At 44.1% G+C, this 71,799-nt stretch overlaps 2 protein-coding genes across 3 annotated transcripts; both read right to left on the bottom strand.

Annotated features, from left to right (window-relative positions):
- Positions 1-30,393: 30,393 nt before the first annotated feature.
- LOC111141634 (lysine acetyltransferase 14) lies at positions 30,394-64,543 on the bottom strand. Of its 2 annotated transcripts, none has more exons than XM_022494354.1 (10): positions 64,263-64,543; positions 61,783-61,901; positions 56,943-57,064; positions 50,424-50,605; positions 48,343-48,759; positions 47,638-48,206; positions 37,391-37,527; positions 36,354-36,529; positions 34,587-34,777; positions 30,394-31,101 (listed from the first exon to the last, which is right to left on the bottom strand). In XM_022494354.1, the coding sequence occupies exons 1-10, from the start codon at positions 64,519-64,521 to the stop codon at positions 30,928-30,930; spliced, it is 2,346 nt and encodes a 781-aa protein (XP_022350062.1). In that variant the 5' UTR covers positions 64,522-64,543; the 3' UTR covers positions 30,394-30,927. The 2 variants fall into 2 exon arrangements, with proteins under 2 accessions (XP_022350062.1, XP_022350064.1); XM_022494356.1 differs by having other exon boundaries at positions 61,779-61,901; positions 64,263-64,286.
- Positions 64,420-68,392, bottom strand: LOC111141635 (PET117 homolog). Its single transcript, XM_022494357.1, has 2 exons — positions 68,240-68,392; positions 64,420-64,978 (listed from the first exon to the last, which is right to left on the bottom strand). The coding sequence occupies exons 1-2, from the start codon at positions 68,333-68,335 to the stop codon at positions 64,829-64,831; spliced, it is 246 nt and encodes an 81-aa protein (XP_022350065.1). The 5' UTR covers positions 68,336-68,392; the 3' UTR covers positions 64,420-64,828.
- Between the last annotated feature and the right edge of the window lie 3,407 nt (positions 68,393-71,799).

Genomic DNA, 71,799 nt, shown 5'->3' with positions numbered 1-71,799 from the left:
AGGTGACGCATTTTTGGCGGATACACTCCTGGTGACATCATGCCTGGCCCCGTGCCTTCCCCTGGGGGACACCATGCTGATGTATCCTCTTACTGGTAATGTGCCTTTTGATCTCTTGGTTAAGGTGGCATCTGCAGATTTGTCCACTATAAAATTACTGTTTTTCTCTTAGCAGTTAATAAACATCTTTGCAAAGATACTCAGGACTGCAAAAACCCTATTTTTCTGCAGAGCTCGCTGACTGCTGTTAGCATTCATTGGTCCATCAGACAGTTGTCACGGTGGTGACCTCATGGTGGTTTTCTGTTTTCCTCGTGCATTTTACATTTATTAATTAGAATTCTTCTGTAAGGAAGAGCTGCTCTTTCTCCCTTATTTACTGATTTTTAAAAAAGATTTTATTTATTATTTGTCAGAGAGAGCACACAAGCAGGGGGAGGAGCAGGCGGAGGGAGAGTGAGAAGCACGCTCCCCGCTGAGCAGGGAGTCCAATGTGGGGCTCAATCCCAGAACCTTGGGTTCATGACCTGAGCCAAAGTCAGCTGCTTAACCAACTGAGCCACCCAGGTGTCTCAATTATTTACTGATTTTTAAAACTCGGTTACTTATAACATTATGTACCTGTGGATTTTTATTTTATTTTATTTTATTTTTAAAGATTTTTAATTTATTTATTTGACAGAGGGAGAGAGATCACAAGTAGGCAGAGCAGCAGGCAGAGAGAGAGGGGGAAGCAGGCTCCCCACTGAGCAGAGAGCCCGACACAGGGCTCGATCCCAGAACCCTGAGACCATGACCTGAGCTGAAGGCAGAGGCTTAACCCACTGAGCCACCCAGGCGCCCCTACCTGTGGGTATTTATTTTAGTATATGGGTTATAATCCAACATTACTGTTATTTATTTTGTTCTAATTTCAGCTTTGGCCATTAGAAGCTCTTTCCTGTTGGTCCCTGTGCCTTTTGAGATGTCCCCATTCTCTCCAAATTTTTCCTTATTTAATGGCCCTCATGATGCTTTAGGCTCATCTTAGACTTTCCCTGCCCCAGTCCTGGGTTAGAAACAAAAATAATACTGCTGTCTAGGGGCACCTGGGTGGCTCAGTGGGTTAAAGCCTCTGCCTTCGGCTCAGGTCATGATCTCAGGGTCCTGGGATCGAGCCCCACATCGGGCTCTCTGCTCAGCAGGGGGCCTGCTTCCCCCCCCCCCCGCCTGCCTCTCTGCCTACTTGTGATCTCTCTCACTCTCTGTCAAAATAAATAAATAAAATCTTAAAAAAAATTACTGCTGTCTAATTAATCATGAATAAAATAAAATAAAATTATTTACATCTGCGTGATAGAACTAAAATAATGCTCCAGACCTTAATATCACCACCATTTAGAAACTCTGTAATTAGTTTAGATACTGTGGTTTTATTTTGTTGTTTGACACCATGGGTCATAACGTAATAGCTCTGAGAATGCATGGTCCACACCAGCATTTCTCTTTTGCCTCAGAATAATTATCCGTGAGTCTGAATTTATGTTTCTCTTTCTTTAGAATATGGAGAAAACAGCTGAATTACATTTCCACTAATCTCAGGTCTTAAACTCAGAACAGCCCTCAATTCTGGGCCTTTGTTGTGGAAGCCAGGCTGTGAAAGGTAAATAAAAAGAAAGCAAGACACAGGAAGGATGCACACGAGAATCAGAAAGTCACCACCACTGGAGGGCCTCCCAGCTTGCAAGCCCAGCCAATGGGCCTCATCAACTCTTTCTCCTGGTTGTTGTTGTTGTTGGATTTGCTTGTTCTCAACCCTGACACTGTTCAAATGCCGTCTAGAGAGAATAACAAAGTAATGAAAGCAAACTGGAAATTTTCTATGCAAGTGGTTCTTGGATATTTTGGCTCTGGCATCCAGTCAAGAAAAACATATGATCCAAGAAGCATCATCCTCAGCCAGGACCTGTCAACATAGAGGTTTTCTTATTTTGCAAACAGGGGTGAAGAAGATAGAGACTGGTATAGTCCCAGTCCTTAGGCTCCTCAGCCTGCAGTTCTGCCTCCATGCACAGTAAACTTGTCAGAAGCATAAGACAAGGGCACTGCCAGGCATACTTCCCATGGGAGCCAGCAGAAAAGCCAGCGAGTGTTCAAAAAAAAACAAAACAAAACAATGAAAAAACATGAAGACTGAGGTTTGAGAACCCTCTCCCAGATGACGTGAGAATACTACTCACTTTCTGGGTCCTTGAATCTAATTTTTTGTTTGTTTGCTTGTTTGTTTGCCTGTTTTTTGTTCTGTTAGCTGATAGGAGGCTGCATTAATAGATTAGGATCCTAGGATCATTCCAAGTGTACTATGGACTTGAACCAGAGCTTTGGGATAGATCTTATTTTCCCAGTCAATGAGAAAGCTTGCTACAAAGGAAGTATTGTTTAAATTTTTTTGAGAGTATAAAAGGAGTCTAAGAGAACTTCTGTATTTCTTTGTATCTCTATAGTCTTTTATGCCTTCATTTCTGGGACACTGGAAGCTGGATGAGAAAAATGTACTGAAATCAGAACACCTGGGTGGCTTAGTTGGTTAAGCATCTGACTCTTGATTTCAGCTAAGGTCATGATCTCAAGGTCATGGGATTGAGCCCCATACTGGGCTCCTCACTCAGCAAGGAGCCTTCTTGAGATTCTCTCTGTCTGTGTGTCCCTCTCCCTACTCACACTCTCCCCTTCTCTAAATAAATAAATAAAATCTTAATTTAAAAATGTACTGAAAGCATTAAATAGCTGTTATGAATTGCATTCTATCCCTTCTGTAAAAGAGATATATTGCAGTCCTCACTTCTGGTACCTCAGTGACCTTGTTTGGAAATAAAGTCTTTGGAGATTTAATCAAGTTAAGATAAGGTCACGGATGTTCTTATTAAAAGGGGAAACTTTTTAAATTGACATATAATGTATTATTTGTCCCAGGGATACAGGTCTGTGAATCATCAGGCTTACACATTTCACAGCACTCACCATAGCACATACCCTCCCCAACATCCATAACCCAGACACCCTATCTCTACCTCCCAACTCCCCAGCAACCCTGTTTGTTTTATGAGATTAAGAGTCTCTTATGGTTTGTTTCCTTCCCGATCCCATCTTGTTTCATTTTTTTCTTTCCCTACTCCCCATAATCTCCTGCCCTGGCTCTCAAATTTCTCATATCAGAGAGATCATATGATAATTGTCTTTCTCTGATTGACTTATTTCGCTCAGCATAATACCCTCTAGTTCCATCCATGTCATTGCAAATGGCAAGATTGTGCTTCTTATGATGGCTGCATAGTATTCCATTGTGTGTGTGTGCGTGCGTGTGTGTGTGTGTCTATCACATCTTTATCCATTCACTTGTTGATGGACATCTAGGTTCTTTCCATAGTTTGGCTATTGTGGACATTGCTGCTAAAAACATTCAGGTGCACATGCCCCTTCGGATCACTACATTTGTATCTTTAGGGTAAATAACCAGTAGTGCAATAGCTGGGTCACAGGGTATCTCTATTTTTGACTTTTTAAGGAAACTCCATACTGTTTTCCAGAGTGGCTGTACCAGCTTGCATTCCCACCAACAGTGTGGGAGAGTTCCCAAAAGCGGAAATTTGAACACACAGATTGGATATAGCTGGATCTTGCTTTTATATTTAGTTTGACAGTCTCTGCCTTTTGACCATAGTATTTGGTTCATTTATATTTAATGTAATTATTAATATAGCTAGATTTTGATCTACCATTTTGCTACTTCTTCTTTATTTGTCTTGTCTAGTTTTTGCTCCTTGGTTTCTCTTTTCTTACACTCTTTTGTTTTAACAATATATTTTATTCAAATTGCAATTTAGAATCTCAGATTTTCTAGGCAATTGCTCAAGCCACTGAGCCTCAAACTTAGGGTTGTGAACTCTGATTTTTGTAGTAGCATGTTTTCTTTACTATCCATGACAATGTTTATGAAGTCAGTATCAGTCTGGATTATATTCAAGTCTCAAACGGGGAAGTGAAATCTTTAGAAGTTATTCATTTGGGAGTTGACAGTAATTTGTGAGCTGTTACTATATAGAAATATTTCCATATGACCCATATAAAGGAGAAGTTACATAGCTTATGATAAAAAATTGAGTTTAGAGAACCAGCTTAGAGAAGATTGCAGGCAAGAAAAATTCAGCAAGATCAGCAATTATCAGAGCATCTGGGTGGCTCAGTGGGTTAAGCCTCGGCCTTTGGCTCAGGTCATGATCTCAGGGTCCTGGGATCGAGCCCCACATTGGGCTCTCTGCTCAACAGGGAACCTGCTTCCCCCTCTCCCTGCCTGCCTCTCTGCCTGCTTGTGATCTCTCTCTCTCTCTGTCTCTGTGTCAAATAAATAAATAAATAAAATCTTAAAAAAAAAAAGAACAGCAGTTATAATCTAGCCTGTTGGCACTATATTTTGGGTTTTTTTTTTTGTGCTCTTCAAAAATCAGATGGTATGTCTGTGATACATCTGGTTTTGGAAATGACTAGCAAAAATACTTGCTGATATTTCTTTGACCTACTTGACTTACATAAAATAAATAAAACTTTGTGGCTATATCTCCCTTGATTTTCCCTCCTACCTGGTAGCTGAGGCATTGGCAAAAAGCCCATAAGTGTCTAGCAATCACTAATTGATTGATATTTCTAGTTGTAGTTTCACTGAACAAAAAGTCAGAATATGCAAAGATTAATTAATGCAACTTGCTGATTGGGTAAGCATGGGAAAGAAGAAGGAGGGCAATTAACATTTACTGAATCCTGACTATGTTCCTAGCAAGGTGCTGTGTTTAAGATGAAAATAGATCAATGGACCTTCACAGGGAGGTTGGGCATATCAGATGGAAAAATGCACATGAAAGCTCCTTGAAAACTATCAGTGGGGGGGAGGAGTCAAGATGGCAGAGAAGTAGCAGGCTGAGACTACTTCAGGTAGCGGGAGATCAGCTAGATACCTTATCTAAAGATTGCAAACACCTACAAATCCAACAGGAGATCGAAGAGAAGAAGAACAACAATTCTAGAAAAAGAAAATCAACCACTTTCCGAAAGGTAGGACTGGCGGAGAAGTGAATCCAAAGCGACGGGAAGATAGACCGTGGGGGGAGGGGCCGGCTCCCGGCAAGTGGCGGAGCAACGGAGCACAAAATCAGGACTTTTAAAAGTCTGTTCCTCTGAGGGACATCGCTCCAGAGGCTAAACCGGGGTGAAACCCACGCGGGGTCAGCGTGGCCTCAGGTCCCGCAGGGTCACAGAAGGATCGGGGTGTCTGAGTGTCGCAGAGCTTGCAGGTATTAGAACGGGGAAGCCGGCTACAGAGACAGAGCTGAGGAGTGAGCTCTCAGCTCGGGGTTACCTTGAACTGGTCGCAGGTTCGGTGAGCTCAGAGCGCGGCCGGAGGCCAGGGTGACGGGAGTAATTGGGCACTGTTCTCTGAGGGCGCACTGAGGAGTGGGACCCCGAGCTCTCGGCTCCTCTGGGCTGGAGACCGGGAGGCCGCCATCTTCATTCCCATCCTCCGGAACTCTACGGAAAGCGCTCAGGGAACAAAAGCTCCCGAAAGCAAACCCAAGCGGATCACTCAGCCCGGCCCCTGGTAAGGGTGGTGCAATTCCGCCTGGGGCAAAGACACTTGAGAATCACTACAACAGGCCCCTCCCCTAGAAGATCAACAAGAAATCCAGCCAGGACCAAGTTCACCTACCAAGGAGTGCAGTTTCAATACCAAGGAGAGCAGCTGAATTCCAGAGGAGAAGAAAGCAAAGCACTGAACTCATGGCTTTCTCCCCATGATTCTTTAGTCTTGCAGTTAATTTAATTTTTTTTTTTTGCTTTTTCAATTTTTTTTCTCTTCTTCTGCAAATTTTTTTTAACTTTTACCCTTTTCTTTTTTAACGTTTTTTAACTAGTTTATCTAATATATATAATATTTTTTCTTTTTTTATATTTTTCTTTATTTGTTTTCTTTTTTTAATTGTTTCTTTTCTTTTCTTTTTCTTTCTGAACCTCTTTTTATCCGCTTTCTCCCCCCTCACAATTTGGGATCTCTTCTGATTTGGTTAAAGCATATTTTCCTGGGGTTGTTGCCACCCTTTTAGTATTTTACTTGCTCCTTCATATACTTTTATCTGGACAAAATGACAAGGCGGAAAAATTCACCACAAAAAAAAGAACAAGAGGCAGTACCAAAGGCTAGGGACCTAATCAATACAGACATTGGTAATATGTCAGATCTAGAGTTCAGAATGATGATTCTCAAGGTTCTAGCCGGGCTCGAAAAAGGCATGGAAGATATCAGAGAAACGCTCTCGGGAGATATAAAAGCCCTTTCTGGAGAAATAAAAGAACTAAAATCTAACCAAGTTGAAATCAAAAAAGCTATTAATGAGGTGCAATCAAAAATGGAGGTTCTCACTGCTAGGATAAATGAGACAGAAGAAAGAATTAGCGATATAGAAGACCAAATGACAGAGAATAAAGAAGCTGAGCAAAAGAGGGACAAACAGCTACTGGACCACGAGGGGAGAATTCGAGAGATAAGTGACACCATAAGACGAAACAACATTAGAATAATTGGGATTCCAGAAGAAGAGGAAACAGAGAGGGGAGCAGAAGGTATATTGGAGAGAATTATTGGAGAGAATTTCCCCAATATGGCAAAGGGAACAAGCATCAAAATCCAGGAGGTGCAGAGAACCCCCCTCAAAATCAATAAGAATAAGTCCACACCCCGTCACCTAATAGTAAAATTTACAAGTCTTAGTGATAAAGAGAAAATCCTGAAAGCAGCCTGGGAATGCTAAAAATATTAGATTGGCAGCAGACTTATCCACAGAGACCTGGCAGGCCAGAAAGAGCTGGCATGATATATTCAGAGCACTAAACGAGAAAAACATGCAGCCAAGAATACTATATCCAGCTAAGCTATCATTGAAAATAGAAGGAGAGAGTAAAAGCCTCCAGGACAAACAAAAACTGAAAGAATTTGCAAACACCAAACCAGCTCTACAGGAAATATTGAAAAGGGTCCTCTAAGCAAAGAGAGAGCCTAAAAGTAGTAGATCAGAAAGGAACAGAGACAATATACAGGAACAGTCACCTTACAGGCAATACAATGGCACTAAATTCATATCTCTCAATACTTTCCCTGAATGTTAATGGGCTAAATGCCCCAATCAAAAGACACAGGGTATCAGAATGGATAAAAAAACAAAACCCATCTATATGTTGCCTACAAGAAACTCATTTTAGAACCGAAGACACCTCCAGATTTAAAGTGAGGGGGTGGAAAACGATTTACCATGCTAATGGACATCAGAAGAAAGCAGGAGTGGCAATCCTTCTATCAGATAAATTAGATTTTAAGCCAAAGACTATAATAAGAGATGAGGAAGGACACTATATCATACTCAAAGAATCTGTCCAACAAGAAGATCTAACAATTGTAAATATCTAACGTGGGAGCAGCCAACTATATAAACCAATTAATAACAAAATCAAAGGAACACATCAACAATAATACAATAATCGTAGGGGACTTTAACACTCCCCTCACTGAAATGGACAGATCATCAAAGCAAAAGATCAACAAGGAAATAAAGGCCTTAAATGACACACTGGACCGGATGGACATCACAGATATATTCAGAACATTTCATCCCAAAGCAACAGAATACACATTCTTCTCTAGTGCACATGGAACATTCTCCAGAATAGATCACATCCTGGGTCCTAAATCAGGTCTCAACCGGTATCAAAAGATTGGGATCATTCCCTGCATATTTTCAGACCACAATGCTCTGAAGCTAGAACTCAATCACAAGAGGAAATTTGGAAAGAACCCAAATACATGGAGACTAAACAGCATCCTTCTAAAGAATGAATGGGTCAACCAGGAAATTAAAGAATTGAAAAAATTCATGGAAACAAATGATAATGAAAACACAACGGTTCAAAATCTGTGGGACACAACAAAGGCAGTCCTGAGAGGAAAATATATAGCGGTACAAGCCTTTCTCAAGAAACAAGAAAGGTCTCAGGTACACAACCTAACCCTACACCTAAAGGAGCTGGAGAAAGAACAAGAAAGAAAGCCTAAACCCAGCAGGAGAAGAGAAATCATAAAGATCAGAGCAGAAATCAATGAAATAGAACCCCCCCCCAAAAATAGAACAAATCAACGAAACTAGGAGCTGGCTCTTTGAAAGAATTAATAAGATTGATAAACCCCTGGCCAGACTTATCAAAAAGAAAAGAGAAAGGACCCAAATAAATAAAATCATGAATGAAAGAGGAGAGATCACAACTAACACCAAAGAAATACAGACAATTGTAAGAACATACTATGAGCAACTCTACGCCAACAAATTTGACAATCTGGAAGAAATGGATGCATTCCTAGAGACATATAAACTACCACAACTGAACCAGGAAGAAATAGAAAGCCTGAACAGACCCATAACCAGTAAGGAGATTGAAACAGTCATCAAAAATCTCCAAACAAACAAAAGCCCAGGGCCAGATGGCTTCCCGGGGGAATTCTACCAAACATTTAAAGAAGAACTAATTCCTATTCTCCTGAAACTGTTCCAAAAAATAGAAATGGAAGGAAAACTTCCAAACTCATTTTATGAGGCCAGCATCACCTTGATCCCAAAACCAGACAAGGATCCCATCAAAAAAGAGAACTACAGACCAATATCCTTGATGAACACAGATGCAAAAATTCTCGCCAAAATACTAGCCAATAGGATTCAACAGTACATTAAAAGGATTATTCACCACGACCAAGTGGGATTTATTCCAGGGCTGCAAGGTTGGTTCAACATCCGCAAATCAATCAATGTGATACAACACATTAATAAAAGAAAGAACAAGAACCATATGATACTCTCCATAGATGCTGAAAAAGCATTTGACAAAGTACAGCATCCCTTCCTGATCAAAACTCTTCAAAGTGTAGGGATAGAGGGCACATACCTCAATATTATCAAAGCCATCTATGAAAAACCCACCGCAAATATCATTCTCAATGGAGAAAAACTGAAAGCTTTTCCGCTAAGGTCAGGAACACGGCAGGGATGTCCATTATCACCACTGCTATTCAACATAGTACTAGAAGTCCTAGCCTCAGCAATCAGACAACAAAAGGAAATTAAAGGCATCCAAATTGGCAAAGAAGAAGTCAAACTATCACTCTTTGCAGATGATATGATACTATATGTGGAAAACCCAAAAGACTCCACTCCAAAACTGCTAGAACTTGTACAGGAATTCAGTAAAGTGTCAGGATATAAAATCAATGCACAGAAATCAGTTGCATTTCTCTACACGAACAACAAGACAGAAGAAAGAGAAATTAAGGAGTCAATCCCATTTATAATTGCACCCCAAACTATAAGATACCTAGGAATAAACCTAACCGAAAAGGCTAAGAATCTATACTCAGAAAACTATAAAGTACTCATGAAAGAAATTGAGGAAGACACAAAGAAATGGAAAAATATTCCATGCTCCTGGATTGGAAGAATAAATATCGTGAAAACGATATGCTATGCTACCTAAAAGCAATCTACACATTTAATGCAATTCCTATCAAAGTAGCATCCATTTTTTTCAAAGAAATGGAACAAATAATCCTAAAATTTATATGGAACCGGAAAAGACCTCGAATAGCCAAAGGAATATTGAAAAAGAAAGCCAAAGTTGGTGGCATCACAATTCCGGACTTCAAGCTCTATTACAAAGCTGTCATCATCAAGACAGCATGGTACTGGCACAAAAACAGACACATAGATCAATAGAACAGAATAGAGAGCCCAGAAATAGACCCTCAACTCTATGGTCAACTAATATTTGACAAAGCAGGAAAGAATGTCCAATGGAAAAAAGACAGCCTCTTCAATAAATGGTGCTGGGAAAATTGGACAGCCACATGCAGAAAAATGAAATTGGACCATTTCCTTACACCACACACGAAAATAGACTCAAAATGGTTGAAGGACCTCAATGTGAGAAAGGAATCCATCAAAATCCTTGAGGAGAACACAGGTAGCAACCTCTTCGACCTCAGCCACAGCAACATCTTCCTAGGAACATTGCCAAAGGCAAGGGAAGCAAGGGCAATAATGAACTATTGGGACTTCACTGAGAAAAAAAGCTTTTGCACAGCAAAGGAAACAGTCAACAAAACCAAAAGACAACTGACAGAATGGGAGAAGATATTTGCAAATGACATATCAGATAAAGGGCTAGTGTCCAAAATCTATAAAGAACTTAGCAAACTCAACACCCAAAGAACAAATAATCCAATCAAGAAATGGGCAGAAGACATGAACAGACATTTCTGCAAAGAAGACATCCAGATGGCCAACAGACACATGAAAATGTGCTCCATATCACTTGGCATTAGGGAAATACAAATCAAAACCACAATGAGATATCACCTCACACCAGTCAGAATGGCTAAAATTAACAAGTCAGGAAATGGCAGATGCTGGCGAGGATGCGGAGAAAGGGGAACCCTCCTACACTGTTGGTGGGAATGCAAGCTGGTGCAACCACTCTGGAAAACAACATGGAGGTTCCTCAAAATGTTGAAAATAGAACTACCCTATGACCCAGCAATTGCACTACTGGGTATTTACCCTAAAGACACAAACGTAGTGATACGAAGGGGCACGTGCATCCAAATGTTTATAGCAGCAATGTCTACAATAGCCAAACTATGGAAAGAACCTAGATGTCCATCATCAGATGAATGGATAAAGAAGATGTGGTATATATACACAATGGAATACTATGCAGCCATCAAAAGAAATGAAATCGTGCCATTTGCAACGACTTGGATGGAACTAGAGGGTATCATGCTTAGTGAAATAAGTCAATCGGAGAAAGACAACTATCATATGATCTCCCTGATATGAGGAAGTGGAGATGCAACATGGGGGGTTAAGGGGGTAGGAGAAGAATAAATGAAACAAGATGGGATTGGGAGGGAGACAAACCATAAGTGACTCTTAATCTCACAAAACAAACTGAGGGTTGCTGGGGGGAGGGGGGTTGGGAGAAGGGGGGTGGGGTTATGGACATTGGGGAGGGTATGTGCTATGGTGAGTGCTGTGAAGTGTGTAAACCTGGCGATTTACAGACCTGTACCCCTGGGGATAAAAATATATTATATGTTTATAAAAAAAATTTTAAAAAATTAAAAATAAAAAAAAACAAAAAACTATCAATGGGGTAAATGCTGTCTTCTGTTGGGCTGCTTGGAAAAGAGCCTGGGCCGGGGAATCAGGTGCATAGGATAGACTGAGGGAGTAGGCTCAGGAGAGAGAGAGGAAGATAATGTGTCTTCATTTCCTCATTTGCATTTTGGGGATAAGTATTGGAAATTATTCATTGATTCAATAATTGTTTTTGAGCACACTATACACGAGGCACAGATCTAGGAGGTGTGGATAATACAAACCAAAGAAACCAAGTCCCCCTCATGGGTGACATTCTTGTAGATTCCATTACTCCATTACTTCCTGGTTCTTTCCACCCCTCCTGGGAGTATACTGATTAAAGTGCCTTGTTCCAAGGCATTTGCCCTGGAGTGAGGGAGACATAGAGCCTGGACTGGCATCTTCTTCTGAGCAACTCTGAATCCTTGCTTGATCCATGTCACCCTCATGGCTTCCCAGGGAACCAGGAAGAGAGTAAGTATTATTTCCATTTTGCAAGAAGGGGAATGGTGGTCCCATGACCACCCCACCATCATCCCTGAGACCCAGTGGCATAAACATACTAAAAGTTATGCCTCCTGTGTTCTAGACTGCTTCCTTTAGTCTTTCTGCAACCAGCGTTTGAAGTGAAGGTGTATTAGATTTAATATGAAGATGGGCTCATCAAAATCCTTCTATGATACCTCTGATTCCTGAGGATGAATTCCTTGAGGACACTGCCTCCATTCTGCCTCATCACTGCCCATGGGGCCAGTCCAAGGCTAAGTTATTAACTTGGGATATATAAAACCTCTGATTCTTCATGGTTCCTGACATTGAGAAAACTGTTTATCGGTATAAATCCCTGAGTTTGGGAGTGTTTTGTTACACAGCAGAATTGTGGTGATAGCTAACTAATAGAGGGGACTGTTCATTAGTATAATTGGGCAGACTTGGTCAAAGACCATGACTATTTTAAAGTTCTTGATGCATTTTGCCAATTTGCTTTCCAGAAAGATTGTCACAATAGACACTCCTGCCCTCGCAGTGCCATTTGACTGGATTTTTCCTATAAAAACACTAAGGTCTTCTATCCTTTTCCCCCTGCATGCTCCCATCAAGTATGTTTTGCCGTCTTACCATTTTGTTTTGTTTTGTTTTGTTTTTCAATTGGCAATAGGACCCAGGAAACAGGGCAAATTCATTCATGAGTGTGTGAAGGCAGTGGACTGTTAAGTGATCTTATGAACTGTGGGCGGCTGTGTTGCCAGGAATAACATCACAGCCATTCTCTGCAAGGCTCTGGCGATGTCCCAGTAAACCCTGCCGGCCTGCTAACACCAGCCCCAGATTTATATAATAAATTGCATCTCATTATCTCCTCTCTGGCGCCTTCCTGAGTAATCTCCAATGCAAGCTCGGTGGAAAGCACTAGAAGAAATGGCAGGCTTGCCAGAGCTCAGCCCTGAGGCCAACACTTAATAACCTACTTCAAACAGGACTGTTTTGTGACTGTGCCCCTTGTGGCGGGGAGGGAGCCTACCGTCTCTCTCTGTGTGGGCCTTTCATTCCCAGAGGGCGTGTGCTCTCTCCTCCCCTGTTCCCACACAGAGAGATTACAAGTTCAAACCCACCCACCTCCCCAAACGAAAGGCCCGCAGAGGCTCAGCTCTTGAGGACCAGGATGAAGGCCAAGGAAACCCTTGGAAGTCAAGGGGCTTTCACACACAGAGAATACTGAGGGCATGTGAACATGCCACCACATCCACAGAAACCATTCTCCCCCCTGGTCAAAGCAGTTTGTTTGCGTTAAAGGTACAGCATGGCCTTGTTGGTGGAGGGTTTAGAAAACCAAGAGCAAGGGTCAGAAAACTTCTGGACAAGGCCATATAGTAAATGTTTTAGGCTTTGTGGGCCATATTTTCTCTGCTGCAACCCCTCAACTCTGTCATTGCAGATGGGAAAGGAGCCATAAACAATACACAAACCAATGGGTGTGGCTGTATGCGAATAAAACTTTATTTACAAAATCTTGCGGTGCAAAGGCCTAGTTTGCCGACCTGTGACTCAGAACACAGTGGTGAAAAAAGAGGCAGAGCCCTGCCTTTAGACATATTTTCATGTTTTCATTTAACAAACATTGCAATAGCCTCATTATGTTCCAGACATTTGGAAGAGTTTTATAAATACTGATGCACATAACGATCACCATAACCCTATAAGCCAAGTGCTATTGGTCTCCCTGGTTGGGTACAGAGAGGTTAGGTAACTGGCCAAGGTCACACAGCGGTAAGTGAATATCAGGTTTGAATGCAGGCAGCCTGTGTTCTTCCCCTTCACCACGTGCTGTGGAGAGGCAGGCTGGCCTTCACGGAAGGAACATCCACTGGGCACCTTGCGCGGCCTTAGTGTGGGGGGGAGGGAACAGGCCAGTGGTGATTAAGGCTTAGTCCTACCCTCAAGGAGCTCCAGTCCTCCAAATTTACAAGTATGAACATAAGAAAGCATGGGATTCAGGATGACTCCATTTCTATGACAGTTGGGAACCAGCAAAACTCACCAATGGGACAAAGGTGAGAAAAGAGGTGACCCTGGAGCATGCTGAGTCAGAGAGGCACAAGTGACCTTCCTACAGCGCTCTTCACCTAGGTGTCTGGTGTTCCTAGGTTAAAAAAGAACAACAACAACAACAAAAAACCCAACGAGCTGACTCAGTAAAATACATACATTTAAAAGTAAAATTTAAGAAAGACATGGAGGGGCCCTGGGCGGCTCAGATGGTTGAACAGCTGGCTCTTGATTTTGGCATAGGTCATGAGTCGGGCTCCATGCTTGGTAGGAAGTCTGCTAGAGATTTTTTCTCTCCCTCTCTGCCCCTCCCCCTGCTTGCTCACACACTCTCTCCCTCTCTCTCAAAAATCAACCAATCAATCAACCTTTAAAAAAAAAGAAGAAGACCTGGAAAATGATCATCCCAAGCCTAGGGACTGAAAAATACCTTCAAAAATTGGCTGGGCCCTCCCTCCTCCGAAGGAAGGCAGGCTCTGCACTCACTCTCCCCAGCTCAGAGGACCAAAGTTGCTCATGTCTCCTTGATTGCAAAGGCTGACCTCAGACCCCAGGCACTCAGCCGGAGCTTCCACGAAAGGCCACCTGGAGGCTCTGATCTCTTTATTTCCTGCCCTCAGCTTCAGTGGAACCCAAGCAGAGATGAGGTTGTGCCATCTGGAGCCCGCCACTTGCTGTACTTGCCAGTCGTCCAATTGCATACGCTTTGGGTTCCCTGACCATCTACGGAGTCACCCATCCACATGCCCACTGGTACGTCACCTCCAAATTCTGTCCCTCCTGCAAGGAGCTCAGGGTCTTTGGAAATGATTTTCTTCTTGAGGATGACTGCTCTGTTGGGAGTTTTTGGAGAGAATGACATCCTTAAGGGCTGTCTTCACAGTCAGGGAGCCCTCCGAGGCTTGGAGAGATGGGAAGGAGGTTGAATACATGGTCTCTGGTGTCTGACTGCCTAGGTTCACATCCCCTACTCTCTGGCTTCCCGAGCTTGGGCAATTTTAAGACACCTCTTGGTTCCTCACTCCTCTGACCTGCAAAAGCCAGTGAGATAAATTGCCAAAATTCCCATGAACCTCCACAACCCCTGTATCCACACCCTTCTCAGTGCGACTTCACAGCTCTTCCCTCCCGGAGGTGGAGCCTGTTTTCCCACCCCTCGAATCTGTGACTTGCTTCAGACAACAGAATGTGGCAGATCGATGTTGTGCCCATTCTGAGCTAGACCTAACAAGACTTGGCACCCCCTTATCTTTTCCCCTCTTCATCCCCACCTGTCTTCCCCCTCAGTCCTGCCCCCATCATGTAAACAAGCCCAGGCTAGCCTGTTGGAGGATGGGGTGCCCCTCCCCCACATCAAAACCCCTTATCGCTGCAGCCATCCACTGCCCCCCAACTCCTGGAAGCAGAGCCTCCTAGTTGACCTGTGGCTGATGCATGATGGAGCCCAGGCAAAACCAGGAAGACTGCCCAACCAAAAGGGCTTCACTCATACCATCACAAGCCAATGATCAGTGGTTGTTTTAAACAGCTATATTTTGGGGTGGTTTTATGCAGAACTATTGCAGCAGTAGGAAAGCAATGTAACAGGATTCTACACCTCTCAGACCTCACAGAGTTGTGGAGGGAATGAAACGATGTGGGTTGAGTTCAGTGGCTGGCCCAAGGCCACAGTTCGTGAATGTCAACTGTTAGTGTCACGGTGGGGCATTGTGTCCCATGTGGAGAGCAAACCGACAATCTCTGCCAAAGTCACTGTGCTGGAAGTGGACTCCACCCGAGCATCCAACAGGCCACTTGTCACCATATGTGGCCCCACCTACAGAAGCCTGGGCTCTGCCTACAATGCCTAGGCAAGACTTTTTACAGTTATATAACCAACAGGCACCCGTGGACTAGCTGGGAAAGGATGCGTGAGGTTTGTGGGACTCCCTGCCAGGCAGATACGGAGCACCTGCCAAGAGCCAGCAGACAGGTTGCGACAGTCTCTTCGTGCCCCGATTCCTCGAGGACATTCTGGCCCTCCTCTGGAAAAGGCTGGGATTGCATGCAGCGGGACCAGACCAGATGGCCCCTGGAGACCGGCCTTCCTCCCACTGCTGAACAGCTTTGAGCCTTAGTGCATCACAAAGAACTTGTGGTGCTGACTCTAATTCCAGTTTCAGAAGTGAGTCACAGCCTCGGCACCCATGCGGTGCGTTATATGCACAAAGCTGCTTTTTGCTTCCTTGTGTGTAGTGGCAAAAAACTGGAAACTGTTGGAGTAGCCATCGTTAGGGAGGTGGGCAAAGAAACTGTGATAGTCGTACACCTGCAGAATATTATGCAGCTGTGTTTAAACCTGGGTCTTTTGACCTGGAGGGAATCTCTATGATGTATTGTTAGGCGAGAAAATCCAGCTGCATGATAATTAATGCACAGAGAATGATCCCATTTGTATAAAACAACAAAATCCCATGTATGAATACCTATTAGTATAAGTTTGTGTGTGGTATGGAGAAGATATGGAAGGATACTCACCTTGAGGAGAAGCTTACTAGCTTATCCTTTCTTCTCATTTTATTTTTATTTGCTAAATAATTCGTATGTGTTCCCACCTCCATCCCTCACTTTCTCCCTCTCTTTCTGTCTCTTACTTGGGATCTCTACACACACACACAGACATACGCATAAACACACACACACACACACACACAGTTTCTTCCTGAACCATTAGAGAGTAAGTTACATATGTCATGGAAATTTACCCCTAAATAAGTAGTGCAATGTGTATTTGTGCTCCTAAGAATAGGACCACAGTGCAGTCATCAGCTTCAGAAATTTAACATTGATACTAAAGTATGTTCTCTGATCCCAAGAGAAGTAAAGAAATCAATAACAGAAAGATATATGGAAATTTTCCACAAGATATGGAAATTAAATGACTCACTTCTAAATAACCTATGGTCAAAGAGGAAGTCGTGGAGAAATGAGAATATATTCTGAATATAACAATATTAAAGAATAATACTTCCAGGGGCGCCTGGGTGGCTCAGTGGGTTGGGCCTCTGCCTTCGGCTCAGGTCGTGATCCCAGGATCCCGGGATTGAGCCCCGAGTTGGGTTCTCTGCTCAGCGGGGAGCCTGCTTCCCCACCTCTCTCTCTGCCTGCCTCTCTGCCTACTTGGGATCTCTCTCTCTGTCAAATAAATACATAAAATCTTAAAAAAAAAAAAAAAAGAAGAAGAAGAAGAAGAAGAAGAATACTTCCAGGGGCGCCTGGGTGGCTCAGTGGGTTAAGCCTCTGCCTTCGGCTCAGGTCATGATCCCAGGGTCCTGGGATCGAGCACCTCATTGGGCTCTCTGCTCAGCAGGGAGCCTGCTTCCCTTCCTCTCTCTCTGCCTGCCTCTCTGTCTACTTGTGATCTCCGTCTGTCAAATAAATACATAAAATCTTAAAAAAAAGAATAATACTTCCATCTAATCCACAGATTCACATTTCTTTTATAGACTGTTTATAATTCACGTTCTTTACCATGTGAATTTCTTTCTTTCTTTCTTTCTTTCTTTCTTTTTTTTTTTTTTTTTTGGGAGAAAGAGAGAAAGATTGCATGTGTGTGAAGAAGGGGAGGGACAAAGGGAGGGGGAAAGAGAGGATATTAAGCAGTTTCCATGCCCAGTGCAGAGCCCAACATGGGGTTCCATCTCATGACCCTGAGATCGTGACCTGAGCTGAAACCAAGAATTGGATGCTTTAACTCAATGAGCCACCCAGGTGCCCCTGTCGTGGGGCTTTATACACCCACCCACTGGAATGGGTAGAGGTTACTTCCCTTCCCTGCCAATATTGGGCTGGGACATGTAACCTGTATCAGCCAAAGGAAAAGTACTGGTTCTTGACCAAGGCGTTGTGTTTCTCCAGTGCCTTCTGCATCTTCCATTACCATGAGAAGAGCTTGCCGCTGGCACCTGATGCAGTGTTGCCTTGGGAACCAGAAGGAACACAGGTGGGGCAAACCCAAGCCTAACCCAGCTGCACACACAGATCTGGAGTGGCCCAGCAAACCCCTAGCAACCCGCAGATACATAAGAAATAAACACTTACAGGGGCACCTGGGTGGCTCAGTCCATTAAGCATCTACCTTCAATTCAGGTCATGATCCCAGAGTCCTGGGATTGAGTCCTGCATTCTGCTCTCTGCACAGCAGGGAGTCTGTTCATCCCTCCCCCTCTGCTGCTCCCCACTGTTTGTGCTGTGTTTCTCTGTCAAATAAATAAATAAAATATTTAGAATGAAAGAAAGAAAGACTTACTGCTGTAGATCACTGAGGTTTTTGCATTTGTTTGTTATATAGCAATGACTGATGGATACAGTAGCTAGTGGTTATAAAACAATTTAGGGATTGTTATGAGACCCTTATTTATATTAAGTCATTGTACATGCAACAGTCCTTTTTCACAGATGAGGAAACTGAGCTTAAGTTACTTGCATAATGTCACCTAGGTAATAAGCTAATAAATTGTGTGACCATGGGACATATTGCCTCTAGACTTCTGCTAGAATGATAATAATTGGTGGTGGTGGTTGTTTGAGCCACCTTGAGTTGGGGTTCTCTTCCTTGCAGTCCAAAGCATCCTGCCTGATTCACCTGTAGAGTCTTCCCCCACCCTGCCCCCCCTCCCCTCCTGACATTATCTTCAACCGCCCCAGGGAATCCCTGACGACCTTGGGGAGAGCACTTTGCTTTCCCCAAACATTAGTTTACACTTTCCCACGTGCAGACTTTTTTTTTTTTTTTAAGATTTTATTTATTTATTTGACAGAGAGAGAGAGAGAGAGATCACAAGTAGGCAAAGAGAGGGGAAGCAGGCTCACCGCTGAGCAGAGAGCCCAATGCGGGGCTCGATCCCAGGATCCTGAGATCATGACCTGAGCCGAAGGCAGAGGCTTAACCCACTGAGCCACCCAGGCGCCCCCCACGTGCAGACTTTTGAAGCCTAAAAGCCAATGAATCTGGTTTCCAGTCTATAGACGGGCAGAGAGGGTGAAGAGCAGGGGTGTTGTATCGGGGGGTGCAGAGGATGTGAGAGGAGGTACACAGATTTCCATCCTTGGCTAGACCCTCTAGCCTGGGGTTCTCCACCTTGGCCATCCATTAGAATTTACCAGACCTGGGGAGCTTTTACCAATCCCTATGCCCTGGCCATGTCCCAGACATGCTACATCAAGGGCTTCGTGAATGGGATCCAGGCCCTGGGGTTTGTGGGGCAAGGCTGGGGTACATGTAGTACCAGCCCCACTTTAACTGGGGATTCCTCCATTCCCCTGAGGGCAACCAGCATTACTGGGTACCCACCAGCTACCAGGCGGCATGCCAGATACTCCACATGGTATCACAGGTGTTCGCCACAGCTAATGACATGTTGAAATAGAGATACTGATAACAAATAGAGAAACAGATAGAGAAACTGAGGCACAGTGGGCAAGTGGCAGGTGCAGGAGTCAACCCCAAACAATCTGGAGGCCAAACTCTTTTTTTAAAAAATGTGCTTATTTTTCATTTTTTTAAAAAGTAGGCTCCCCACCCAATGTGAAGCTTGAACTCAGGACCCTGAGATCAAGAGTCTCATGCTGCACCGACTGAGCCCACCAGGTGCCCCGGAGGCCAAGCTTTTTACAGCCACACCACGTACCTCTGTGATTCAGAGGACTTGAGAATTAGGACAGAAGACAGAAATTTCCACAAGGTTCAAAATAGGGCCTGGCCTGGGTGGGCAAAAAGAGCGGTCCACTGTGGCTGACCAGGAGGAGCCCAGAGAAGGAAGCCGGGGTCCAGGGATGGCCAGGATTTCAAAGCCTAATGGGAGCAGAGGGACAGGAGAATTCGGCTAAGCAGCCCAGTTTTTCCTGACAGTCTTTGCTCCCTGGACTCAGAACTAAGTAGTGCAGTTGGATGAGGACCAGCTGAGGGTCTGGAAAAAATGTCCCAAGGCCTGCCTATGCGTTGTTTTGGTCCCTCCCTGCTCCTGCCCTCCCTTCTATCAGTACCTCCCTCTTTAATATGAAAGAAATTTTCAAGGGACCCTCCCCAGAAATTCCTCAGATGGGACCAGCCTGGTTAGACTCAGAAAAATCACCACTTCAACTGCAGAAAGAACGGACATAAATAAATAAGGAGAAGCACCAAGATTCTTCTATTGCCTCAAAATTGACAGAGGCCACCAAGAGTTTATAAAAGAAGTGCTACTAGGAAACAAACAATGGAAAATGTTCAAGCACACTAATAATTTAAGTGATAAATTATTGCCTATTTGAAATTAGCCAAAAATGTTTTGAGTGATAATACCCAAACTGGGTATTTTGGGGGTGAGAGTGACACCTTAGTACATTAAGAACTGTATTGATGAGGAGAAAGTGGCAATAAAATGTTCACATCCTTTGACCTAAGAATTCCACTTCTGCAAATCTATACGGAAGTTAAACAAATACAATCCATGGCAAAAATCCTTAAGCACAGATATGTCCCTGCAGTGTTACTGGCAAAAGCAGACATGATCATCAACAGTACACCTAGGAAAATAGAGCCACTGAAAATTGGTCATGAAAAGCATTTAGCAATTGGAAAAAATGATGAGGACATAAACATTAAGTGACACTCTCAGGGCACGAAACTTCATCTGTATCATGATTACATTGTGCTCAAAAAAGAAATAGACCTCCCCAAAATGAAGGCAATTGTAGAGCGCAAAATTGTGTTTTCCTTTCTTTCTTTTTTTAAAAGCTTTATTCATTTATTTATTTGATAGAGAGATAGAGAGTAAAAGTAGGCAGAGCAGCAGGCAGAGGGAGAAGCAGGCTCTCCACTGAGCAGGGAGCCCGATGTGGGGCTCGATCCCAGGATCATGACCTGAGCTGAAAGAAGACACTTAACTGAGCCACACAGACGCCCTTGTTTTTTCCTTTCTTTAAAAAATGTTCTCTACTGTGTTTATAATAATTTACATACAAAACTATCCAGTTAAAAAAAAAAAAAGTCTAACTACCTGGTGGCAGCATGGAAGGTGGATGGGAGTAGTGAGACATGGAGAAGGTTCACACAGCAACTTGGGCAAGAGATGCCTAGAGAAGGTGATAGAAAATGGGGAGAGGGGAGGAGGGTAGGTCAGAGTGGAGAGACATCTAGAAAGTTGAATGGCAGAACTTTGCCCTGATGGGTCAGGAGGAAGTAGGATCAGGTAACCTGAGGCTCAAGGTTTTAGTTAGAACAATGCACTGAGTAGCAGTCCATTTCCCTCCTTGGGGTGGGGGTGGGGAGGAATACAACAAGGGTAGCAGACTTCGAGCACAGGGACCTGGGGTTTCTTCTTACTTCTGCTCCTCCCTTCTTTCTCCTCTCCTTTAAAAAAAAAGTAACAGTTTTATTGTGCTATAATTTACATATGGTAACACTGACCCATTATAAGTGTAGGAGTCAGTGATTTTGTAGCCTACTTACTAAGTTGTGTGACCACCACCGGAATCCCATTCTAGGCCATTTTCAAAAAGAAATGTTGTACTCATTTACAGCTACTTCCCATTCCTACCTCCACACTGAATAGCCCCTAACTTTTCTGTCTCTAGAGATTTGCCTTTTCTGGATATTTCGTGTAAAAGGAATCATGCAATAATTCTTTTGTGTGTGGCTTCTTTCAGCGAATGTGATGTTTTGAAATGCTTTCACGCAGGCTGTTTCATCCATGTCGGAACATTTGTCAGTGCTTTGCTCCTTTTTATTGTTGGGTATTTTCCATTGACTGTGCATGCCGTATTTGTACACCGTATTTGTTTATCCATTTCTGGACAAATGGACGCTGGAGTTGTTTCCATCTGGGGGTTATTTCTGAATAATGCTGCAATTAATATTCATGTACAAGTCTTTGTGTGAGCATATGTTTTCATTTCTCTGGAGAAGATTGCTGAGTCATATGGCAATTCCACGTTTAACATTTTAAAAAACTGCCAAACTGTCTTCCAACGTAACTGCAACATTTTATATTCTCACCAGCAGTGTATGAGGGCTCTAATTTCTGCACAGCCTTGCCAACACGGATTATGTCTCTTTGATTAGAGCCACAGTAGTATCATTTGAATTTCCCTAAAAAGTAATGGTGCTGAGCATCTTTTCATGTGCTTATTGGCCATTTGTATATCGTCTTCAGAGAACTGCCTCTTCAAATCATTTGCCCATTTCATTTTTTTTTTAAAGATTTTATTTATTTATTTGGCAGACAGAGATCACAAGTAGGCAGAGAGGCAGGCAGGATGGGGAGTGGGGGGGAAGCAGGCTCCCCACTGAGCAGAGAGACCAATGTGGGGCTCAATCTCAGGGTCCTGGGATCATGAGCTGAGCCAAAGGCAGAGGAGGCTTTAACCCACTGAGCCACCCAGGCGCCCCCCCATTTTAATTTTTTTTTTTTTAAGAATTTGTTTATTTGCAAGAGAGAGAGAGCTCCAGAGGGGGGAAGGGGCAGAGGGAGACTCCCTGCTGAGTGGGGAGCCCAACGTTGATCCCAGGACCCTGGGATCATGACCTGAACTGAAGGCAGACACTTTACCAACTGAGCCACCGAGGCGCCCCCATTTGCTCATTTTTAAATTGGATTTTCTTTTTTCAAATGGATTTGAGTTTTTTAGAGTAGTTCTAGTTTCACACTGATTTAACCAGAAAGTACAGAGATTTCCCATATAAGTCTGCCCCCATCTACACACAGACTCCCCCCATTATCAACATCCTATATCACAGTGCTTTGTCTATTACAGGATGACGTATACTGACACATCATTTTCATCCAAAGTCTATAGTTTGCATTAGTGTTCAGTTTCCATGTTGTGCATTCCATGCGTTTGGACAAAATATATAATGAATTTTATCTTTATACTACCATTAATACTATTTTCTCTATCCTAAAAATCCTCTGTGCTCTGCTTATTAATTCCTCCTTCCCCCCACTAACCCCCAGAAACCAATGACCCATTTACTGTCTCCACAGTTTTATCTTTTCCAGAATTTCATATAGTTGGAATCATACAGTATCTAGTCTTTTCAGATTGGCTTATTTCATTTATTAATATGTCTTTATGTTCCCTCCATGTCTTTTCATGCTTGATGGCTCATGTCTTTTTAGTGCTGAAAAATATTCCATCGTCTGGATGGACCACAGTATTTTCTCCATTTACCTACTGAAGGACATCATGGTTACTTCCAAGGTTTGGCAATTATGAATAAATGTTAGTATGGATACAAATTTTCACCTCACTTGGGTAAATATGAAGGAGTATGATGCTGGATTATATGGTTAAGACTATGTCTACTTTTTGGGTGCCTGGGTGGCTCAGTTGGTTAGGCATCTGTATTCAGCTTAGGTCATGATCTCTGGGACCCTGGGATTGAGCCTGCTTCCTGCTCAGTGGGGAGTCTGCTTCTCCCTCTCCCTCTGCCGCTCCTGCTGCTTGTGCACTCTCTGTCTCTCCGACAAATAAATAAAATCTTAAAAATTAAAAAAAAGATTATGTCTAGTTTTGTAAACTAGAAGCTGCCAAACTGTCTTCCAAAGTGGCTGTAACCATTTTGCACTCTCACCAGTAGCAAGAGCTCCTGTTGTTCCACATCCTCGCCAGAATTGTGTGTTGTTAGTGTTCTGGATTTCAGTCTTTTTAATAGTTGTGTATTTGTATTTCATTGTTGCTTTAATTTGCATTTCCTTGATGTCATGATGTGGAGCATCTTTTCATGTTTATTTGTTCTTCGTGTATCTTATTTGGTACAGTGTCCTGATCTTTCACCAATTTTATTATTTATTTTTTAAAAAAAAGATTTTATTGGGACGCCTGGGTGGCTCAGTTGGTTGGACGACTGCCTTCGGCTCAGGTCATGATCCCGGAGTCCCGGGATCGAGTCCCGCATCGGGATCCCAGCTCCATGGGGAGTCTGCTTCTCCCTCTGACCTTCTCCTTGCTCATGCTCTCTCTCACTGTCTCTCTCTCAAATAAATAAATAAAATCTTTAAAAAAAAAAAAAATAAAAAAAAAAATAAAAAAAAGATTTTATTTATTTGAGAGAGAGAGAGGGGATAGAGAGAGCACACATGCACACGAGTGGGGGGAGGGGCAGAAGGAGAGGGAGAAGTAGGCTCCCGCTGAGCAGGGAGCCTGACAAGGTGGGGCTCTACCCACGACCCTGGGATCATGACCTAAGCCAAAGGCAAACCCTTAACCAACTGAGCCACCCAGGTGCCCCACCAATTTTAAATCATTGTTCATTTTCTTATTGTTGAGTTTTAAGTGTTCCCTGTATATCTTGGATAACAGTCCTTTATCAGATGTGTGCTTTGCTAAGACTTCCTCTCAGTCTGTTGCTTTTCTTTCAGTCTCTTGACACTGCCTTTCATAGGGTGGAAGTTTTAAATTTTAATGAAGTCCAGCTTATCAAATCTTTCTTTCATGGATAGTGCCTTTGGTGTTGTATCTAAAAAGTCATCACATACCCAAAGCCATCTAGGTTTTCTCCTATGTTATCTTCTAGGAGTCTTATAGTTTATATAAATGGAATATAAATTATATAATGGAATACAAATTCCATTATATAATTTTGATCAAATATAGTTTTACATTTAGATCTATGATCCATTTTGAGTGAACTGAGTGAATACATTTTGAGTGTAGGATTTATATCTAGATTCAATTTTTTTGCATGTGGATATCTAGCTGTTTCATCACCATTTGTTGAAAACACTATGTTCTCTACACTGTATTGTTTTTGCTTATCTGTCAAAGATCAGCTTGTCTGAGCTCACTATTCTGTTCCATTTATCTATTTGTCTGTTCTTTCACCACTACCACATTGCCTTGATTACTGTAGCTTTACAGTGGGTCTTGAAATTGAGTAGTGTTAGTCCTCCAACTTTGCTATTATTATTATTTTTTAATTTATTTACTTGTCAGAGAGAGAGAGAGAGCACAAGCACAGGGAATGGCAGGCAGAGAGAGAAATAGGCTCCTGGCTGAGCAAGGAGCCCAATGCCGCACTCGATCCCAGGACCCTGGGATCATGACCTGAGCCAAAGGCAGATGTTTCATGGACTGAGCCACCCAGGCATCCATAACTTTGTTCTTTTCCTTCAATATTGTGTTGGCTATTCTAAGTCTTTTGACACAAACTAACCTTTTATGAAGTCTTGTTCATGTTTCCCAAGTGAAAATACAGGGTGGGGAGGCATCAGAAATGGCCTCTCCCCTAGTTCTTTACATTCACTTTGTTCCCTAACACTACATTTCAATAGTTTCAAAATTCCATTCTATAATTTTGATCAAGTTGTTTCCATTTTTTTTTTTTTAAGATTTATTTATTTGACAGAAAGAGACAGTGATAGAGGGAACACAAGCAGGGGGAGCTGGAGAGGGAGAAGCAGGCTCCCTGCTGAGCAGGGAGCCCCACCTGGGGCTCATCCCACAACACTGCATGACTGAGTGGAAGGTAGACACCCAACGACTGAGCCACCCAGTCACCCCAAGTGGTTTCCGTTTTTAAAGAGAGACTGGTTAAAAACAAACAGCTCCTAAAGACCGTAAACCACAGGCAACACAGGCTATTCCCTCTGCGGCTGCTGCCATGCCCCCAGGACTGTCAGATGATAATGGTGCATGGCCCACTGACACGACAGGTTCTGAGGGTGTTCTTCTGTTGTGATGGGAAGGCAGAGGTGGCCCTTCTCGGCTGCCTCCTGTCATGAAGCACGAACCAAAGGACATCTGCATGGCACACAGGGTATTGGGGAGAGATGAGGCACAACTACCTGGGGCTTGGTGAAGAAAATGATCTTTATATGAGGAAGAGAAAGACAGTGATATGGCACTAAATATTGAATTTGTATACCATTTTCCCCCAAAAAGTCTTCAAATGTTTCCCAGAGGAAGTTGGTCTGGCTTCCATAACCATAATTTCTTTTTTTTTCTAAGTATCAGATACTAGGTTTAAAATTTTTATATGCAATTCTTGATCATTGGTGTTCACTAATTCTCTTCTAGTTCTTGACAGTCACCCATGAGAGAAGTAGTTGATGAACGCAGGTGATAGGGGCGCCTGGGTGGCACAGTGGGTTAAGCCTTTGCCTTCAGCTCAGGTCATGATCCCAGAGTCCTGGGATCAAGCCCACATTGGGCTCTCTGCTCGGCAGGGAACCTGCTTCCCCCTCTCTCTCTGCCTACCTCTCTGCCTACTTGTGATCTCTCTCTCTGTCAAATAAGTAAACAAAATCTTAAAAAAAAAAAAAAAGAAAGAAAGAAAGAAAGAAAAGAAAGCAGTGATATTTAGCCTTCTCTTTTTTTAATAAAAAAAAAATTTTAAGATTTTATTCATTTGAAAGAAAGGGAAAGTGGGAGAGAGAGTACAGTGGGGTGAAGGGCAGAGGAAGAAGCAGACTTCCCACTGAGCAGAGAGCCCGATGTGGGGCTTGATCCCAGGACCCAGAGATCATGACCTGAGCCCGAGGCAGACACTTAACCGACTGAGCCACTCAGGCACCCCTTAATTCAAGAATTTCTAACAATTGAAACGATAGCCTAGCAGCCCATGATGTTTTTCCCCTGGGCACACATAATGTTGATAATTGTGAAAATGTGAACAGAACCTGAATCCAAAAGAATTTTTTTCAAGCAAGTCTGTTAGTGCTGAAGCTCCAGGGAGGTCTGCCCGCACCCAGCTCAGAGGCCACGGCAGCCGTGGATGGACAGATGGATCGACACGTAAGGCTGGAACGGAAGGCTCCTCGGGCCTCCAGCAGCCTCCCTGGCCTCCCTGACCTCCCCGGCCCAGCCCCGCCCGCAGCTCTGTCCTCACCTGGGCTCATGTGGCCATGGGTCTGCAGCTCAGAGGACCCACAGGGGAGGGGCCAGCCCCTGCTCTCCAAGAGCCCAGGGCAAGCTGCATGAAGGAGCTGATGGTTGGGTTTCCAGGGATCTTGTGAGCCATTATTAAGTGTTGAATTACATAAAATTACATGAATGACGTTCAAAATCAAGGTGATAAATTCTCAAAACTCACCACAGGCTGATTTTACTATGTTAGCTCTGCTCTCGAGGTGGTTTCCATCCATTGTATCTATATGACGGCAACACTGTGTGACAGTGTCTCCTACGTGCAGGACTTCCCAGGTGTGGGTTCAGTGACGTCTCACTGGTAGCTTCAGATCCGCCACGGTGAGAATGTCAACACCAAGGAAATCAGCAAATGCAGCAAATCAGCCCTTGACATACGGTTCCAGTCTCCCTGACCCTCGCCCCAGCTGTGGTCAAACATTTATCAGCACATGTCTGGCTGCATGACAGCAGAGACAAACACCTAGAGGCTCCAGCTGCCCTGAGGGCTAAGGGCATTCCATTGGAACCATGCTCGGACCAGTGGCCTTCATGACACTGACGCATGCTAGAACGTCACCCACAGGAAGGAACCATTTAGTGAAGCTAGCGGGGGAGACTGAGCTGCCCTCTGCAACCATGGGCTTGCCCAAAGCTGAACGTACCATGCATGACAACTATGGGCCCCTTCCAGCTCTTACCTGAGCAACCTTCAGTCTTCTCCTTTAGCTCATCAAACCCAAATCTGTTAGTCTCTGGTTACTCTGGTAGGATTCCCCTAGCTAGTGGAACCTGTGCGTGTTAAGTATTGCAAGCTTCGAAGAGGTAGGAGCTGCCTTTACTCACCCAGGCAGAGAGAAGGGACCTGTGCTCATGCAGACTCCAAGAAGTGAGAAAATTTTAATTTGTGATAAATAGAAAGAGTCTGTGCATGTGAGATCTGGAAAATGGAAAAAAAGAAAGAGAGCCACTACTGATGTCTCTCCTCTCCCCCTATCAAGCCCAGACACACACAGTAAGACACTTCATTTTCTCCTCACTCAGCCAAGACTCAGCGGGTACCATCCCTGCACCAGGCAGTTCTAGGACCTGGGAATAGTGGTGAGCCAAGCACACGCTGATCCCTCCCGGAACTCACACCTAACCTCCCCATCCCAGGGCGGGGTCGGAGTGGGGAGAGCTGTGGCCTGACGCCAGGCTGCCTGGCTTGGAGTTCAGGGTCCTCCGTCAGTGATTTTCTGGGCCTTGTTGTGCCCTATTGCAGCAAACCTGCCATCAACCCTCTCACAAGGGAGCAAGCTGTGGTAGGGTATTGTCGGAGTGAACAGCCTGTTTCCCGGAGTGCAGTTTCTGCTGATGAATACACAAGTATGAGGTAAGTGGGTACCAATGTAGAATCTTAAAACCATTCCACAGCCCTCCCCAGTACTGAGATACATTTTTTTTTATCCCAATCTCCTGCTAGTAGATACCAGAAGCATATTCTTAACCAAAAAGTGTGCCGTGCCACCCAGCCCTGGTGGAGCAGACCTGGAATGCTTCCCCCTAGGGCTTAGTGGGGACACTAAGCCCATTCACAGGAGATGGTTTTAGAAACGGTCCCAAAGAAGTGTGGCTTTTAGGTGATGTGCATTTCGCATAAAGCACGTTAATTACATTTTAGAAAATTCAAAATTACGATTCTGGTTCTCAAACATCCTCCTGCAAAGAGCTCAACCTCCCTAGAAGACTCTGGGTAAATAAGGACATGGTTAATTCTGGTCTCACTCCCACCTGCATGCGGGCCCTGAAAGCCGATTCGGCTACCACAGGCCACCTCCCAGGGGCAGGGAGGTCTGGCTACTGGTCAAGGAATATCCAGACTCCTCAGGAACACACGGCTGAAGATGGGGCTCCTTAGCTTTTAAAACGCACACACCGCCCTCCTCCTTCCTTGGGAATTTTGAAGTTTCAAAATAAATTATAACTTTGAGATTTGATTTGAGTAGACTCTTCCTCACGTCAGCCATCGCCCTAGGCACTGGGATCACTTCCAGAGGGTGGTTGGAGGTTTCTATGGTGTCAGCCTGGGGGAAGGCCAAAGGCAGATCAAAACCAGCAGCTGCTTGCTCTACTGGGGTCACCAGGCCCATCTCTGGAGGTAACCCAGGCCCGACGCCGGAGAAGGACTGCAGTAGGGCAGGGCACATCTACACGAACAGACTGTCACCCGTGTGACCCCCAGTTGGGACACTGACCCAAACCAACCGCTGTGAAGGCACTTTTGAGACAACCCATAAGTGTAACTACATACTGACTACTAGCTAATTCTGAAAAGGGGTTCACCTTGTGAGTGGTAATGGGCATTAAGGTTATGTAAGAAAATATCCCTATTTTTTAGAAATATCTACCAAAGTAGGTATGAAATTACATGATATCTGGGATTCCCTTAAAATATTTAGCAAAGGACAGAGGAATCAAATGTGGCGAAAATCTTGATTATCACTGAATCTGAGTGGTGTGGGGGGGGAGTTGCTGCACCATAATTTGAAAACGTGGGGTGGGGCGCCCGGGTGGCTCACTCATTGAGTGTCTGCCTTCAGCTCAGGTCATGATCCCAAGGCCCTGGGATTGAGCCCCACACTGGGCTCCCTGCGCGGTGGGGTGCCTGCTTCTCCCTCTCCTTCTGCTCCTGCTTATGTTCTCTCTCCCGCTGTATCTCTCTGTCAAAATAAATAAATAAGTAAAATCTTTCAAAAAAAATGTGGGGTGCACGGCTGGCTGTGTCAATACAGCATGCAACTCTTGATCTCAGGGTTGAAGTTTGAGCCCCATATGGGGCATAGAGTTCACTTAAAAATAAAATCCTTCAAGAAATAAAAACTAAAAATGCAAAACAAAGAGTCGGTTAAGGCAATCACAGAATTCCTCAGCTCCTTGAAGTTACGGAGATGGTTGCTTCCACCACATTTTGCAGCAAAGGCTTGCTGTTCACATATAACAATCACAAGCTGGTTTCTGAGTTTGGAAAATGTCACTTTCTTCATGTTACTTGTTGGGTCATAATCCCCAAATCTTTAAAAGGTAGAGAACCCTCAGGACGAAGGGCAGGAGGGAGAGAGGAAAAGAAGAGGAGGGAGGGAGAGAGGGAGGTAATGCTGCTCCCGGCCCTCACAGGGTGGCATGGAGCCCGAGCTGCCCTCTAAGGACAGAACCAGGTGGCGCTCATGCAGACGAGCAGCGAGGGCCTCTTGAGTGAAGGGATGCGGGCTGGCTCTAAGCGTGGCCGCCCCTAGAACAGGCTCCTGACAGATCTTGGAGGCAAGACTTTAAATGTGCATGCAGAGTTTTCTAGAGAGTGTTCAGTCTTCTTTGGATTCTCACAGGGATCCGTGTCCCTACAAGTTAAGAACCACTGCTCTTCATTCAAGAGAGTCTGAAAGCAAATTGGTTAGATTGAAGCTCTGGCCATAGACTGTCATAAGGAAAGATTTTTTATCTGAGAACATCTGATACTTTTGGAAAAGCTCCTGCTGGATCCAAAACAGCCCGCCTGATAGTCCATCTCTAACACCCGCCCCCCCAACCCAACAGCCTGGCCCTGCAGACAACACAGGCTCTGTCCCCACACAGAGCCAGCCAGCAGCACAGTCTTGCTGCCACCCCAAACCAGCTGCACAGGCACGGGGAGAAAGGGTCCCCTAGCGGGAGATGCTAACAGCAGAACAGGTAAAACGCATGGACACAAACACTCTGTTTATTTCGACCGTGGCCAAAGTCAGGGAGAGACGGCAGAAGCTCAGTGCCCTAGAAGTTCTCCAGGGCTCATGGGTTCAATGACGGCTCACTGATGGCCGGGACAGTGCTGGCCTCCCTCTGAGGGCTGGATCTCCTGCCATCCCTGATGGGCTACTGCCCCGCGGGCACGGCCTCAATCAATCATTCACGGCTACCACACTTCCTCACCCTTTACAGTAGGAGAACATCAGTTTAGACACTCCTTTATTCCCGCAAGCTGCCGCGTGGAGGGACAGCAGCGGCATCGTTCAGTTCTGGCAGAGTCCCGAGATGGGGGCCGAGGCCTCAGCAGGTGCACAGGACAGCGCTTTGGCTGAAGGGCTGCTGGCTCCTCAATCCCACTGCCCACCGCCTGTCTAGCCTCCGGTGGAACATCTGGGATGAGGGCCCACGGGGACAGGAGCACATGTCCTCGGGCCCAGGTGAGGACCCACCTCGAGCAGCACACTTGTCTCTGTGGAGCCCTGCGTTCACCTCAGCGCCGGAGCCTCAGGAAGAAAGCGTGTTTACACTCTGTACTCTCCAGGGGGTAATACTTATCGTAGAAATCTAAGACGTATTCTTCAGTCTTGAAGCCAAACTTCTGGTAGAGCAGCATAGCAGGGTTGCTTGCTGAGACGTGAAGGGTCACATCCTTGCCCATGCAGGTCTGCCAAAAGGGTGGAAAAGTACCCAATGAGAATCAAAGAGCCTGAGGGAAGTGAGTAGGTGAGGGAAGTCTGTGAAGTGGAGGTAGGTAGTTATGGCATCCAGGGACAGCAGGGAGGGTGACAGCTGGGAGCCCCGGTCACTCTCTGCGGCCGAGGCCCACGCTCACGGAAACGCTCGAGACTGAGGAAATGGATCGCGCTGGGTGTTTTTGCTCTCTGGAGCAAAGGGCCCGGGGACAGTTTACTGTCAACTGGATGACTCTGTTTATACTTCAGTTACACTTCCAAATATCACACACATCAATACCTGACCCTCTGACAATCTTGAAGAAGTAGAGAACAAGATGAGCAGTTCTGCTTTTTAAAACTAGATGTTATCTTGTACTCAAACTTGTAACAATGCCCTTCCTACACCCACTAGAAAAGATGCTAAGTTACGAGGCTGGGTACGAGGTATTGGGACTTTTGTCTAGTTATGAGACCTAAGGACCCGGTACAGACCTTCTGAACCCCACAGGCCCCCTGCCATCCCTCCCAAACTGACAGAACTGCTTGCAGTTTCTGTATTCAGCACTGCCCTAATCATAGGGGGGGAAGAGTGACCCTCATCCTATTTTTTTTTTTTTTTTTTTTTTAAGATTTTATTTATTTGACAGAGAGATCACAAGCAGAGAGAGAGAGAGAGAGAGAGAGAGAGAGAGAGAGAGAGGAGGAAGCAGGCTCCCCGCCCAGCAGAGAGCCCGATGTGGGACTCGATCCCAGAACCCTGAGATCAGGACCTGAGCTGAAGGCAGAGGCTTAACCCACTGAGCCACCCAGGCAGCCCCCTCATCCTATTAATATGAGGCAAATTCTTAAGATTCTTAATCCGAACCAAAGTCATATAAACTAAGACCCTGCTTTCTAATGAGGAAGGCACCAAAATACTGAGGTTGGCAGGGTCCTGAGATTTTGTAACCCCTGTTTCCTCCCAGGCCTAGATTTAAGAGCCCTCTCAGGTAGACAGCTCTCCTCTTTCCTTTGCTTCACTCACATTCTGGGCCCACAGCACTACTGCGAGAGTAGGAAATTAATTTTGTAGCGTGACGCTTGTGTACCTGCGCCTGATCCAACCACGGCACCATCGGGTACTACTGCCCAGCTGAGTGGCTCTGTCTGGGCCTGGGGTTTATGAGTTGGCTGAGGGCGGGGCCCTGCTCACAAGGGTGAACACTCCTGCCCCCCACCCGCTGAACGCTCAGTAAGAACCCACCCTGCACCATGCCTTCTAGAGGCACACACATGGAAGTGTCACCCCTGCACTGCCTGCAGACCCTAGGGCTGCCCCCAGGCCCCTGGCTGGTGGGGGAAAGGCGTGGCTCTGAGTGGCCTGGGGAATGGGGTGTGGTACAACTGAGTCTTATCACAGCACCACACAAGGGAGCACATACTAACTGCCAAGTGGGGAGAGAGGAAACCAACTTCTAGAAAACGCTTCCAGGTTCCAGCTGGCATCTGGGAAGTGTTAAGCACATTTCATGAAAAACTGGAAAAATGGGGTGCTTGGGTGGCTCAGTCGGTTAAGTGTCTGCCTTTGCTTCAGGTCATGATCCCGGGGTGCTGGAATCGAGTCCTATGTTGGGAATCCCCGTTCAGTGGGGAGTCTGCTTCCCTCTCTCTCCCTCCACCCCTCCCCCCTGCTCATGCTCTCTCTCGCTTCTGGTCTCTCTCTCTTAAATAAAATCTTTTAAAATAATAAAATAATAAAAACTGGAAAATAACATTTTGTCTTCTCCTTCCTCTATTTATTTTTTTTAAGATTTTATTTTATTTGACAGACAGAGATCTCAAGTAGGCAGAGAGGCAGGCAGAGAGAGAGAGAGGGAAGCAGGCTCCCTGCTGAGCAGAGAGCCCCATGTGGGACTCGATCCCAGGACCCTGAGATCATGACCTGAGCCAAAGACAGAGGCTTAACCCACTGAGCCACCCAGGCACCCCTCTCCTTCCTCTATTTAAAAGGAATCTTGCTTGTGGACACTGGGGAGGATATGTGCTATGATGAGTGCTGTGAAATGTATAAGCCTGACGATTCACAGACCTGTACCCCTGGGGCTAATAATACACTATATGTTAATAAAAATAATAACAATAAAAAATAATAAAAATTTTTTTTAAAAAGGAATCTTGCCCATGTAACACATAATCCTCCTTGCCAAATGGTTTTTTTTTTTTTTTTTAAAGATTTATTTATTTATTTGACAGAAAAAGAGAGAGAAAGCACACAGTGGGAGAGGGAGAAGCAGACTCCCCGCTGAGCAGGGAGCCCAATGCGGGGCTCAATCCCAGGACCCTGAGATCATGACCTGAGACGAAGGCAGACATGACCCCCAGGTGTCCCAGCCAAATGGTTCTGAAATAAAAGTTTACCAGAAAGATTGAGAGGGGAATTCCTTACATGTTTTTCTGATGTTAACATATGGTATATTTTCTTCAACAGTGGTACAGAGATATCAAAGGATGAATTATAATTCAATATTAAAATCAAGTCTCAAAAACTTATACAGCTTGTACAGTGACAGTAAAGTGAAGAATAATGAGCAATAAGAGAATATATGGTCTTGGTTGAGATAGTTTTGCTAAAATGTTTAAAAATACTTAAAAACTTTTGCAATTGCACAGGTGGGATTATCCTTGGTGAAAGAAGTCAGACAAAAACAGGCACCGTATGATCTCACTTAGCTCTCAGAATCTAAAAAACAAACAATAAAAGCTGAACTCACAGATACAGACAACAGACTGGTAGCTGCCAGCAGCGTGGATGAAGGCTGGTGAACCGGCTGTAGGGGCGTCCAAAGGAACAGACTTGGAGGTTATAAAACAAGGCAGTCCTGGGGATGTCCCGTAATGCACGGACACTAGCATTTACAATACTGTACTGCATAAATGAAAGTTGCTAAGAGAGGTGATGTGATCTTAAAGGTTCTCATCCCAAGAAAACAAATGTTTGTAGCTACGTAACTCCGTGTGGTGCCAGTGTTGTTTCACAACATATACAAGTATGGAATCATCACACTGTATAGCTGAGACGAGGACGCGTTGTATGTCAGTTATACCTCAATAAGAAAAAAAACCCCCAAAGACCACAGTTCCACTTCCACTCCTCAGAGTCATGCGGCGGGTTCCTAAGAGCAGCCGCAGTTACCAATATAATATGGGTCCTACGAGGGCTTTGGGCTCTCAGTTCTGGAATTACCTCATTTTATTTACTATACATGTTTACAACTGGTTTCTTTGAAGCCTGGCCCTGAACAGCGATCTTATTCTAGAGGGGGAAGATTTTTATCTGTGTGTGGTAAGAGCCTCAGGAGGGATGTTTTCTCACAGGGTTTCCGAGACCACCCATTCTGTTCGGCCGTGCTAGGAAGGCTCAGCCCAGCACTGTCCCTCCATCCCTCTTCCACGTCTTCCTGAAGGAGCCCAAAGGCCAGCTGGTAGCACAGCTTACCTGAATCAGATGATAAATCATGAATGTGGCAATCCCTGCTCTTCTCCATTCAGGGTGGACAAACAGAAACGAAATGTAAGCTTCATTGTACTTCACGTCAGGAACCATGAAGCCAAAGGCAATGATGACTTTTTTATAAAGGACAACAACACTGAAGTCCGGATATTGCAGGCACTCAGACAGGTCAATGCCTAAAAAGAAAAGAGATAATTGGAGATTCAAACTGTATACCTTCTGGAATTAAGACCAAGCTGTTCAGTCTGTACTTACAACTACACCTGCACGCTAAAAAAAAACAAAAATCAAAAAACAAAGCTGAAGACAGAGATATTAGCATAGACATCATACATTCAGATCATAAAAATAAAAGTGAAACTAACATGCTAACTGAAGGAATGCAGTCAGAAAAGACCACATATTCTATGATTCCATTTATGTCTTTTCTAAGTACATGTTTGACAAGAAGAGAAGAAAGATAGGGTTGGTAGTAGAGAATGCACAGGCTAAAACTGGACATACCTGCCTTTGAACTTAGCCTCCTCTACAGTGTGTGTCAGCCGACACCTATCAAATGTGGGCCTCAGCGTCTGCACACCCAGACCTCACAGGGTGGGAGCAAAGACCCGAACGCCCATACTGTTGTGTGTACAGTTTACAAGCTCTTTTGTACAAAGGTTACATTTTATAGTGAAAGGGATAAACAAATAATGATTGCATGTATAAGGTATGGAGGCACCCAGAGTAAGGTCAGGAAGTAGGAGATGCTCCTGGAATGTTCCTTTTGGCCCCCATACCACTCCTAAAAGATGAACACAACTCTGCCACCACACGTGCACTGTTATCAGACAACAAAGATGACACAGCTCTAATCCCAATGAAATCTTATCTAACATCTGTAATATTTCCTTTGCGTTTCAAAGCAGCGCGGTAAGACAGATCCACAAAGAACATGTTTATATTTAGCGATGAAAATGTGTTCACTCCTCTACTTGGTGGCTCTGGTCTGTAGAGAGACAATATATTCAGGCTGATAAAATAACAAATCATATTGGGTTTACTCTTATTTTTAAAGTCTGCAATTGGGGGACACTTGGGTGGCTCAGTTGGTTAAGCGGCTGCCTTCGGCTCAGGTCATGATCCCAGTGTCCTGGGAATGAGTCCCACATTGGGCTCCTTGCTTGGCAGGGAGCCTGCTTCTCCCTCTGCCTATGCCTGCCACCCTATCTGCCTGTGCTCTCTCTCTCTCTCTCTCTCTCTGATGGATAAATAAACAAAATCTTAAAAAATAAATAAATAAATAAAGTTTGCAATTGGGATACTTGGTTTTTTAAAAATGCCTTTTGGCTTTATTAACACTATCCCAAAGGAATAGCTAAATAAACAAAATTATAGAATTATTAGGCAAAAAATCAAAAGTGTCCCAACACACCCAAGGTACCAGTCAGTGTATCACTGATCCAGGTAGATATTACCTGGTATCTAGACATATGTAGAAGCAAAACAGGATGAATCTTTTATTCTGGAAGTGGAGAGAGACAAGGAAGAGAAACATACAAAAATACTGTTTATTACTTTAATTGCTGGCTTCTTCTTGATCTTAGGAAGAAAGAAGTATTCATATTTTACTATTCCTATCTTAGCCAGAGACAAACTAAATGAAATCATGAGTAAAGGTTTTAGAGTCGCATGACATACACTAATTTAAAAATATCACTAAAGTGAACCAAACAGAAAACAGATCTGCCTAGTTTGGGAAGGGGAACATACCAGGCCAGAAAAACTCCTGACACATGGAGTTTATCGTTGGGATGTGATTTGGCCGGACATAACAGTAATCAAGAGGTGCCTCGGCTTCCGGCGTCCAGTGAGGGTCACTCCTGTGCAGGTGGGAACGAATCTGTGACAGGAGCTGCAGTTTGGGTGGCTTTGTTTCATAATCACGCCTCCAGGACCGCAGAAAAAAACAGAGTCGAGTCAAGAAAAATATACAATGTCATTCCTAGCCAAGTGATTCACATAAACTCCTTACTTGGCCTGAAATTCTAAGTTAACTTGTGTTACTTTCTGTGGTAGATACCTTGACAACTTGAAAGCCCGATACTTTCTGGTATGAAATTTAAAATTCGCCCTCTGCACCTCACAGGAACCCTACTTGTGCTGGCGAGCCTTCAGGAACAGAGTGAGGGACCCAACAGCAGCCTGACTCAAGCCAGTGCTCTGGCTCACCACAGAGGCCAGCGAGGGAGGGCCCAGCGCTGTCGGGGCCGCGGGGGCAGGCTGGCACACCGCCTCCACATGCCGGGCGCAGACGGCAGTGCTGGGCAAGGAGGATCACGGGACTCTGCCTTGAGTATGGGCCACAAACACACCTTCTCAAGACAGAACCGGGGGCCTCGCTAGTCAGCTCAGCTTCCACAGCACTGCTAGACAACGAGACTCATCATCACCCCCAGACTAAGCCCAACTGAGACAACGCTCCCATTTTTTTCATTTAACAGACTACCAAATATATACAACTTTAAAACTGAAAAGAAACGCAATGAGTATAATACTCATAATGAAATCTAATGGAGTTAACTTATTCTTGCTTTTTACATTTCTTTCAAAGGACTGTCCTTTCTGCCAAAAACTACAGTTGAAACAAGCTAAGGATAAGACTGGACGTGGAGCACAGACTCAGTCTGTGTTGATGATGCCTGTTCCCAGAGGAGGGTGTGGACTCACTGCTGTGGAAGACCAGGGTGTAGAAGCCACCAACGCCATTCCTCATAACATGCTCAACATCACAGCTCTTGCCCATGTACCTGATGTAGGGCTTCAGGATCCGAGAGGTGTAAGGGCTGACAATACTCTGGTCCACGGCCATATCTTCAGATCCCACCAAACGATACAGAAACCTAGTGGTCTGGTGCCGAAACCCTTTCCTGGATGGCAAGGCAGTCTACGAGAAAGAAATGCTGGTTATGCAGAAATAAAGTCACTCAAAAGATGGGTTTAATTTCACAGATCATTAGTACATAGGACTTTTTTATGTGTCGGAAAATAGGTCTTTCTTATTGCTTATTCGGAATGTTCGATTTGCAATACAAACCTCATAGGTACCTCCGCATAAGATCAGATACGAAAAGCCGATCCGGGTTGCAATAGTTGAAACTTGAGATAATTTAATCAATTTTAAAGTTACTTAAAAATTTTCAGCCACTGGAGTGAGTGGAAAGCAAGATCGAGCTCTGGATTTACAGTTTCTGTTGGCTGCGTTCTGCCCTCTTGACACCTCCGGTCGTCAGATGGTGACCCACTCACGTGGGTCACGGTACAGGAGTCGGCTGGTATCCGCGGAGCAGCAGGGGCCAACTAGTGCTGGCCCTGTGTGAGGGTTTAGTAAAACAGGCCTCTGCTCCACTGAGTACACCTGACAGGAGCAGGACTGACACAGACCGTCGTCCTTACGGCAAATCACGACAGCGAGAGGAACAATTGGGATTCACCCTGGGAGCCCAAACAGAGATGTCTGTTTCCCAGAGCGCTGCTCCAGGGCCCCCAGTCATGTAGGAATGGAACGTGTGCAATTAGGGTTTTACAGCAAAGAGCCCAGATGGAAGATTCAAAGGCACATTTATAAAGTGGTTTGCCAAGGGCTGGGTGAAGTTTAGAAACCTGACTTGCTTTTGGAGAGTCCGTTTGCTCTTTAGCCTAGAAAATAACTTTGTTGGAAAGAGAGGAAGAATTCCTTCTTTTATAATTTGCTCTCATTACTTTCCCCAAATGGACACCAAAACTTTCAGGGGCGCCTGGGTGGCTCAGTGGGTTAAGCCTCTGCCTTCGGCTCAGGTCATGATCCCAGGGTCCTGGGATCGAGCCCCGCATCAGGCTCTCTGCTCAGCGGGGAGCCTGTTTCCCCCTGCCCCCCGCCTGCCTCTCTGCCTACTTGTGATCTCTGACTGTCAAATAAATAAATAAAATTAAAAAAAAAAAAAAAACTTTCAAAAGGATGACTCTGAAATTCTTCCAAGACTTTCAAAAAAGTTTCAGAGGGAAATTCAGAGCTATGGTATATAGTTTCCAAAGACAGCCTCAACACTTCCACCTGCACCCATGGGGACCTGTGGCTCCTCCTATCAAGCGGCAGAGTCCATTCCCTCCCCTTGAACCTGGGTGGGCCTTGCAACAGTCCTTGACCAATGACAAAGTATCAGAAGTAACATTTTGGTATACCTTGAGCCCAGGCCTTAAGAGGACCGGCAGCTTCTACTCTCTCTCCCAGTCCAACTGCCATGGTGTCCAGGCTGGACCCTGGAATGTCTAGAGGCCCCATGGAGATGGGCTCTGGAGGAAGGGAAGCCATCCTGGTCATTCCGATCCTGACAGAGGTTCCCGCTGAAGGCAGCCACAGGCCCGACCTCAGCCTTCAGCACGTGGGGTAGAATCACCACCCAGATGAGCCTAGTCAACCCACAGAATCAGAAGGACGGAATACTGCTTTAAGCCTCTAAGTTTTGGAGTGATTTGCAACGCAGCAATAGACCACGGAGACAGCAGCCACCTAACCGCTGGCCCATGATGGACGATATGGTTCATGTGTCGAGGTGAGTTGTGTGGAACTCCACAGATGTCATCCAGTACCCTGACTTCTTTCCACCTAGCCCACCTGCGACATCTGCCCGGATCACTGCCACCACTTCCCACGGGTCTCCCCACTGCCACTCTCACCCCTTATCGCCCATTCTCCACATGGAGCCAGATGCTTCTTTTAAAATCAAATATATTCCCTTCCCTTGTCAAAACTCCTATGTGACTACCCTTACAATTTAAAGTCCTTGCCTTTCACTGCAGGATCTACCTGTTACCTCTGTGGCCTCATCTCCCACCTACTTCCTCCGCCATCACTAGGCTCCAGCCCCAGACACCAAACTATCTGCTGCCTTGGGGCCTGCACCTGGGACTTCTGCCCTGAACCTTCTACAACGCAGGTCCTCCTTGTGGAGAAGATGGGATCAAGTGCTACCTCCACTGAAAGGAGGTCCTCAAGCACCCTGTCCCAAGTGGTACTGCGGCCTTCTGCTCTCCCACCCACTACAGCACCCACCTTGCAGGAAATTATCCCATTTAGTTAGTCCTGTCATTTCACTGCTCCATCAGGCGGGCACCATCTGCTTTAATTCACTGCAGCGTCCCCAGCTAGAGGAGTACTTGGCACACATGAAGTACTCAACGTTTGCTGAATGACAAAATGGTGTGTGGGGGGCTCGGGAGCATCCCAAACTCAGGTAAGTTTGGGAAATATTAAGTGAGTTTCTTCAAACTTACAGTTCTAAACAAAATGGAGCACCAGGTGGGCTGCTAGGTCCCTTCCCCAAACCCATCCTGAAAGATGCCACAAGAGTGTGAAGAAAGATGGAACACAAAGGCTTTGAGAAACCTCAGGAGAAACCAAAGGAGGCCAGGAACAGGTGAGGCAGCATAGGGCAGCCTAGAGCAGAGAAAGGCTTTCCACCACAGATGGGGCTGGAGGTGCTTCTTGATCAGGCCACTTCCTCTTGCAAGCTCTGCTCTGAGTAGATCTCAGCCAGTCACCTTTGCCTGCAAGTGCTGGCTGGAGGGGTCACAGCAGGACACCTGGAGTGCTGGAGACTTCTAACTTGCCAAGAGGATAACAAGCTAGGAACCAGACTTTTGCCCCTCCCTCGGGTGTATACACCAGCAAAGGCACCTGGTTAGACCAAGACAATATTCAGTCACAAGGAAAAAAACACTCAAGATATGTCGTTAATAAGGAGTATAAAAGAAAAGAAAACAAAGTAAACAAACTACACAGCAAAAGATAGAATAATTTACAAGACAGCCAAGCGTTTTCAAAAAGCAAATAAACAGTCATCAGAGAAAAGCAGACCAAAATGACAATGAGATACCTCTTGACACCCACTAAGACAGCTATAATATAAAAAGGTAAGTATTGGTAAGGATGTGTGGACAAGTCAGGGTCTGAACAAACTGAGAATCAGCAACTCTTCATAGATCCCTCAGAGAACTGAAATCACAGAGTGAACTACTCCCCCGCAAACTGAAAAGACCAACAGGTGGATACAGAGAAGAGTAGAGTAGAAGAGCAGAGTAGAAACCTCCAGGGACAAACTGACAAATTGCTGGAGGCACAGTGTGGATGAAGGGGAGAGAAAAAACTAGGGGGGGGGGGGGCACATTTTTGTGACTTTTACCTCCAGGAGCTCTACCAGGTTCTCATGGTAAGGATCAAAGAAAAATCCCCTCAGGCTTCCAGCAGGGAAAAGGCAGCTGTTTTGAAAATACGTCAGAGTCCTTTGTTCTTCTTAACAAGGTCTGCTCTCAAGAGAAACTATTTTACCAGAACCTAACCCATTGGTTGTGTGTGTGTGGTTTTTTTTTAATTAATTATTTATTTATTTGTCAGAGAGAGAGAGAGAGAGAGAGAGTGAGCGCGCACAAGCAAGGGGTGTGGCAAGCAGAGGGAGAAGCAGGCTCCCCACTGAGCAAGAAGCCCCATGTGGGGCTTGATCGCAGAACCCTGGGATCATAACCCGGGCCAAAGGCAGACAGCTTCCGGACCAGGTGTCCTGACCCATTGGGTTTTATCAGAACCTAACCAACCTGTGGAAAGGGAATTAGCCATCTCCAGCTCCCTCCTGCCATTCCACACCACTTAACTGGGGAAGCAAATCTGAGAAGCACTGTGATAGTCAAAGCCCAGGAACATATGTTCACTGAGAACTAATCATAGGTCCACAGAATGCTTCTCACTCTACATCTCACTGCTATACCACTACAGGCCTATTTCCCACAGTTCTTTTTATCTACGATATCCTATTTGGCTTTCAACAAAAAATTACAAAGCATGTTAAAAAGCAAAAGACACTGTCTGAAGAGACAGAGCGAGCATCGGAACTAGACTCAGACAAGGCAGAGATGTCGGAATTATTAGACCAGGAATTTAAGATGACTATGATTAACATGTTAAGGGCTCTATTGGACAAAGTAGACAACACCCAAGAACAGAGGGGCAATTTAATCAGGGAGATGGAAATGCTAAGAAAGAATCAAGAAGAAATGCTAGGGATCAAAAACATAATAGAAATACAGAACTATCTTTGGTGGCTCATTAGTAGACTGAATGGGGCTGAAGAAAGGACCTCCAAGCTTGAGAACATGTCAAGAGGAACTTCCAAAACTGAAAACCAAAGAGGAAAAAAAGACTAAGAAAAACCAGAACAGAACAGCATATCCAAAGCTGTGTTACAACCACAAAAGGTGTAAAATACACATAACAGGGATACCAGAACGAGAAGAGAGAAAGGAACAGAAGAAATATTTAAAGCAGTAATGACAGAGAACTTCAACAAATTAGTGAGACACCACACCAAAACCACAAATCTGGGAAGCTCAGAGAACCAAGGCAGGATGAAAAGCATCAAGTTGCACACAAGTCAAAGTGGTTGCCCGGAGGCTTCAGGGAAGCTCAATTTTAAAGTCCCCTTGCTTCTCTCTTGCACAACCGCTCCTGCCTTCTCAGCCTTTTGTTTCAGGAAGCCAGTACTATCGTGAAGACGCGTCCGAGAGGCTGGCAGCACAGACACAATTCCCGTGGAAATCAGCTAGATCCTGTATTTCCCTGTAAAATCCCCCAGCCCCTTCCTCAGCCTGCTGCAGCCCCCTGGGCCGGGCAAAGCCATAAGGCTATTGTTCCTCTGTAGCCCCAACTCTTTGTGTGGTGCTTGGCTCTGCAGCACAGAGGTTAGTGGTTTTTGACAACAAATCAGCATATAAGACGCCTGTGACTGAAGGAGATGCTCTAACAAGATAAATGAGATCAAAAAACACTTTTTAAATGCACACATAGAATTAAAGAATGGAAAGGAAGATAAAATTCTGAAAGCTTCCAGGGTGCGAGAGGAAGAAACAGGCCACCTACAAAGAAACACGAATAAGCCAACAGTGAGACTCTCAGCAGCAACACTGTACTCAAGATAATGGAGTGATAATTTCAAATGTTGAAGGAAAAAATAAAATAACAATTCTATATCCAGCTATGCTATCATTTGAATGCAAGAGTGAAAGGAAAATAATCTCAGACATATAGGTATTCAAAATTAATCTCACAAAGACCATGTTTTTTAAAACTGTTAAAAAGTAGACTAACAAAAAATTAATCTAGGGAGAAACGATGGGAAATAAGAGTAAACAATTTAGTGAGGTTTACTGTTACCTAAATAATACAAAAGAAAAAAGATAAGAGCATGCAAAAATATTCTGTTTGGAAGAAAGACTACATGATAATATTAAAAAATTAACAGAAAAATAAACACATGTCATAAGTTAGGACTTACAAAAAGTAACTTTCTTTATAACTAAGAATCATCATCATATACACTATTTTCTCTGACCACAACATAATCTGATTGAAAACTAAATCAATTACTACAAGAGACCTTAAAAATGCCTACGTATCTAAAAATAAAAAACAAAAAACAACAACAAAAAGCACTAAATAACTTGGGTTACAGAGGAAATAACAAGAAAAAATACAAACTGCTAAGTACTGATAAACACGTCATTCCAAAAGTCCTAAGTCATAGCTAACGTAGTATTACAGGGACATTTATAGCTATGACCGTATTTATCAGGAAACAAGAAAGAGTATGGATTGAGCCAATGCACTGATAGCTGCTCCCCTGTGTAACTGCATTAAAATGATACTAAAATTCCAGGTTAGGATGGGGGATTAATCACACAATTTTATCCCTTCCCCAAACCCACTAAAACTATAAAATCAGACTTTAGAAAAAAAGAGAAGCATACAAAAATAGGAAGATCAGGGGAAGAAACATCTGGGAAGCAGATGGACAAATACTAACTGCTTTCAAGCCAAAATTCCAAGCTGGCTTTGGGGAAGGGGAGAAGCAGGCTGGTCCGTACTGCAGCATCCTCTTGAAACCCGGGGGCAGCACCAGACTCCTCTGGAGCTGGGGAAAAACGAGGCAGTAGAAAAAGAGGCAGGCAAAAGCTGTGGGCAGTCTGAGCCCCAAGCCCTCAGCCTCTGCTGCCAGGTGCCTGCCTCCCCATGGACGTCTGGACGTCCCATCCCTAGAGAAGATGTGACCGGCATTCTGGATGGTCTGCTTCCATCGCACGGAGGTAGGGGTCCCACAGGTTGAAGGCTAGGGTCCCCCTTTCCCTAGGTGGTAACCAGGGTTCTAAGATTGGAAGACTGACTGGCCCAGGGGGAAAGACCCCAAGGAAGAGACAGTGGGGGGGTCCACATCAAAGGATCCTCCTCTGTAATGGGTCTGGACACAGAGATCCAGGTTGAGCCTCGTTCTCCCTCTGAAAGGGAGAGCACTGCCACCAGAACTGCTCAGGTGTCTCTCGGCTTTACACAGCACTGGCTGGGGACTCTGGCTTAAGTTCAAGGCCTTCTGATCATGTAAGGTCTCCAATTTAATTTCGCAGGCAGCTCTCTTCCTGAAGCCACTAAGGACGCGCTCCATGACAGCACGGGGGTAAACCTACAGAAAGGTGAAGCTGAGGCACAGGAAACTGAAGGCTCAGCGCTGAGGAAGGGCCAGTGAGTCTCCAGGAAGGGAGGTTCCGGGACCACTACTGAGTGACAAGGGTCACTCGAGGGCAGGCACACTGAGGCCATCGTCTTAAGTCACTGCTACAGTGCATCATCTTTTATTTAGTTTTGTCATTTATTTTTTTCATTGTAAGTGCGCTCCTTAATTCCCATCCCCTGCTTCCCCCTTCCCCCGGAGCAACCAGCAGTTGTTCTCTATAATTAAGAGTCTGTTTCTGGATTAATCTTTTTTCCCCTTCATTTGTTCTTCAATTCCACGTATGAGTGAAACCATACGGTATTTGTCTTTCTCTGACTCACTGTGTTTAGCACTGTGCTCTCTAGCTCCAGCCACATCGTTGCAAATGGCAAGATGTCATTCTTTGTTTGTTTATTTGTTTTTTACAGCTGAGTAATATTCCTCTGTGTGTGTGTGTCTGCGCGCATGCACGTATTTATAAACATATATGTGTATATATATAAAAAACCCATGTTCTTTACCACTCATCTATCAGTGGACACCTGGGTTGGTTCTATAGCTTGGCTATTGTAAGTAATGTTGCAATAAACAAAGGGGTGCATGTATCCCTCTGAGTTTATGTATTTGTACTTTTTGGATAAATACCCAGCAGTGCGATTACAGGATCATAGGGTACGCTGGACCATCTACTAAACTCAGTGAGCTGTAGCCCAGAATCTCATCAGTGCTCAGCTGGGTTTCACCACGTACTCTCAGACTCCTCCACTCCTTCCCTGCCCACTCCCTGGATCAGAAGACTCTGACCTCCTACAAGCTGGAGGAAAGCACATCAGTTGGGAGGCAGGAAACAGAGGGCCTCCCTGCCCCTGCCCAGACTTCTAGGACTGCCTAATGACCTTGAACACTAACTTATTAAGAAAGGGGTCACAGATGCTGGAGCCAGAACATGACCATGTGGGTTTCCTGGGGCTGCCATAAGCTATGGCCCACAAACCCGGTGGCTTAAATAACAAACTTACTCTTCTACAGTTCTAGAGACCAGAAGTCAGAAAGCATGGGGTCAGCAGGGCCATGTGTTCTCTGAATATTCCAAGGAAGAATCCACTCCATGCTTTTTCTTACCTCCTGGTAATGCCAGCAATCCTCAGTGGCCCTTAGCTTATAGGAACACTGCTCTGCCCTGGCCATCACATGGGCCTTCTGATCATGTAAAGTCTCCAATTTTATTTCGAAGGCAGCTCTCCTCCTGAAGCCACTAAGGATGCTCTCCATGAGAGCACAGGGGTAAACTGCAGGTCTCCCTGGATCTGTCTCTGTGTCTCTTCCCTCCTTCTCATAAGGACACCAGTCATATTGGATTAAGTGCCCACCCTGCTCCAGTGCGACCTCATCTTAACTAATTACATCTGCAAATGCCCTATTTCCAAACAAGGTCACACTCACCAGTACCAGGAAAAAAATGTCAATATATCCTTGTGGGGGAGGGAGGGGGGGATGGGGGGTAGGGGAGCACAATTCCCTTTACAGCATTGACCCAGAGAGACTGCTCAGCTTACCCTTCCTGGAAGCCTCCCTCTAAGAATGGCAAAGTCCTTACAAAGCTAGATGGGTGCCTCCTACTTAGCCTTTTTTAAAAACTAAAGGTGACATAAAAAAATAACTCAGAGTGGCTCCCTCGGTGGCGGGGGTGGGGGAATAGGCAGTACACAGAACCTCCAATGTGCTTGTAATGTTCTGTTTCTTAACCCAAGGGATACATGCAAAAGCACTTATTTTATTAGTCTATAAACTATACTGATATGTTTTATATATTCTTTAGTTATAGGATACATTTCACAACTTAAAAAATTAAGTATAGAGATTAAAAAGACAAACCCACAAGAACAAAGACATGATGAGTAGATGACTACAACAAAATCATCTGATTAGTGGCAAATGGCTAAGAACAGAGAGCCAGGGCCTAAGGCAGCAGTGCAGACAGACCAGGAGAGGCATGATTTACACGCAGAGCCTCAGGAAAGGTGATGGGTCCTGCTAACACTGAGAGTGACAAGAGGACTATGGACTGAGGGTCTCTTTACTTAAAAGGCTAAAGCCTCCAATTACACCCCCACTGCCCACATCCAGAAACAATTTTTCCCTCCATGGGTAGAAGGCTAGACTGTCTGGAGAGGCTCGAGCAGATTCTGGACATGGGAGCTCGTGGCATGGTCAACGGTGGGACTGAAAATAGGAAGCCTCAGGGGAGTAGGCTCCTGGTCCTCCCTATTCACTTTTAGCTACAGGCAGGCAAGTTACTACCTCCCAGGAAAGAAAGAAAATAGGAAAAAAGAAAAGCAAGGGATCCATCTAGGGTAGGGGTTGTTGGCAAACTATACCCCATAGGCCGGATCTGGCCTGTTGCAGTAAATAACGTTGTCACTGGGACACAGTCACGCCCAACTGTTTTATCTTGGTCTCAAAAACAGCACAGTAGAGTAGCTGCAACTCAGACTGTGTGGTCTGCAAAGCCAGAACCATCTACTGTCTGCCCCTTAACAGAAAGCCTGCCAACCACTGGTCTAAAGGGTCCAAGATCCAAATAATAGGTGTGTTCTAAAGAGACAGAAGAGAGAAAATAGAAGACAGGAAATGAAGAAGATGATCCAGAATTCCAGGAGAGTTTCAAACTGCAAAGGCCCACACACCACATGGCCAACACAATGGGAGAAAAGGCCCCACACATGGTACATCACAGAATAAGATCAGAACACTGGCACCATCAGCCCACTAGTTTCCAAAGAAGACAGAAAAATGTGCAAATTATCCAAACAGGCAATTCACCGACAGGGAAACAACTAGGAAACGTGAAAAATGTTTAAACTCACCTGTAAACGAAGACATGTAAATAAAAAATAAGATTTCACTTCATAGCCATCAGACTAGCAAAAGTAGTTAAAGGCTGCTTAGGAGCAAGAGCTAGCAAAAGATTCAGGAAAATAGGACCTCTCATTTGTGCTGTGGAAGGGTGTATTCTTGAAGTTCTCATTCCCAGGAGCGCACACACACCTGGACTCCTCTGGACGTTCTTGAGCAGCACTGATATACATTGATCTATGCCTGCATGTATCTCCTACCTACAGAGATGTTTACGTGTCCTCGGAGCCTGCTCAGCACATGGTCTGGCACATTCTACGTCCTCCACAAAAGTGTCACTCAGGGCGATGACACAAACCATGTGCAAACTCCGTCCCCGCCAGGGACTAAGAGAGACAAAATGTCGAGGCTCTGTCTTGAATGCCCAAAAGGAAACAAACCAACCTAGACGTATTAATGGGTATTCATAATGAATAGTTTCAAAACATAAAGCCCAGCAATTTTTGTATCTTTCTCCCTTGCTGTTTCCTGTCTCCTCCCAGATCACTCGGGAGTTTAAGTCCCAACACAGCTGTGCCCACTCGGTGGTGCTGCCTGCCCCACCTCCATGGCCGCCCCGAGAGGCTCACCTGGTATCGGTCAAGGATTCGGAAGTCCGGACAGGTCGTTCTGTATGTGGCTTGTCCAGCTGGAAGCCTAGAAACTCCTCCTTCTTTGGCTCCATAAATGCCATCAACTAACAGAAGAGCAGCATTAACAACTTGATCCAAGTCAAAAAGTGGTAATCCTCTATCCCTTTTCGCTTGCCTGACAATCAGCTTCCGCTTTAGTCTGCGAGCTTCCGGCGTCATGGCTACAGCACTGGGACAAGCTTCCAGCCGCTTCAGGAGCAGCTTCTCCTCATAGATGCTCACAGGGGTGTACTTGGGCCCTTTAGGTTTCCTGTCCTTCTCCAACTGAGGCTTCCTCTTCTCTCGAGTCCTGGTTTGCAAAGAGGTGTTGGAATCTGTGTCTTCACTGTCAATGTCCATCCTGTCAGGCTTCTCCTCCTCACTCTCTACCTCCTGCTTTATCTGTTCCGGCGCTCGGACCTTCTTTCTGCCCCCGACTACAGCCCCGGACGCTGCTGCCCCAGCGGGAGGTGGAACGTACTCCATCCCTGGGTCTATGACTCCATCGCCTTCCATCTCATCGTCATCTGTGCAGAGTGCAAGACAGTGTGATCAAGACTGAGGAAAGAAGAAGTGCAGGGCACACGGCCCACCAGGTGAACACACATGCATTATATCAGGGCCCACACATAAAACCAAAGATGCAAGAAAGGCAAGTCTTACCATGAAACAAGGCTTGCGGTGGCATCACATCTGGAATCAGATCTGCTTCTGAAAGCAAGCTGGGTGTGGCCGAGTGAGAGGCAGGGGTCCCAGGGGCGGAGAAATCCAGAGATGGAGAAGGAGATGGACTGGTCAAAGGGGTGCGGTCAGAGGAACTCAAGGATGAGAAGTCAATCACTTCTCCTTTTTCTAGAATCACATCTGGCCTGCGGCCACGGCTTATGAACTTCACTGGAGTCGAAGAAGTACTCCTGTCAAGAAAGCTGGCCGCTTCCTTCTGGGCTCTCCTAATGTCCTTTGCTTCCTGAGTACGGGACCTTTTCTCTTTTAATTCCATGGCAGATTCCACGGGATTCCGACTTGCCCGTTTTCGAAGGCCCTCAACAGTAATGATGGGATCTAAAGTTGGTTTTGAGGCTGCCGGGAAAGAATAAATACCTAAATTTTCCAGAACAAATATCTCAACTTTAATTTGTTTTACTAATTTGTTATTGTGAACTTAACTACCATGTTCAAAATAGAGAAATGTTCAATGAATGACTTAAACTAAGACTTAGAGCTTTCTTAAGAAAAAAGGGATTATAATACAAATTTAATTAATTAAATGTCATCTTTTCCTTATCGAAATTGATAAACATTAAGTTTGGTAATGCTCAGCAAGAATATGGGGAATGGGTATTTTCATGCCCTTCTAGTAAGGCATATATTTTATTACAACTTTTTGGAGGGTAATTTGACAACACCAATTAAAATTCTGAATAAATAATGCCCTTCGATACAGCAACCTGTTTCCAGGAATTTAGCACAAATAATTCATAGACAAATCTGTACAACTGTAGCATTGTTTAAAATAACAACAACAAAGAGGTAGAAGTAACCAAAACATCCATCAACAGGGGAATGGCCTATTATATATCACCTATTAAGGCTACTCGATGGAATACAATGAAAAAAAAAGAAAAGAAAAGAAGGTAGATCTACATGTACTGCTATGGAAAGATGTCCAAGGTATCCTCGTAAGGGGAAGAAGGAACAGAGAATGGGTATTACAGGAAGAATTTATTTTTCAATAAAAATGCTTAAATATGCAGAAATAACTTCTAAAAGCATTCACAAGAGATAGCAGTGGTTACTCTGGGGAGTGAAAAAGGTGTAGGTGTCAGGGAGAGGGACACTATCACGCTTTCTACTTTTCAATACTATTAGATTTTTTTTCTCAATTATATTTTTAAAAATTTAAAACTCATTAAAACTTTTTAGATTTACAAAAATCAGATCAATGTGTGGCTGTAAGGGGTTCATTTTTTTTTTTTTAAAGTGTGAGAATGGTCTCATGGTTAGACTACAAAAGAGTCCTTATCTCCTAAAGATAACATACTGAGATTTTTAAAATAGATTTTATTTATGAGAGAGAGAGAGAGAACACGAGTAGAAGCAGGGGCAGAGGGAGAAGCAGCGTCCCCAATGAGCAGGGAGTCTGCTTCGGGACTCGATCCCAGGACCCTGGATCCTGACCTGAGCAGAGGCAGACACTTAATCAACTGAGCCACCCAGGCACCCAGCATACTGACATGTTTAAGAATTAAATGATACCTGGGATTTCCTTGTAAATAATCCAAAGGGTGGGATGAGTGGAGGGTTGGGGGAAAGTACCAAGGGCTCTAAATAAAATGAGACTGCTAGCAATTAACTGCTCAAGCAAGGTGAAAGGTACACAGGGGTTCATTACATTACTCTACTCACCTTGGTAGATGTTTAAAAATTTCCATATTAAAAAGGTGTAAAACAAAATGAGATTGGAACTAGAGAACTTTTCAGATACCAAAGGAAATTTACAGAACTCATAACTTCAGTGCTCACCTCGGAAGCACAAATACAACTGGTCACTTGATTAAATGATAAAATATTTTTAATACAGTATTTATTTCTAGCAGACACAAAATGTGTCATAATGAAATTGCCAAACAGAGTCACTCCAGAGAGGCAGATGAGCTCTGCCTGGTACAAGCAGGATGTCTCGTAAGCTCACACTTGGCTTCGGCCGGGTCAACATCCTGCACTGACTGCTCTCCCAAGAGTACCTTTCACTTTCAGAGTCGAGGCAGACAGCTTCTCTCCTTCAGGCTTCATTGTTGGGGGCTTGTTGTGAACAAGCTTCCACCATCCTGGTTCTCCGAACTCCTGAGCACCTGAACGGAAGAACATCGGGCTTCCCACGCTGAGGCAACCCGCTACTGTGCTCCACCAAGTCGAAGTCTTTTTCCTGGAAAGTCCAAGGATTTAAAAATTACTGGCTTTTCAGTGATCTCATTATGTAGAAAATACACTCTGTATGCCCTAGGACTCAAAGCCTGTGATACGCTAGGGAACCTCCAATCTTTGAACGAAAAGAGCCTAACATTCAGGAGAGAAGCTCTGGGGGCACCTGGGTGGCTCAGTCAGTTGCCTCTGGTTTCAGCTCAGGTCATGATCTTAGGGTCCATGAGACTGTGCCCCATGTGTGCTCTGTGCTCACCAGGGAATCTACTTGAGATTCTCTCTCTCCCTCTTTCTTTGCCTCTCTCCCCGCTCATGTGTGCTCTCTCTCTCTCAAAATAAATAAATAAATATTTAAAAAAAAAAAAAGGAGAGGCTCTGAAGCCTGCCTGGCTTCAAGTCCTGGTTCTACCACCTTCTGGCTGCCTCAGTTTCTCCTTCTTTAAAATCAGAGTAACAGAACTTAGCTCATAAGGTTGCTGTGGGGATTAAATGAAATAATTCAAACAAAGCTCAAAATAAAACACTTATCCCAATTATCATGATTATGGAGTTCCACAGGCTAATTGAAATGAAAGTTGTCTTTATATGTGAATTAAATACAGCTTTGAAGAAAGCAAGCAAGAGAGGGGAGCCTGGGTGGTTCAGTAGGTTAAGCCTCTGCCTTTGGCTCAGGTCGTGATCTCAGAGTCCTGGGGTCAAGCCCCACATCGGGCTCTCTGCTCAGTGGGGAGCCTGCTTGTGATCTCTCTCTGTCAAATATAAATAAAAACCTTTAAAAAAAAAAAAAAGAAAGAAAGAAAGAAGCAAGCAAGCAAGAGAATCATTAGCCCTGGTGAACAGTTCACTTTACCCCAGGAGTCAGATGCAACGCTCAGGTAGCTCGTTTGCCTATACATAGTAGAGTGGAATAAAACTATACAGTATGTTCCACAAATACAGTTGAACACTGGGGGAATAACCAGTTTTGGGAAAGAAAAAAAAAAAAAAAGAAATATGTAACAAAAACTTGAAATGATATGTAAAACGTCAACTATTCAGATTCCTGTTGAAAATGCTTTTAAAGGCAACTGTTGTATTTCCACCTTGAAAACATTATTACCAGAAATCCCGAAACACGGTCTCTCATTACAAGACCAGCCTTAACAGGTGGAAAATATTCTTAGGAGGCAAAAAGAAAAAAAAGGATTCTTACGGACAAAGATGTGCTAGAAAACAAAGAAAAACTACAAACATAAGCTTTAATAGGCACGAGCACTCTGAGATGGGGACAATGATACCTTACCTTCTGCCCCAGTGTTTTGGTCCCAGAGCACCTCTCCTACATTCATACCTTTTCCCAATCTTTCCAAGCCCCACTCTTGCCCAAAGGATAGTGTGGGCGTTGGTGGGGGAGGTCTACTTGCTTTCTCACACAGTAGGCATGCTGGTCTAACTGATGGTGCCCCTTCCCCCAAGTCCCTGAGGCACTGCTTACTTTATCCTTCCAGCTTTATTCTTTCTGTTGCTCTGACCCAGTAACTCCTACTCTCCTACCCTCAAGATTTGCTTACTCTTATTTCTGCTTGCTCAAACCTGCTTCTGAATCCCTGAAGGGAATTTTACATTTTGGCTACTGAACTTTTCAGCTCCAGAATTTCTTCTTGGTTTCTTTTCAGGTTTTTAATCTCTCTGTTGGTATTTCTGTTTTGTTTAGACATGATTTGCTTGACTTTCTCCACATCACTTCTTTGGGCATCTTTAACACAGTTGTTTAAGTCTTTGTCTGGGGGCGCCTGGGTGGCTCAGCTGGCTGAGCGTCTGCCTTTGGCTCGGGTCATGACTCCGGGGGTCCCGGGATCGAGCCCCGCATCGGGCTCCTTGTTCAGCGGGCAGCCTGCTTCTCCCTCTCCCTCTGCCTGCCCCTCCCCCTGCTTGTGCTCTCTCTGTCAAATATATCAATAAAATCTTTTTTTAAAAAATGTCTTTGGTAGATCCACTGATAAGTCATTTTCAGGGACAGTTTCTGTTGGTTTGTTTTTTACCCTTTAAATGGGCCATACTTGCCTGTTTCTTTGTATTCTTTATAAATTTTTGTTGAAAATTAGATATTTGAATTTAAAAATGTAGTAACTCTGGAAATCAGACCATTTTCCTTCCCTGCAGTTTAAGGGTTTTTGTTTTCCTGATTGTTGTAGGGTATCTCTGTATCAAAGATCCGCCTGAGGTATAAATTTTAAGTTCTTCTCGGGTCACTCCCCTGGGCATGCACAATGACTTTCTAATTTCCTCTGTGTATGTGGTTACTTTTGACCGTCTTACTCTTCAATGTCTGGCTCCGAAAAGGGGACAAAGAGAAAAATGAAGGTGGAGAGGAAAGTGCCAGCGTTTTAAGTCCCCTTGAAGTCACTGCAGCCAGAGGGAAAAGGGGTGACAACCATTCAGGGGAGGTGCAACCCACCTCTTCATATTCATTTCTGTGATCAGAAGCAGCAATCAGTGATCTGAGCAGATTCCTGGTATTTGGAGGACAGGGTCCTTTTTGTCTACCCTGACTCTTACAAGCTGTGTATGAGCTGCTTTGGGAACAAGTGCATTACTTGCCGCCACAGGGCTGAAGGGTGTGGAATGGGGAAATGTCACTGTGCTAAGAGCCGAAATCCACCACAACCAATGTAATTTACCTTCCAAGCCTCCCCCTGGAAGTTTCAAGACTTCAATATAGATCCAAAATCCAAAATAATTACATCAGACAGATTCTGCCATTTCAACAGTTTTCTAGGTAGGGAAAGACTTCTGGTGCTTCCTACTCTGCTATCTTCCTGGAATCCTTGTCATATCATTTAAAAATTTTTAAATAATATGAATGTGTTTTATCATATTTCATCAAATGTAAGATTCATTGACTTTAAGATACACCATTTTATGCACAACAAAACAAGAAAACTAGCCATCAGTTATGACACACTATCCCTTGTAAGATTGTATCCAGCTTGTATCCAGCTATCAGAGATGTGAAAATATAAGAATGTGTGCATCATAAAAATCAATGAAATATGGTAATAGAGAAAAGTATCCAAAGTATTCTTCACTAATCAAAGATCTATCTCCTATATACTGTACACCTGAAATTAATGGAACACTGTATGTTGAACTACACTGGAATAAGAAAAAAAAAAGTTGGGGACGGATGCCTGGGTGGCTCAGTCATTAAGCATCTGCCTTTGGCTCAGGTCATGATCCCAGGGTCCTGGGATTGAGCTCCACATCAGGCTCCCTGTTCAGTGGGGAGCCTGCTTCTCCCTCTCCCACCCACCCTACTTGCATTCCCTTTCTCGCTCTCTCTCTCTCTGTCAAATAAATAAATAAATCTAAAAACAAAAGTTATACCTCCTAGAAAAATTCAAGGCTGGGATTATAAAAGCAAATTAAATGATCACACATACAAAGGCAATTAAACTGCAGTAATTAATTAAAGCTTTTGTACACATTTAAACTTGTTTCCACAATAGATACGTAAAGTCTTTTGAATAAATCTTTACATATTTCAACTTCAGTAAAACATTAAAGGCATAAAAGCAAACATTCGAAAGAAAATGTATTCAAAAAAGCAAACATCTGAAAGAAAATGTATTCAAATCTTGTACTTCATTACACAGTATACTATACTCTTAGATCCTATGGTAAGCGAGAAATACTTATCATTAAGAATTTAAAGAATGTCGGGGTGCCTAGGTGGCTCAGTGAGTTAAGCCTCTGCCTTCGGCTCAGGTCATGATCCCAGGGTCCTGGTGTCGAGCCCCGTGTCGGGCTCTCTGCTTGGCAGGGATCCTGCTCCCCCCCCACCCTCTGCCTGCCTCTCTGCCTACCTGTGATCTCTGTCTGTTAAATAAATAAATAAAATCTTAAAAAAAAAAAAAGAATTTAAAGAATGTTCTATGGATAGCAGAATGAAAATCTTCAGAAAATGAAAAAGCTCTAACTGTGCATGTCCTCTGCAGGCCGCTTCCCTGGGGCATAGTGACTCTGCCTATGTTCACAGAGATGTGTGAGTATATATGCGCTGACTGACTCTGGCAAGGGATTTCAGGTGGCTTTTCCAATAACTGATGCTGACAGCAGAGTCCCCAGAGCAAAGGACAGCACTGAGGCAGGAAACTGAGTGACAAGGAATCACAGAGCAATTTTTTTTTTAGAGAGGAAGCGTGCGCACGTTGAGCTCGCAGGCCCAAGCAGGCAGGGGAGCCGCAACAAGAGAATCCACTCCCAGGCTGGGGCAGGCAGGGCTCAGGCTCACGACCCTGAGATCACAACTTGAGCCAAACACAAGAGTCAGAAGCTTAACCAAGTGAGCTATCCAGGCGCCCCACACAGAGTAATTTTTAATGATCCTTCATTCCTTCTGATGAGATCAAGGAGAAGGGTCGTTGCTTTAAATTCTCCCTAACAACCGCTGCTACCCTTTTTAATCAAGACAGAGGGTCTCGATTGCCTTTACAGGCCTTGGGATCCAGCTACAATGTAATAGCACTGTTTTATTTTTAGCACACCTATTTTTATAGTGTCATTCTATGTATGGCAAATGATATGGGTTTTCTACTTACCATGGTGGTTTGAAGTTTCTTTGTAGAATGAATGTCTTTATTTAAAAAAAAAGTGTCTGAATTTAAATAAGTAAATGGTAATTCAAGTGATACACTAACAACAGCCAAAACCCACTAGTTTAATGGCTAAACTGCCCAGAAACTGGAGAGTAATTAATGCCTTTCAGTAAAGTATTAAAAAGAAAGCAAGCCTTGGCTGATTCCTCTCAGAACATGCTCTACAAATGAACAAATGAAACAACTGAAGAACTTTTGTTAAAATGTGGTAAAATCCTTAAAAACGGGCAATTTAAATCCAGTTTCTTCAAGAAGACAATCTACTAAGCAGAATGGCACTAAGATCAGGAAAACATTCCAAGATCTAATTTTATCAGTTTTCTCCCTTTCTTGCGCCTTATAAATGGGGTGTATTAAGTTCCATAAATAGTGCTAAATCATTAAACTAAGACAACAGATTTCCTTTCTTTAAGAAAAGAACCAGTTATACTGTCAATTCTTTTCTTAGTAGCACTAAATAACTCAAGAACAAAAATAACTCCTTTTGTAAAACCGAACTGAATCTCTTCTATTTTCTCCGCACAGCAAGCCTTCAGAAAGCCGCCGCTCCTCTCGGCTGTCCGCCCTGAGCTCCCAGTGATGCTGGCAGAGCTGTGACCTCTCAGCGCCCGACGAAACAGAGGCCACAGTGCTTTCAGAGTGAGGGCAGGTACAGACTCCCTGTTCTGATTGTGATCAGAGCCTGTGGCACATCTACACTGACCCAATTAGGCAAGATTTATGAACTTCACACGGGACGTCAGAGGGCAACTAACAATCAGCATCTCACACGATTTGCCAGTGCCACTGCAAACTCATTAATCCCTAATAGCAATAAAAATCTTGTTGATCTCAGTATCTGTGCACTGGATTACCAAAGCAGCCACCAAGGAGGTGTGCTCAGCAGGAAAGTCAGTGCACTATCATGGAGAAGAATGAATGAGCAAGCCGTGTGCGTATTAATGCACCTAGACTTTGCTAAGCGCTACAACACCAAAACGTTATCAAAAGGTTCTATCTGCTAGTTAATAAAAACAAATACCGAACTGCTAGGAGTCTATTCATGAAGAACAATTTAAAGAGGTACAGTCCATCACTGTCATTTTCTTCCTCTGACCTTCCGTAAGATACTGATTTCAAAAGGACATGATGACCCTATATCCCCACATTAGAGTTACTCATCCAACTATGAAACAGCCTCATGCAATCTAATGTTCTATTTTAACTTTCTAAGAATCTCTTCAAATCTCTTCATGCTCAGTAGAAACTAAAAGTTTCCTCTAAAGTAGGAGGAGAAAAGTCTGGAAACCTATACCTGTTTTTAAAGATATTATTCATGAGAGAGAGAGAGAGACACAGAGAGCACAAGTGGCAGGAAGAGGCAGAGACAGAGGGAGAAGCAGGCTCCCCACTGTGCAAGGAGCCTGCCATGGGGGCTCAGTCCCGGGACCCTGGGATCATGACCTGACCCGAAGACAGACGCTTCACTGACTGAGCCACCTAGGCGCTCCTAGAAACCTATACTTCTAATCGTATATGCTTCTACTTTGGTTTTCAGTAAACAAATTTTTTAACTTAAAAAAGTTAACATTTTCTGGAATTAAAACATTCTTTGTAACTGCCACAGTACGAATTCCTAAAGGGCTTCGTTAGGCTGTCTTGAACCTTGTGTACCTTGTACTTTACTTCTTCATTCAAGTGTAAGTTTTTTAAAAATCACATTACCTATTCCCTAGTAAAAAGGTCCAATGTTTCTCAATAAAGGCGCAGATATCTTCTTTCCATCGGAAATAACCTTGCCGTCCACTTCCTTCCAGAGACAAGTTGTACATTGCCAGCATGACAACCTGGAACACAAATGCAACAAGGGCTGGGAGAAAAGCATCATTAGGGATGCTAATCTTCCAAGGGAAATGTTCGTTGTTTTATACCTGTGTAGGAATGGGTGGGGAACAGAGGGTGGAAAAGAAAGGATAATACCTTGGAATAGTCTCAGTAGAGAATTTTATTTCCTGTTTTGCTTCCATTAGATGAATAGCACTAACCCACTACAGTATGTGCAGTTGTGCCTGACACACTGCATATGCAGGGTTGAGGTGTGGCTGAACTGATCAGGATAAGCAACAGCCATCCTAAGCAACTAAGCAATCTGTCGTTGCTACTCCCCTCCGCAACCCCATTCCCTGCATCTCTCCATCCTACACGACATGACAAGCAACTAAGCAATCTGGCTGTGGTTACTACTCCCCCCCACCCCATCCCTGCATCTCTCCATCTTACACAACGTCCTAAGCAAATAAGCAACCTGCCCGCTATTATTACTCCCCTCCCCACCCCATCCCTGCATCTCTCCATCTTACATAATGTGGCACTAGTAACCTTAACCTCTGGCCGTGAGCCCTCCAGCTACCTACTACAGCCCACATTTTCTGACTGCTGGGGCTGACCTTTATTAAATATTTTGAAAGTCACCCCTGCCTATATATTTTTCTAAGCTCTTTACAGAGCAGAAACAGAAGACTCTCAGAATTTCAAAGCTGAAAATAATGTTAGTCACCATCTACTCAGTGTTTAGCCATTTTCATACATAGAAATCTTTCTTCGGATGACATTAGCATTAGACAGGGGGCCCCGAGCCAAGAGGTCTGGCTGCTCAGCCCGCTCTGAGGCTCCGAGACACCCCCAGAGCTCCATGTGAAAACTCATCTGGTCCAGCCTTGCTTGTTTACAGGTAATGAATTCATGGCCCCAAATTGGGAAGTGTTTTCCAGAAATATAAGTAACACATGTTCACTGTAAAAGATTTCAATAATAGAAGAGCGAAGAAGGAGTAAAAAACACTCTGAATTAAATCTACCATCAAGAAACAATCACTTCCGGGGCGCCTGGGTGGCTCAGTGGGTTAAGCCTCTGCCTTCGGCTCAGGTCATGATCTCAGAGTCCTGGGATTGAGCCCCGCATCGGGCTCCTTGCTCAGTGGGGAGCCTGCTTCTCTCTCTGCCTCTGCCTGCCTCTCTGCCTGCTTGTGCTCTCTCTCTCTGTCAAATAAATAAATAAATAAAATCTTTAAAAAAAAAAAAAAGAAAGAAACAATCACTTCTGAGACATTCAATCACCATGCCTTCAGGCATTTCTTCTTACATTTACATGCAATTTTGAATTATGTAATTTCATATAAATCGACAAAATGATACCAGCTATTCAAAACTATGTTTTCGGGGCGCCTCGGTGGCTCAGAGGGTTAAACCTCTGCCTTCAGCTCAGGTCATGATCTCAGGGTCCTGGGCTTGCGCCCCACATCGGGCTCTCTGCTTGGCGGGGAGCCTGCTTCCCCCTCTCTCTCTGCCTGCCTCTCTGCCTTCTTGTGATCTCTGTCAAATAAATAAATGAAATCTTATAAATAAATATATAAGTAAGTAAGTAAGTAAATAAAACAAAACTATGTTTTCAACCTAATAGAAACAATGATTAATTTGGGGCCATTGAAACTGAAAAGGGGACAGAGAATCCATGAAAAGAAACTAATTTGATTCTTCTTTCCAGAAAGCACACCCTGAAAGTATAAGGGGGCTACTAACTGTAATTCAGGCTCCCTACCACCTGTGCTCACAGCTTGAGACCCCCGATGGTCCAGAGGATAATCTGACTTCAAGGGCCTGGTAATGCTGAACACTTCTAATAATGCTTATGTTTCCCATTAATTGAGCTCCCCCCTCCTTAGACTCCTGCAACTTACAGACAGCCCACCAAACAATTAACTCATCTATAGAGTTTTCACGTTCTTCCACACATTTTTGAAACAGGTCCCCATCAGCCAACAAACATCTTCTTTAAAACAGTTACTGTCCACTGGGATTTACTATTTAATGGATATGGAATTTCAGCGTGGCAAGATAAAAATGTTCTGGAGATGGACAGCGGTGATGGTTGCAAAAGAATGTGAATGTACCTAAGGCCGCTGAATGATATGCTAAAAAAACAGATAAAATGGTAAACTTTCATGTTATATATATTTTACCACAATTTTAAAAACTTATTGTTCAAGAAATACTTTAATGAGAGACTGAAATGAGCTGCTTCTGCCTACTCCCAAAGCGCTCAGACACATTGATTCACTGTTAATCTCAGTTGTAGAGACATTGTCTGCTACTCTATTTCTGGTATTTGGGGGGGGGGGAGGGGGCGTATGTGTGAAATATTTCATGACTTTAGAAAGTTAAAATTCATATATTTACTGGAAAATAACTTTTTCTATAACCACTTAGTATTTATCGCACAAACTACCAACTCAATATATGAAGGAGATGGTTTTCCTCCTCTCCTGGAATCTGTAATCCTAAGAAAAGGAATCCCAGGTCAGTGTTCGGCTCTCCCACTACCAGCCCAAGCCCATCAGTGACAGTGTTTCCCCAGGGCAGAGCTCTGGGCTGGCAGAGCCAGAGCAGGCACTTCACCAGCATGTGCTGGGAAACACCCAGAAAAAAAAGGAGAATAGATCATGGTACATTCTCTACCTGCCACAGAAGAGTAAGTGTCCAGGATGAGAATGTAACAAGTCCCCTACCTTCCCAAACACATGATCGAGTTTCTCCTGCATTTCCAACTATGGTTCACAAATCACCGAGGAGAGGACACAAGAAAGGGCATGGAAAAAAGGTCAGGAGACCAGACTCCTTCCCTAATGGCATTTTGTGATCAAACAAGCATTTCTACTTATTACTTGGATGAATCAACAAAGTTAAGATCTAAAAAGATAGTAAAGCTACATTCCAATATACTGGTTGGTGATATCGATCAATAGAATCTATCCAAAACCATCTGATTCCCTCTCAGCTCTTTCTTAAGGGTCTGGGTTTTTTATGTATGACTGGAAATACTGGTCAGTAGCTTACCAAGACCAGATCTACCAAGTGTCTGACCTACCACTTCATCATACCAGGGTATTATCTCCCATCAGTCTGTCTTCTGGCAGTGCAAACATAATTTTCAAGTGATGTTAGTCTAATTAAATGTGCAAACTGAACCAATATTCTATCTTCTAAGCAATATACCCAAAAGCCGGTTGTTGTTTTTTTTTTTTCAAAAGAACCTTGACAGGGGCACCTGTGTAGCTCAATGGGTTAAGCCTCTGCCTTGGGCTCAGGTCATAATCTCAGGGTCCTGGGATTGAGTCCCGCATCAGGTTCTCTGCTGAGCGGGGAGCCCACTTCTCCCCTCTCTCTGCCTGCCTCTCTGCCTACTTGTGATCTCTCTCTGTGAAATAAATAAATAAAATTAAAAAAAAAAAAAAGAACCTTCACAAAACACTCATATTCTTGCAAATGAACTATACATATTTGCTATTCTTGCTCTTTATGGCTTTTTGAGAAGCTACTTGCAGATCAAATGCAAATCTGCCATGGGTATATGCATCAGAGTAATCTACTAATATTAATCTGACCTTGCCTAGACATAACATCCCATGCACATGCTGAGAAAAACATAATTATAATATATATGAGGCTATGGCCTCAGTACAAACTTCCCTTCACTTTCCATTTGCGTATTTTCAGCCAAGTCAAAAAAGGCTCCGTAAGTTCACCACTGACAGATTTCATTAGCACATCTCCTAGGGAAGCACTGATGATTAAAATAATTGTCGAAGCTGCTAAAGCAGCTGCAGTTTATAAGGAATACCTAGTGGCTAAGACCATTTCCTCTGCACTCTTTCTCATTACCCTGTGTATTTCCTTCCTAGCAAAAAAATGCTATGTGTAATTAACTCATTTATTTGTCTGCTTACTGTCTAAAATGAATACCTAGAATGCCAGCTACCCAGCTGTCTCACTCAGCACCACAGTCTCCAGGCTTGCAACAGCACTGGGTTTATCTGAGCCACTCAGTAAGTATACTCCATTCATTTTTAGACCTTACTGTTAACACTGGTACCCTGTTCTATACATATTAATAACAAAACCAAAAAAATTAATGCACGCTGGAGATCAGGAAAAAGCTACTATTCAGGCTACTGTTGGCTTGGATTACGGTGCTGGTAGTAGAGATGGTTAAAAGGAGGTTATAGGTATTCACTGAACAAAAAATATTCAAGTATGTCTGTGTTCAAATATAGAAAAACTGGATTTATGTTGGTTTCCGCAATGAGCCACATTATACCTTCCAACGATTTGTGGCGGAATCTTTACATTCTTAAAAATGTAAATATGGCCATCTTTACATTTTTTAAAATGGTTTTATTGTTCTAAACATGGCTGCCAGAAAAATATGAACCTCACTTTCAATTCCATTAAAATTAGAGTTTGGTAGTACATATAAATGAAATTCTGCGTGTGTCAGAGGTTTTCAAGAATCTCAAACTTAATTCACTAAGTTAGCGTTGAGTACTTTTACGAAGAACTTCTTTCTCCGTATATCTGGAATATGATTTTCATTGTGAAATAAAAAGTGACCCTCAAAATAGCTCAAAACTCAATGTCTCGAAGTAAGATCCTCATTCTCTGAATATTCACTCCAATAATTCTTTGGGGGATCGTCCTCCTGAATTCGAGGAGGAGAGCTTTTTACTCACTTGCTGCCATGTAAGCTTCAGCCTTTCATACTGCTCCTTGCCATCTTCTGAGCAATCGGAACAAGTGAACCTAAAAAAATTATCACCCTTAAGGTAACTGAGCTGTTCCCTCAGCTGACCTAGGAGAAAAACAAAAAGGCACATCACAGGTTTATCTACAGCAGCGTTTATCAGTTTATCAACCAGATTTTCCATGCTTCCCATGTTTTTCCTTTTTCAGCCAACCCATGATAGCAGGATGGGAAGGTAGGGAAGGTAGAAAAGATTTTTGTTTTTCTAACATAGTATATGCCTGTTGAGATCTGTGGTTCCCTAACTTTTACAAGATACTGGAAAAGCAAGTTTTTATTGCTGTCATTGGATTTTCCAACTGTTGATATTCCTGACTCCTATGGGTCTCTTTACATTTTTTTTTTTTTTAAGATTTTATTATTTGACAGAGAGACAGACAGTGAGAGGGAACACAAGTAGGGGGAGTGGGAGAGGGAGCAGCAGGCTGCCCGGGGAGCAGAGAGCCTGATGTGGGGCTGGATCCCAGGACTCTGGGATCATGACCTGAGCCAAAGGCAGATGCTTAACAACTGAGCCACCCAGGCGCCCCTCTTTACATATTCTTCCAAGAAACATCTGAATTCCCACTGCATGCCAGGTACTGGCGTAAGAACTGGAATACAGTACTCACGACAGTCAGCTCACAGCATTTGATGAATTTTGAGGGCCACAGATGAGGAAATGTCATCACAACAGCACAGTGGTTCTCCATCCTCACGGTGCAACAGAACGACCCAGGGAGAGGTTTTGGTTTCTTAAAAATATGCCTGGGCCCATCTCACACAGAATGAGTCGATTTCTGAAAATGGGTGTGGGTCTCTGCCTTTTTCAATGTTCCTCAGGTGATGCTGAGGCTCTGGGAGACAGGGCAACCACTGGAATGGAATGTGCTGTGTACCATAGGGCAATGTGAGGGCACAGAAAAGGGAGGCCCAACCTCTATTAGGAAGATGGGAGAGCTAGAAGAGTGGGGTCTCTAGGGGGCCTGAAGAAGGACTAGAATTGGCCAGGGTAGAGGGGTGCCTGGGGGCTAAAGAGACACACATTCGGGAAGAAATTAAAATGTGCCAAGACCTTAGGATAAGAAAGAATTGGTTGTGGAGAATTAAAAGCTCACCCTAACTGCAAATTTCTGGTTGTGTGGGGACAGGGCACTGACAAGAGAAGCTGAAGCTAGCAGGGTCTATCTTGAAAGACTGTTTAAAATACATCCTGGGGACACCTGGGTGGCTCAGTTGGTTAAGTGGCTGCCTTCGGCTCAGGTCATGATCCCAGCATCCTGGGATCGAGTCCCACATCGGGCTCCTTGCTCGGCAGGGAGCCTGCTTCTCTCTCCGTCTCTGTCTGCCTCTCTGTCTGCATGTGCTTGCTCTCGCTCTCGCTCTCGCTCTCTCTGACAAATAAATAAATAAAATCTTAAAAAAAAAAATACATCCTGAGAGGACAAGGGGAACACCACTGAGATTTTCAGGCAGGTGTGTGAATCAGTAAGCAGACACTGCTCAGAAGCAACATCAGCTAATGCACAGAAAGTTCTAGATTTTTTCCTATGAAATGAAATGAAAATGTTAACTTATTAATAGTAACGATTATTCTGAATAGTAAGTCCATCTTAAACACATTTCCACATACCAGAAAATGACCCCTTTCACGTGCATATATATATATATATATATATATATATATACACACACACATACACACACACACACACACACACACACACACAGAAATTTCTCTTAGTTATAAACACAAAGAATTCCTCCGGTACATATGTCTTTACTAGTCTCTGCCTAATGCAAAAATCCTGTTTTGGTAAGACTCATGATGGCTGGCAAAGCATGCTCCTTGAGAGCCAGGAAGCTGGCAGATGCAAAGATTAAGTTAAAAGCGTGAGGCATCAGGAGAGCATGTGTGTGTGTGTATCTCTTGCCAGCAGATCTAGGAGGCCAGCAAGTGGAAAACAAGAATGGTCCCAGAAAAAGAGCATAAAATACTTTTAATCTGCTAATTCTCACTTACTTCAACATACAACAGCAGTTTTCCATGGGAGTCAAATACTACCAGAGTAACTTGAACTTTAATTCTATACTTACTGGGCCTATTATTTGGCCCCAAATCTGTGACATGATCTTGTTAGAACAATGTGGCTAATTCTTTAAATAACGCAGAATTTCCAATTTTCTGATTTTTATTGGATTGCCATCAAGAACGTTAATTTAACAATGTGAGAGTCTGACAGTAATTTTTATTAATACAAATGTGTCTATGTTTTATATAAATCTGTCATTAACCAACTAAACTAATAATAAATATAATAATTATCTTTTTATTTAGGTCCATTTTACATTTCATGTTTTGTTCACAGATTAGAAAAACAAACCTTCACACAGGAATTAACAAATGAAAGGAATTGAGAAGCTCCTTACTGGCCGGTATCCATTTTTGGCACTTGTCACAGAAGTAGGACAGCTGCTCCTCCATCCACGACACATCTCCTTCATCACTGTTGAGGGAATCCCCACTCTGATCATGAGATAAGTCCACTGATGCCTGGTCCTCCGATTCCACGATCAGGAGAGTCTCCCCCTCCACCTCCCCCTCCTCCAGCCCTTCTGAGGTAGATGTTCTCGTGGCTTCATCGTCGTGCCGGCTTATCAAACTACTCAGGTGGATGTTACTATCCATCCCTTCCTCTCACAGGTTCCAAAGTCCTTTTCACTAAAAATCCTAAGCTCTGGACACCAAGCTTATAGGGGCTTCTACCAGGACCACAAAGACAGAAATTCTTCAGAAGAGTGTCTGCCTGCTTCTTGACTCAGAAGGGACTTTTAAAGCAGTAATTTAGAACATATGATCCACTGTCCTTTTCTTTGGCCAAGCTGGAAAGGATAGTGACCAAAAAAAGGCTGAAGTCCTCACTAAGCTATCCTCCATCCACACTCGCACACTCACACTTGACACTGTCCCATCAATACTTGACAACCATTTTGGGTCATGTTTTTTGAGATCCTTTTGCCAATAACATCTTCTCTCTTTCCGCTTCAAGTTGCTCAGTCAAAATAATCTGTTCTCCCAAAAGACGAATGTTTTCTTTTTTCCGATTTTGTCTCTCAATGTCTCTGATCACTCCATCATGAAGCCTCTAAAAATGTAAGAAAGAGATTTCAGTAACACCTTGAACAGGTGGTTTCCATCCTCGTGCCATTCAATCCGAGTAACAGTGCTACTAAAATATACTGAAAACTTTGAGACTCCAAATACGCAATTACTATTTCAACTTTCTCCATAAATGTAAAATGTAATAAACCATCAGATTAAATTGGTGGTGTACTCTACCAGTGTTATTACTAAAATGACATCTTAACATATTTTACGAAATTCCTGAACATTTAGTATAGAGACTTAATGGGAAATAACATTAATTTAAAAAGAAAAAACTGCTCCTGTGTTGAACTTTAAGTTTGATATTCAATGCTTCAAAAGACTTGGTGAGATTTACTATAGTAACTCTATGAACTACTTTCCTGTTGGCAATTATCCTCGCTCAATAATAAACATCAAAGAAAGAAAAAAAAAGATTACTGAAATTTAAATAGGATGCAAGAAAGAACCTGACTTTTTCTTATGTGTAAAGGGAAGTAAAAATTATACAGAATTACTAGCCAATTACACAACTGAGAGAGATGGGAAAAATACAATGCCACTACCAGAGGAAAAAATAAAGGCCCATCAGTGGTAATTATTTTGATAAGCAGTAAAGATAGGTAGAAAATTCCAAAACACGGACCTAGCACCTAAGGTGAGACTTTTTAAAGCAAAAATCCAGTCATTACCAATAATTACCATTTTATAGTTTTTAGGTCACAAAATAAAATTTTTTAACAGGGGTCTTGTGAGATAGAGGCCTCTCTTGTGAGGGGGCCCAGGCCTGAGGTTTTGGGTTTTTTGTTTTAAATTATCAAGTCTATTTTAAAAACTCACAAAGTACATACTTGCCGGACCTCCTCCAGGCCTAGAGTTTCATTCCCTCTTACAGCGGAGTTGAGGAATTTAAGAGTCTTGGAATAGACAACACAACTGAAAACCAACTTTTTGGAACACTGTTCCTTGGCCAGATCTCCAGCGACATTTGACTCCTCCCTCTCCAGTTGCCCGCTCCTGTGCTCCTTATACCATGACATATCCACCCACACTCCTCCATGCCTCCCAAGGCGCACACCACGGGCTGGAAACATTCTTCCCAAACCTGCTTCTGAGATCCCACCCTTCCTTTCTCAGACTTCAGAATATGGCTTAGGAGCTTGCTCTCCTGCCACCATTTGCTACCTTCCTCCAACTCCAAGTTTCAATATTTGCTGATTGCCTGTGACTTCCACTTAACTACCTTCCTAACCACCAACAGCTCTTCACCATTACTCACGTAGCATTACTCTTTTTGCTGGTTTCCTGTAAGGATGAGTGTCAGTGGCTGGTATGGGGTAGACAGTCAAAAAATGAGAGAAAACTATAGTCATTATGTTATTTCTTGCTTCCTTGAAACTTCCAACACACCCACCCTGTCAATCATTTGTTTTGCTCCTTCCCAGGCTAGAAAGAAAGTCCATGGTGACTGGATGTAAAATAACCACATGTTATTCTGGCCAATCTTTGCTTCACCTAACTTCCAAATATCTAGATCTTTCTGCTCTTCCTCTCTCTAGCACAGTGATACTCAAGCCGGCCTGCATGTTAGAATTCCCTGGGCAGCTTTTAAAAGATACCTAAACCAGATCCCTCATCTCCAAGAGATTCTGATTTAAGAGGTCTGGAGTAGGTTACATTGTAAAAACTTCTAAGGAACATGAGATGTGTAGCTAGTTCAGAACCAAGTTCTTACCCACCCTACTCCATACTCTTTGAAAATCCCTGCCCTCAGTGACCTCCAAGCTAATTAGGACACTCTGCCCTCTACTTCATCTCAAATTTCTTTTGATCTCATTTCCTTTCACTTCTTAGAAGAGAAACTCTCCTGCCTCTGTTCCAAAAGCTACCTCCCTAAGAAGCCATACTTTTCCCCAATCTCTAACCTCTTTCATGCCCTGCCATGGTTCATCTCAATACCCCCTTCCCCAAATTCTTACACCATCACACCTTTCTCTGATTTCCAGACTGTGAACGAGGACCAAGACCTCATCTGCTTCATCTCTGTATATCAAGCACACTGCTCAGCCCAATGCAAGAAAGACTGCTTACTAGTTCACCCAGTTCATTACTTCCATCCTTAAAAAAACTAGGCTCAACTCTAACACACGCGCTGACCTAGTTGCCTGTTGTCACATTCAATATTCAGCACTGCTGTGAATCAGTTACAGACTCAGGAACGCCTATCCTTCCTTATCTTTGATTCCCAACGTGCCTAGTGTGGAGCCTGACACTAGGTCCTTAAACATGGTGAGATCGGTCATTAAAAATGCGCCAACTACGCCTGGGTGGCTCAGTGGGTTAAAGCCTCTGCCTTCGGCTCAGATCATGATCCCAGGGTCCTGGGATCAAGCCCCGCACGGGCTCTCTGCTCACCAGGGAGCCTGCTTCCTCCTCTCTCTCTCTCTGCCTGCCTCTCTGCCTACTTGTGATCTCTGTCAAATAAATAAATAAAATCTTAAAAAAAAAAAATGCGCCAACTAGACTAAAGAAGATAGGAACTCAGAGACACAGAATGGACGGCTAATCTACCCATCAGTAAGTCACAGTTACTTCCAGAAACAAAAGTACCGCAAAAAAGAAAATAGTTCCCGGAATCTGGTTTCCATAACAAACTGCTCCGTTAAAGACAAAAGACCAAAAAAAATTTAAAAAGCATCCACCAAATTACCTTAGCCAAAGGCACGGAAAGTGAATGCCGGGAAGCCTCCTTAACCCTGGGATCAAAACCTCACTAGCACTGAAACATCAGGATTGAGCCTCAACCTTGGGCCTGGGTTTGGGGACAAGCCAACAACTTGCTGAGTGCACCCGACGTAAACCCCTTCCCGACTCGAGTTTGCAGCGGCCCAGGTGAGACGCTGAAAAAGTCCGTGTCACGCAGGCTGGTGGTGATTTGGGAACAGGACCGCCGACTACGGCGCGGGCGAGTCTTAGCGGGAGCCAGGCGGCTGCGGCGCCGAGGCGTTGGGGACGCCCGGGGTCGCCTGGTGCCTCCCGGTGCACGCGGCCTCGGGGACTGCGGCGCCTAGGACCCGGCAGGCGGCAGCCGGGGCGCAATCGGCGAGAGCGCGGGGGAGCCGGGTCGCGCCGCCGAGGAGCCCACGAAAGAGGAAAAGACGAGGAGCAGCGGAGAACCAAGCGGAGACAGATCGCGGGCCAGAGGTCGCCGTCGCCGCGGCCACCGCGCGGGCCCCGGAAGAGGCGGTCACGTGACACCGACCTGCCGGTCCTGCCGCTGCTTCAGATGCACGCCGGCCACGGTGGCTGCCGTCAGCACCACCGAGAGGCCTAGCACCGCCTTCGAGCTCCTCGACATCCCCGCGCCGGCCACTGCGGCCTCCTCCTACCCGCCAGGGGCCGGGGCCGTAGCCGAACGATTCTCAGCGGGTGCGGGTCAGGCTCGACAGCTCGAGCGCAGAGCCTCGGCTGCCGGGTGCGCCGCCCGGCGCGCTAGGCGCGAGCAATCGAGAGTCGAGCGGCGTTTTCTGCTCCGCGGAAAACGTGTCTGCGGGTGAGGTCCTGGGACAGGAGTGCCTCTTCCCAATCCTCCCGACCCTGGCACGCGCACGCACACACACACATACACACACACCTGGGACAGGAGTGCCTCTTCCCAATCCTCCCGACCCTGGCACGCGCCGCGCACGCGCGCGCGCACCCCCCCCCCCCCCCCCCCCCCCCCCCGTCCCCTCTGAGCGCGGTGGTGACCCGGGTCCTTTGGTCCATACCAGCTTCACCAAACTCCGCCTCATTGCCCCTTTGGCGGGGCAGATGCTACCAGAAGATGGAGTTCTTGCTTGAAGATTCATAATTAAAGATGGAGCTCTTGCTTGAAAATTCATAATTAAATGTTGTAGACATCTTGGTGCTGTGTGCTGGCGGGTCAGGCTCTGAGGGTTTTGTTTTTGTTTTTTTGGTTTTTTTTTTTAAGATCTATTTATTTGACAGAGAGAGAGATTACAAGTAGACATAGAGGCAGGCAGAGAGAGAGAGAGAGAGAGAGAAGGAAGCAGGTTCCCTGCTGAGCAGAGAGCCGGATGCGGGGCTTGATCCTAGGACCCTGAGATCATGACCTGTGCTGAAGGCAGAGGTTTTAACCCACTGAGCCACCCAGGCGCCCAGGTGCCCAGCTGTGAGTTTTCTTAAAACAGATAGCCTTCTGGCTAAAGAACATGCTAACTTAGCAGCGAAGCCTCGTTGCCTCCAGATAAGAAAAGCGCTGGTCGACTTGTTTCCCCTGTAATCTTTAAGAGATCACCTTTATAAATTCGGAACTTCAGTTCGCGCACCAGGAAGACAGGATTCCTGATTCCCACATTACTAGGAAAATGAATGAATGAATGCATGCATGCTACAATGAGTCAGGCATTGCACAAGACATCATTTTCACTTTTCCTTATGGTAGAAAGAAGTTTGGCTTGCAGAAACTGTAAGGTATCTGGTAGAGCACACAATGAAGAGGATTCCCATTAAGTCATTCTTTCCCACTGGAGTTCACAGGGAGCAAGCTTCTTCCGTGGAAACAGCTGTGGACAATGTTGATTAGGGCCAGGTCTTGGTTAGCATCACCCAACGGTTTCTCCAGCATTCATTTCTGTGGAGCTTTGCTAGTCTGGTTTCTGTTATTTCACCATAAATGGCATGAGGTGATTATTGCTCTTAAGAAATGTAATAAAAATTTTTTTTTAAATTATTATTCTTTTCAAATCACATTTTGTCCACAGTAATTTTCTCAGCCAAAGGAGAATGTACCGTTGAATTGGAAAACTGAGTTCCTGCCTTAGTAGACCATGAAGTTAGAACTTTAATTTAAGGTATATTTGTATACTTTTCTAATTTAAAAAAAAAAGCTATATTAGCCTGCTTTTCACCTGTTGTGGACTCTAGATATTTTTCTCTGTGAGTCATTGAGCCTTCAGCAGAGTTACATGACCTTAGAATTTTGTCAGAGTCAGATTGCCTTCCATCCTATTGTGACTAATTTTTCAATTTGTCTTCTTTAAATGTAATTTAATTCTACTTTTAAAAATCCTGTATGTGTTAACAGTGTCAGATGAAAAAGTGGATTATCTGTTTAAGTATTTATGATCCTCAGCAGGGCATTTTGTGTAATTACTGCCACATAAATGATTGAAATGTGAGAGAATGACTGTAGACTCCTATATCCAATAATCACAAGAAAAGAGACAGGGAGACAGTTGACAAGTGGCAGTTGTTATGGACTGCATATTTGTGTCCTCCTAAAACTCTTATGTTGAAATCCTAATCCCTTAGTGGGATGGTATAGGAGATGGGGCCTTTGGGAGGTAGTTAGGTTTAGATAAGGTCATGAGGGTAAACACCCCCCCCCCCCACCCAGGAAGGATTAGTGTCCTTATAAGAAGAGCAAGAGACTAGAGCTCTTGTTAGGACATAGCAAGAAGACGGCCATCTCCAGACCTGGAAGGACCCTCACTGGAACCCAACCAGGGCTGGCACCCTGATCTCAGAGTTCCCAGGCTCTATAACTGACAAATTTCTGTTGTTTAAGCCATGCAGTCTTTGGTTTTTTTGTTATAGCAGCCCAAGCTAAAACAGCAATGAACTGTTCCCCAAAGTTAAGCATGGGTGTGGATTCTTGCTCCAGAGTCAGTATCACCAATAGTGAAGATTCAAGACCCAGTTCTCTCTCAGAACCTTCCAGCAACTCTCCTCCAGGAGCCAGATGCTGATCGGTCTTGAATTCTTCACTGTCTTTTTCTCAGTGGCAAATCATCACTTTTGCCAGCTAAAAGTCCTAGCTAACCATGGAAAAGTCCCGCTAACCATTGTAGAATCTCAGTAAGAGGTGCTCCTGAAATAATTACAAGAGGTAAATAGAGGCAGAGCTCCTACTACAAGGTAGAAGGCATAAAATTGAGACCCACCCATCCATGGGAGAGTTAAAAAAATCACTTCATGGGGCGCCTGGGTGGCTCAGTGGGTTAAAGCCTCTGCCTTCCGCTGAGGTCATGATCCCAGGGTCCTGGGATTGAGCCCCACATCGGGCTCTCTGCTCAGCAGGGAGCCTGCTTCCTCCTCTCTCTCTTCCTGCCTGTCTGCCTACTTGTGATCTCTATCTGTCAAATGAATAAATAAAATCTTTAATAAAAAAATAAATTTAAAAAAATCACTTCATAATATTGGCACTTAGCACGTTAACAAGCTGCATGCATTTCAAAGCTTTTTATCCCTTTACTATACTCTCTCCATGTCCTCCACCCCCAGCTCCCACTATTCTACTCTCTGCTTCTGTGACTTTGACTTTCTTAGGTTCCACGTATAAGTGAGATCATACCGTATTTGTCTTTCTATCTCTGGCTTATTTCACTTAGCATGATACCCTTCAGGTTCATCCACGTTGTTGCAAATGGATTTCCTTCTTTTCCATGGCAGAATAATATCCGTGTTTGTGTGTGTGTGTGTGTGTGTGTGTGTGACATATTCTTTATCCATTCATCTGTCAATGGACAACTTAGAGTGTTTCCATATCTTGGCTAACATAGGACTATAGATAGCTCCTCAAAATTCTGATTTTATTTCCTTTGGATTTATACACAGAAGTGCAGTTGCTGAATCACATGGTAGTTCTATTTTTAATTTCTTGAGGAATCTGCATACCGTTTTTCATAGTGACTATACCAATTTATATTCCTACCTACTTTACCCCATATCCCCACCAACACTTCTTACTTCTTGTCTTTTTGATGACAGCCATTCTGACAGGTGTGAGGTGATACTTCTCTGTGGTTATAATTTGTG

Source organism: Enhydra lutris, unplaced genomic scaffold (genome assembly GCF_002288905.1).
Source record: "Enhydra lutris kenyoni isolate GAN:26980312 unplaced genomic scaffold, ASM228890v2 scaffoldscaffold6, whole genome shotgun sequence".
Taxonomy (NCBI): Eukaryota; Metazoa; Chordata; class Mammalia; order Carnivora; family Mustelidae; genus Enhydra; species Enhydra lutris.
The sequence above is the reverse complement of the archived record's forward strand: the minus strand, read 5'-3'. Positions and strand labels throughout refer to the sequence as shown.

What these genes read in the sequence shown, in the direction of transcription:
- LOC111141635 (XM_022494357.1), bottom strand. Translation starts at nt 68,335, where the DNA reads ATGTCGAGGAGCTCGAAGGCGGTGCTAGGCCTCTCGGTGGTGCTGACG. An exon ending in AGCAGCGGCAGGACCGGCAG is followed by an intron (nt 64,979 to 68,239) that starts GTCGGTGTCACG and finishes TTACATTTTTAG; the next exon opens with AGGCTTCATGATGGAGTGAT.
- LOC111141634 (XM_022494354.1), bottom strand. Translation starts at nt 64,521, where the DNA reads ATGGATAGTAACATCCACCTGAGTAGTTTGATAAGCCGGCACGACGAT. An exon ending in ACCTTTTTACTAGGGAATAG is followed by an intron (nt 50,606 to 56,942) that starts GTAATGTGATTT and finishes TGGACTTTCCAG; the next exon opens with GAAAAAGACTTCGACTTGGT. An exon ending in TCAGGAGTTTTTCTGGCCTG is followed by an intron (nt 34,778 to 36,353) that starts GTATGTTCCCCT and finishes TTTTCTTTTTAG; the next exon opens with GCATTGACCTGTCTGAGTGC.